The sequence below is a fragment of the Anas platyrhynchos genome, chromosome 2 (genome assembly GCF_047663525.1).
Source record: "Anas platyrhynchos isolate ZD024472 breed Pekin duck chromosome 2, IASCAAS_PekinDuck_T2T, whole genome shotgun sequence".
NCBI lineage: Eukaryota > Metazoa > Chordata > Aves > Anseriformes > Anatidae > Anas > Anas platyrhynchos.
Window position 1 is genome coordinate 1,972,806 of NC_092588.1, and position 67,092 is coordinate 2,039,897.

Here is a 67,092-nt window from a genome sequence, read left to right on the forward strand (position 1 = left end):
GAGCTTGAGTGTTTTTCTTGAGGATACTGCTAAACCAGGATAATAAAATATCTGCCATAGCCAGTTAAACATGTTAACACACATTGGTTTGTCTGTACCAGGTGTTATCCTGAATTAGCAGACTCCTTGCTTTCTCCAAATTTACTTTTCAATGGTTATGTGACAAGAAGCTAGAAAGCACCTCCACAGTTGTTACTGATTCAGACGTCAGCAGCAGTGGGAAGTTTTGTACGATTTCCTTTGTGCACGAGGTCTTTGATTGCAACATGTGACTTCCATGCTAATTTGGTGTTAACCCAGAAAGTGTAATTTGGTAAGTAATCTGCAGTAAAATGAAATTACTGATACTGGTATTTACCCAATGCGACCTGCAGAGCTCTTACACAGCCATTCAATGGCTGGACAAAACAGCAGGCTCTTCTGCACAAAGGAAAATGCAGAAGAGTGGTTTGTGCCATGCTTTTTTATAGACACGTGGCTACTGAACATAGTCATGGCCTGGAAATACAGCCTGTGTATGTCAGTGATGAGTTTCCCGAGACATTAATTCCCTCCATAACCTGCAAAGAGCATGGCTGCTCTTTGAGAACAGCTTGGATCTCACTTTTTTTTTTTTTTTTTTTTTTCCCCAGGAATCTCTAACACTTCTTTCTGCAGGCCAGAGGCTGCCTCAAATCATGAAGAATTCTTACAGTTCATAGAAAACATGGACCATCCCAGCATTATGCTGCAATTGAGAAAATATTTATCTTGCATATTGCTATCATAATCACTGCCTTCCTTTTGCTTTCAGAGCACATAATTCAGGGTCTTTCCAGAATCACCTTAATCTCATTAATTTAATTTTCTTGCTGAGGAGCTGGGAAAAAAAATAATAAATAAATTAAAGATTGACTGAGGTTTTACTTTCTGGAAAAGCTGAGAATATACCTCAAAAGCAAACAATGGGACTTAACTTCAGAAAAGAAATGGAACTCAAGAGCTGAATGGTTGCTGTTTGTAGTGATTACAAATTGCAGGCTATTTATTTCAGGAGCTTTATTCAGTTTAGTCCTGGGAAAATTTTGCAGGCAGAACTTTGAAGGAAATGCTTCCTGGCTGTTCAACAGCTAAGGGAGTTGAAACAGTGCTAAAGGGCACTCCAGGAAATATCAAGGTGGACTAAGGTCTTTGCTTCTTACAGACATATCTAACTAAGGACAAATTAGATTGATATCCTGCTCCCAGAGGTCTTAAAATCTTTGGTTAGCTAGACAATAATTCTGGATACTTCACATTACCAAAATGATCAACAAGATTGGTTTGTTGAATCTCTCTTTCTCCCCCTCCATTTGGCTAAGGCCAAAATATCAATTTTCAAAAAAAAAAAGTATCTGTATTACCAATGACTTCATTGCAGCAACATAGATCAGTAATCCAAAATACTATTTTATGTCACTTAAGTTTAGTGTTGTTCAGTCTTAGCTATAGGTGCAGGCTTCTACATGTGCAATTTTTACTTAGAGATTTAGGCATGCACAAGTATATATTTTATAGAAACACACAAATACATTTTGGGACTCAAATCTTATATTCCGTGCTACAGTAGTAATGTACATCTCTTTGTCCTCGGCTGGATAGTTGATGTCAAGGAGGCATCTTTCTTTCATGGAGTGATGCTGCTCAGGTGGCAATGCTATTTCCAACAGTTGGAGCATGATGCAGTTGTGATATTTTCTGAAAGCTGTTACAACAGGCATAGACTCAGGAGATCTGGGTTTTATTCTTAGTACTGCTATTGCTGTTTGGAGAGACCTTGGACAAGCCACTTCCCCTCAGCTTGCCAAGACATCAAATGCAGAGAGATGATTATGCTGACCTTCATATGGCCTCCTAAAAACTGCTGTCAGGGGAGCCCTGCATCTTCCCATGTGGTAATACATGTATTGAAAATGATAACATCTGGCTCATTTGCCTAAAACAGGCTGAAAAGTGTTTTTATCAGTGGCTGAGTCAGGAGATCAGGCACTTATTTCCAACAACCTGCACTGATCAGGGGAGTAGACGTTCCAGTTGTAATGAGAAAGTCACAGATGCACTGTTTGCATCTTCTCTTTGTGAGATGCTCACTTCATGTCCACATTAACACTCCTCATGTCAGCCAATGCACAATCCTCAGGTGCATCTGTCCGAAACTATGGGGTTGGAACCATGGCACAAGTGTGTGGGGGTTGCAGATCTGAGTTTTCACCAGGCTGGCAAAGGCTTGGCCACACTCGCCACTATAAGGAGCAGGTTGCAAATGAAAGTGGGCACCATTTCTAGTGGTAGGTGTCCCTGCTCATGGCAGGAGGGTTGGAAGCTGGAATTAGATGATCTTGAAGGTCCCTTCCAACCCAATCGATTTTATGAAAGTCTCATAGACTGGGAAAGGGCTTGAGAGGCAACAGAGATTTGGGATATGTGAGGATGAAGGAGAAGACTAGATGCAGTGGGAAACTAATTGGATGGGAAGGAACAAGAAAATAACAATGAAGAAAAGTTCTGGGAGAGAAAATAACTTGCAAAGGAAGAAGGAAGAGATCAAGGAAAGGGAAAAAAAAAAAAAGTCTTGAGATACAACAAAGGTAGAGAGCCATGGGTACAGGCGAAAGCAAAACAAAAACGAGCAAAGCAAACTTGACCAATGAAGAAAAAAAAAAGCTCGTGTCAGTCTAAAATGCTTTCTCTCATCTCCAAATTATTGTTGTTTCATATATTTTTTTTTATTTTATTTTTTTAACTCCTCTACTTAACCTCACTCCTTTTTTCTTCATGGTAGTTTATAAAGGACCAGTATCATTTGAAATTAAAAAAACTCATAAAATTGAAAGGTGTTGAAAGGATCCAAGTGAAATGATTCATTATTTCTGAACCAGAAGTTTTCATTTGCAATATGTTATAATACAGTGAAGTACTGGAACACAAATTAGTTGTCCCTGACTTTTGGCTACCTTCATTTTCTAATATTGCTTTGTGGTATGTGGAGGAAACCATTCATCCATGTGGTCTCAGTTTCACAACTGTGGCCATCCTAGGCACCCTGTTTTAAAACAAGTTTGTACGTCTTGATTATCAAATATAAAATATTAATATCACTACAGCTAGGGATTTATAAAAAGGGCATGGATGGGCATAGTCTTGGTTTACAGGAAGCAATGGGAGATTTTCAAAACTGTTTTGTTTGGACGGTGTCAGCTAATGGAGGGATGTGTGTCACATTGACTGGTGTTAATCACGGGGGCAGAATAAAATCCACGCTTGGTAAAACCCCTGAACAGATATTATAGTGTGATAAATGGGGTGTAACTGGACTAAATGGCTGTACTGACACCAGGTAAGTATACAGGCCGTGGCACAGGATAAAGCAATGTTCTACATTCTTCCACAGCATTTTAACTCTTAAGATGTTCACTGATGTAGATCTAGTCTGGGTCTAATTGCCCTCTCTTGAGGACTACCAAGATATAGTTCAGGAGTTGAAACAAACTGGAAACCTTTCCTGAAAGATATTTTGGATGAATCCTCTCTGTTTTATGGGAAAGAGTGTGGGCTGTGCCATCCTAGTTGGACTTAGGGCCAGAGAAGAGTTCTGGACTTTTTAATTTGCTAATGCTGAATAACCAAGGAGACACAGCTGAAAACAGACATCCTTCAGGGGAAGGCTGAACTTTTTTTTTTTGCCTGAGGGATGTTTCTTCTGTCAGCACCTGTGCTGTACTCCTAGCCCAGTCCATGCATTTTGATGATATCCTGACTCTGCATCTGAATGAAACCAAGGGGAGGGCCCCAGGAAGAGACTCTGGGACTCTGGGAGAGGTTTTTAATGTGAGACTAGCAAAATACTCAGAGAAGAAATGTGGGGATAGCCTTGGTACACGGTCCATACTCTCCGTGTTGCTAATGCAGGAGATGAACAACAAAATACCTGCTTTATAGTAACACCTTATGGCTTCTGTTTGACCTTTACTTTAAATCCTGGCTTGTCCAAGCATGTGATTTTGTTCGAGTCCCTGGGGTTGTTGCAGAAGATGAGTTTCACCATGATAACCTTTGCAGCCTCTTTGGGGTACCATAAGCACAGGCCAGCACATGGTAGGCCGCATCCCTGGTGGGAGGTAAGCAGCAATATTTATGCTGATTTATAATCTCTGAAGAGTTGCTTCAGGATCCTTGTTGCCATCTGGGATGTGTGAAGTTTGCAGTGTTAGCAGGCTGCACAATTTGTTCTTCTCCATCCTAACCAACCTGCAGACTTGATATACCTCCCCAGGCACAATATGGACAAAACATTAATGCACTTCTCTATACAACCACCACCCTTTAATTGCCTTCTAGTTTATTACTGACTACTTCATTACACTCTCAACATGAACAAGAAAGAGAAGGAGTGACTCCTCCAGGAGGAGTTCATGTCAAAATTTGCATGCCGTTGAAGTCTCTTCTTCCACCTCAACATTGGCTCATATATGAAGCGATTCACAGATAGCTCAGTCATCCCCAGACAGACCAGAATGCATGGTCTTTGCATCTATTTTTGTCAATAATGCCCAGAGAAGAGGAGAGGAGATTCATGATGTGTCACCTCTTGGTGTGCAACTATGCCAAACATCTGCTCCTGTCATTGTGGGGGCACTGGAAGTGTTGCTGCCACTATCGCATTTGGATGCCTGACCCAGGCGAGCCTGTGCCATCTGGAAGCGCATCTGTCTGTAACATAAGTTAGATGAAGAGCGAGGCACACTCACACAAAAAATCTATATCGAAATGAAAGAGGAAAGGTCCCATGCCTACTGTTGATGAAATTGCCATAAGGAATCTGTATGAGCTTCAGCAAGATATAAATATTCATAGGCTTGTATAGGAGGCGCCATCAGGAGTTCAGATGGAAGTGTGACTTGGAAGTCTTTAAACATATTGAACGAGCAGGTGGACATGCCCTTATTCAGAGTGAAAGCTGACCTGATTTATTTTAGTTTAATCCTCTTTCAGATTGAACTGAGAAGACTTCAGCTGAGCCCACTTCGTTTGAGAACAAATGATGGAGGTTGCATGAAACAACAAAATCTGTCATAGGGCCCAATCTAACAACTATCTGAGACGGTCCTTAACTGAAATCCAGTCCATGCAGAGACACAGAAGAATTTGTGCTAATTACACCAGAGGTCTGGGCTCCCATGGTAGCAATCAGACTCAAGCAGAAGTGATTGTCCATTGGAGGAAATACATGATGATCACATGGAAAAGGATGGAGTGTCTTCGTTATATGAATTACCTCCAGAGATGGTGAGGAAAGGGTCACACAGTGGGTTTGTGTGGAGTCATTAACCCACTTGGAAAACTCATTTGAATAATTATATATATGTATATATTTTTAATTTCCCTGTGTCGATTTATTTATTTATTTATTTTAATAAAAGGTACCTGATGTAAATGGGATTAATTGTTAGGGAAGTCTTCAGCAGAATTAAACTTCCAAAATGATAAAGCTACCACAGAAACACTGAAATTTTGCAGGTTGCTTCCATAACAGATAATCCAATCCAAGAAAATCCACATGAACTTTTCGTGAATCTACTGTTTCCCGATTTTAAACCCACAAAGTATAAAATCAATGCAGGGGCACTGAAATCTAGGTCATTTATTCTGGTATTTATAAATAATTTACCTGAAGTAATAATGACTTATAGATGGCTTAATACATATTTGGCCAATTGTTCCTGATTCAAGCTGTCTGCTTATAACCATGGAGAATAATTGAATACACTTTTTACTCATGTGTTTATAATATTTCCATTGTTATAACTGGGTCACTAGAGCGCTCAGATGAAATAATGTTTTAAAAATAAGATATATTCAATTTGGTAAAAGGGAAATCTTGTTGGCCAATTCCTTTCTGGTATCTGTTTTGAGTAACTATTGCCCTTGAATTTGTTTAATTTATTTTCAACATGCTTTTCTTGCCTGGCCCCATTTCCTCATACAGCAACAACACCCACTTTCTGTCTGCTGGGTTAGCAAGCAAGATGGCCTGTTTTCTGATCTTCTTCTAATTTTATTGAAAAAGCTCTTCCTCGTTTGATTTATCAGTTACCTTCATGATTTTATAAACATTAATCTCATCCTCCACCTCCCCAGCTTTCTTTGCTCTGGACGGGTGGGTCTCTGGACTCTTTTCAGTCTCTCCTTTAAAGACAGCTGTGCCACACTCTTGATTATCTTAATTAATTTTATCTGGACCTTATCTTACCTCCACTGAGGCCTTCCTGAGAAGCAGAGACCAGAACTGCACATCTTGCTCAATATGTGGGTGCACTGAAGTTTTGTGTAACAACAGAATGACTCCCTTGAGGACATCTTTTTTTCAAAACCATTTCTGATAAAGGTAAAAAAAAATGTTGCTGTAACGCTCTGGGACAGTGGTTTCAGAGAACTTCCAATGAGGACTCCAGGATATAATTCCTGAGTGTTAACTGATAGCTTTGAGTACAGAAGCATGCAGGTATGATATGGACTTTTTTTCCCTGGGTATGTAACATTTACTTGCATAGATCCTCATCCACCACCTTTCTGATGATTCTTGCAGTCCTATGAGGTCCCTCTGGAGATCATCACCATGGCATTTCATCCCCATCTTCTGTACCCTGCAAAGTGACCAGTCAGCCCTTTTTTTCCCTTATAAATAGGTATTAGTCCATGAAATAATATTTTATTGATTCTTGTGGCATCTTATTTTCTTAATTGATGTGAAAGCTTTTTGGAAGTCAAAACATAGTTTTCACCCTGGGTTTCCAGTAAAATATTACCCTGGCAGTCAATATTTACCATACCATTTAGTGGTCTTGTTCTTAATTATAGACTCTAGTTGCTTGCTATGGAGTCACACTTACCAGTCTGTAATCCCCAAGACTATCCATAGAGAATCTGCTGCCTATTATAGCATTGTTTTTAGAAATAAATTAGATTATATATTTCTGTCATTGAGAGCAATAGGCATTTGTAATGAGAGGTTATACTCCTTATGTATTCCAGATATACTCCTTATATACTTCTTATGGCAGTTCTGTCAAGACTCTAGTCCAGGTGACATTTTGGCATTGAAATGACATATTTAATGCATATGTATCAGAAGGTAATTGGTTATCACAAGTAAGAAAGCAAGACTGACTTTGGTAATGATCTGAATTAATAATTACCGAATATTCTGAATTGGCCAACAAGCTTGAATGCTACAGGTCTGTTTGGCCTTAGCCTGAATACCAGCAGATCAAATCTTTGGTAGACGTTCATAAAACTGTCTGTAAAAACACCCAGAGTGAACATTGGATATTCTTTTATTGTTGTTGATATTATTATTATTATTATTATTATTTCAGTAAATAGTAACACTAAACAGACATGATTTTTTTAAATTAAAACAAAGTCTTTCCAGAATTAGGTTGATTTGAGCAGGAGTTTAAGCCAAAAATTGTTAAACATTAATGTGGGAATAATTTTTTAAATGTCAATTCATTTTCCTTTGACATTTTCTAAGTGAAATGTTTCATTTTGGAAATACCAAACTCCTTTATTTTGACATTTTCTAAATTAAACCTTTTCACCCTTAATTTCAAAATAACTTTTTTTTTTTTTTCTTTTTAATTGACCTCCTTATAAAATAAATGGTCCAACTTTTCTTAATTTAAGTAACATGAAGATAATCAGCACTTCACTCTGAGTCAAAGGAATACTTTAGAACTACCTGGTGTGCTGTTTTACCATTTTACCTTTTTCCTTTTTTAATTCTTTTTAATATTTTATTTTATTTTTTATTTTATTCTCCATGGAAGGTAACAGTAGTGATAGAGGAAGCAATATTTTTGCCACACTTTTTTTTTTTTTTTTTGTTTCAGTTCTCAGGTGCATTCATTTGTCCATTTATACCTGCAATATACAGTTAGAAGAGTGTAAGGTAAGTGCCTCTGGAAACCTCAAGGAACATAAGATGACATAACACTGCTGAGATTGCCAAGAGAAGAATGACAGACAAAAGCCTAATTAAAGGGTTCTTATGGCTCCAGATGTCAATACATCACTTAGCACAGAACTGGGGATGACTGGAGGAGCTGTGAGGATATTCACCTACACCCTTCCCTGGACCCCTCTCAGTGCGGATGTACTGCTGACAGCTGAAGTAGTTCTCATTATGAAGCCAGCTCGCCCTCGTAATTTTCTCTTTCTGTCTCATTCATATGATAATGCCACACAAGAGAAACTGTGGGTTTAATTAGCTCTTGAGGTACCCAGGTAGTAATAACCACTCCTGCTGCATCATCTCTCTGACGCTGTTTCCTCTTCCTCTGTTCCTATCACAGCTGACTGCAGAGTGGGCTACCTACTAACTGGGAGTGTCTCTCTCATTATCTTTTAACAATCACATGCCTCCTACTCCCACCTGACTCACTTTCAAAGGCAGCCTGCATCTGTGACAGCACTCTGCTTCCACGGGGCTGGACTCTGATATCAAAACTTCTCCACCATTGTCGTGAGTCAGAGAAAAGGAAAAGCTGGGAGAAGAAGGGACTGAATTTCTTTCCTTCACTTTCATTTAAGGGACAAAATATCAAAGGAATAGCTGAAAGACACAAGTACAGAAATGCATTAGTCATCTAGGGGTGTTTTGTTTAGATGTTTTGCTAGAAAGCACGAGTTTTTGAAGTCGAAGCTACCTCTAGGCATTGCTTCCTGCAATGCCTCCAAAAGGAGATCAACAATTGCAAAAAGACCAGGGCTGGGTTTGTATCACCTAATTTTAGATCTCTGTATTTCTGCATCTCAGCAAGTCACTCTGGGCTCCCAGTATTAATAACTTCTGGGCAATAAGCCTGCAGAGCACTGGACATTGATACAACACACCCAAGGCAGGTGTAGAGTGGTGATTATGCCCAGATTTCACAGGTCACTTTGACTTGCTCACCAGAGGCTGAGAAAGGAGCCTCCAGTGACATTTTCACGTGGAAATACCTTCATCAGAAACACACACACCGAATCAGATGAACTCACCCTTGGTTTCATGAAGAAAACTGTCTCAGGTCTTAGAATAAACACAGATGCTCTGATATCAAGTCAGGGTTGAGAAGGTATGACCCATCTCACACCTCTCTCTTTTATCTTTTTTTTTTTTCAAGTCACATATTCTACTGAAAGCAGAATTTCAGGAATTCTCCATCCTGACAAATTAAGTTGAAATTGTCTGCTGGCTGTATGAATTATTAAGGAAGAGCACATGAACACAGAAGAAAGAAAAAATAGAATACAATAAAGTAAACGCTACATGATCATGCATTGTTTAAGTGTAGTCGCCTTTAGGACTTCAGGCAAGAAAAAGCAAACAGAATAAGACATTTTCTAAAGAATCTGGTTGAAATATTTTAGCTTCTTTAAAAGGGAAAAAGTAAGAATATTTATTTCATAGCCATGATATTAATTTTGACTTAAATTTTTAATCATTCCTTGTCCTTCCCTTAAAAAAAAAAAAAAACAAAAATAAATGTGAAAGCAGCAGCATTGCTAAAATGTAATAAAATCCACTTTCATTCCACTCTCTTTTCTTGAATTTCCATTGCAAAAAACAGGTGGCATGAAGTTAAAAAGTGAGAAAACCTTTCCAAAGTAAGCTAAAACGTACAGCTTTTTAAAAGTAAAATAAGCTGCAAAAATCTTCATTACATTGCTAGTGGAAATGCTTTTTCATAACAAAATGGAAAATGTCACTGAAATGAGTGTGATTTATCTAAATGTTTACATTTTGAAGCAACTCTTTTCAATAATATAAAAAAAATCTATTTCAGTGTTTTCTGCTAGCTAGAGTAGTAATAAGACTAAACCCTCTTGAAATCCAAGAGTGGGAGTGGGACAGTCTGCTTCAGAGAAGATCTTACATGCTGAACATGCTGAAGGAGGAATTGAGAGGCATTCCTCAAATTATACCATCTGCAAAATGTGCTTGCTCGTTATACTTTGCTGACAAAATAAGGCTTATTATGAATCCAGAAGATAACATGATATAAAAAACATGTCCTTTTTTTTTTTTTCTTTTTTTTTTTGCTTGTGGGAAAATGGAAGGGAAGAGAGCAGCCAAAACCAACGGAGCGTTTTGTTAAATATAAAATAGAAATTTATATTAAAGCACCTTTAGGAAAAAGGAAAAAATCAGTTGGTTATGTCACCTCACTATTGTGTGATACCAAGTTCCTGAACCTGGACTTTAGCAAGCACATTTTTGCAGAGGACATTCTAGCCTGAGATGGTCCAGAAAAAAAATATACTTTGTTTTGTTTTGTTCTTACCCTTTCAGTTTCTTGCTGAGATAGCAATGAAGATGGAATGAAGAGAGCTAAGTATTCAGATTACACAAGGAAACACCATTTGATAGTAATTAAAAAAAAAATCCAAATTATGCAGCAAGAGAGACATTTAGTAGAGTGGTTCATTCAGCTGAGCAGATAGTTTGTCATTAAATACATCACTAATAATATGTTTTGGTGATCTACATTTTTGCAACGCATCATCGTGCTGCAAATCTATAGAGGGTCTGAGAAACAAGGCTATTAAATCTCTGTAGTGATAGAGTTGGTTTAAACCACCCAACACACAAGGCATTCCTCACTGAGAAACGAGTGGGTGATTTTAACACGATGCTGAGATGTCATATTTCCTCTCTTAATGAAAGCAGCCCTCGAGATCTCCATCTCTTTATCTGCTCCAGTCAAAAGTGCTGAAAGGAGAAACTCAAATTTTTATTTATTTATCTATTTTCCCATTCCAGGGAAACTCTGCCCTGCTCTGTTCTGTTTCAGCATTGCTCTTCCAGTGCTAAAGCTGGAAGCAACCAACCACTGGTCTTAATATCTGGCATTTGCAGTTGATGACAGCTTACCCATCAGAGATGTTGGGGTAGAGTGTTTATTAGAGGCCCCAGTCTAGCAATCAGCACGCAGCAGCACTATGCATTCATGACTGTCCCGTTCTCCTTTCCCTGCACCTCAGCTATGGATCACATTATAGTTTTTTTTCTACATTCACCTTCACTTCTACTAATGAAGAACACACTATTATCCCTTCGGTTACTAGGCATAGGGAGTAGAGAAATGAATATGTCTCCGTTTGGGGTTGTAAGCCTAAGATATTGCACATCCCATGTCCCTGGTGAAGGATATCACCCGCCTGTAGCTCAGCTTCAAGGTGATGAGCAAGGCACTTGGGTTCAGGATGTTTGCTGGGGTAATGTGCTAGGTCTTGTCCTGAGTTTCAAATATGCTTGATCCATCCAAGCCAACTTATTATTATCAGGCTTGTCACTTGAACTGGTATCACTGGAAGCCAGTGCTGACTGGGACATCCTTCCCCTGCAGAAGCTAAGGAAATGCTCAATTCAGGTGGCTCTTAGCTGAACACAAAAAGAAAATTCTGCTGCTATCCCTGTTCTGCTTTTCTTCTTGGCAGGCAGAGGCACCAAATTTCTGGAGTCTTCAGCTCAGACCTCCACAGAATTAGAAATGAGGGGAAAAGGAAGATTTTTTTTTTCTTTCCTTCTTCTCAGCTCTTAGCTGTGTACAAGCTGCTAGAGGAACCCACTTCAAACTGCAGAACCAGATTTGGGAGTCATGTGGCAATGTGCTAGCTAGATCTGCAATTCATTCAGATAAATCCATCTTGGAATGGAAAACTAGACACAAGTGAGGAAAAAGACTCCAACTTTATACTGTTTTTTAGGAAATTTCAGGATGGTTGCTACTTTTCCCACTGACTGTCAGTAGATAACCCTGGGAAAATCATGTAATAATGATGTATATCTCCTGCTTATCATCATTAACACAAGCCTAACACATTTTTATTTTTATTTTTATTTTTATTTTTATTTTTATTTTTATTTTTATTTTTATTTTTATTTTTATTTTTATTTTTTTATTTTTATTTTTATTTTTATTTTTATTTTTATTTATTTATATTTTTTCATATTATTTATCTGCCTCCTCTTCCACGTGTGAAAATGTTTGGACAAGCAGACAATCTTTGGTAATGTATCTGATCATTGTTTAACACCATTTCACTCTTAATTTTCCTTGATGTTTTTTAGATGTTGTTTAATGTTATGATGTTCAGTGAACAGCAGTTTCGAGTTAACTCAAAGGAATATGATGGCCTCTCTGGGTGATGTCTGGGCAGTTATTGGTATGGTTGCATATAGCTGCACAAGAACTGTTTATTTTTTGAGGAAACTAGGGTAGAAAAACATCTCTTGAAGTGTCACATAGCCTTTAGCCATCACGTTAAGGACTTAGGAGGCATGAATTTCACTGGAGAATAACTGAGACACTTTAATACCCTCTAAAGTTCATTACTGGGATTTTTTTCATATACCAGGTTGTAGAAAGAGCTCTTCTATGTACTGGTATTGATGGTCAAGATTAGATACAAGCTTAAGATGAAAGAAAAAAAGAGTGAGTCAAAAGGAACTTGTTCTGGAAATTAAATATCCTATCATCTCTGTAAATGATATCCATTAAATCTCTGGCCAAGATAGTGGGCAAAACAATAAAACTACCCATCTTAACATTCTGGGGGGCTCAGTGCAATCAGAAAATCCATCAGAGGAGCTGCTTTCTCATCTCCTGCTGTCCTTTTGCACATAAAAGCTCATATTTCTTCTGGCTGATGTTACATCATGCCCAGCATCCCTATGTCTGAAGACCAGCAAATTAAACTTTGTATTTTTTTCCTTTCTCTCTAGGTAATACGTTGCATTTTTACTAATTGCTCTTATTGGTTGGGTAGTAGGATTATTATTATTGTTATTATCATTATTATTTTAAAGTTTGTTGGACATGTCTTTTTAAACAATTATTTGCTGAGCTTTTAGAAAGAGTTATGCATTTAGTTAATTTCTGTCTCGTTTTTCAGGATGCTGTATTTCCTTCTCACATGGCATTACTGTCTGTCTACAACAGACTAGCTTTCTCATGTGATATTTTTCAGGCAAATTTCTTAGGAAGGCTAAGGAATAGATAAGTAGGAAAGAAAAAAAAAAGGAAAAAAAAAAAGAAAATAAAAAGATCAGAGCTTGACATGAATAAACATAATTCAGCACCTATACTAGTCGAGAAAAAGAAACTACCAGTACGCCTGCTATCTCAATTGGTATGCAAAAGAAATGTCACACTGTGGCTAAGGAAACTCAGAAAATGTTGCAAAGAGGTTGATTTCACTTGTGCTCTGGAGGTTGCCAACCCCGCTACTGACAGAAACATGTTGTTAGGTTAAAAGGGCTGATCGGCTGATCCAGGGTGGGAACTCCATCCCCTGCCTGGCAATTATGCCTCTCTTGGAAGGCCACTGCTCAAGTAATCAAGCATTCAGTAAATAAGAAAGCAGCTTCCCCAGGCAAATTTCTGGCAGTCCAGATTGAACGCAGTGCATGGCTCCTTTGTCTTTTTAATTGATTACGTGTTGTTTTTCCCTACAAGGATGATTCTCCGCTGATACAGAGGGTAGACTGGAGAGTCTTCCCTTTCAGGAAGGAATGAGGAGGACAAGAAAAGGGTATACATCTTATTATTTATTTATGTTTAATTGTGTATTAAACAAAACATTTGAGAGATACTTGAGGTATCTAATGCTCTGAGAAGCTTATGTCATGTCCTCTGAATATGGACAAACAAGCTCACAATAAAATGATGCCAAGCCCAAATCAACCCCTGGATGCTCAGAAAATTTGAACAAGCCTTCTCTGTCACTAATACCACATTGATACGCGTGATCTGCCATTGCATAAAGATAAAAAGCTAAGTATGGAGTGGTCTTTGTTCTTCTTTCACATGCACTAATGCATTGGGTGCTGACCTTTGGTAGAAATCCACAAGCACAGTTAGACTTAATCACTTCAAAAGAGGTAGTGGTTCAGATTTAATGAGCTGCGGAGTGCTCTGCTTTAGTGGAGTAAACACTATGGTGTAAGTCTTGTTGTGTACCAGCTGAGGGCTTGGCTGCTTCATTACTCTGAGGCTGATTCTGTCTGCAGAAGAAGGGGAAACCTCGCAAGTCAGGATTTGTTCTTTGAAACTCTCTGCCCATCTCAGGTCTACCAAGTCAGTGTTCATATGTAACGTATTCTGAGGCTCTTTTTTGACCCTCCTACTGACAAGACCATAGGAATACCAGATTTACCATGCTGTTTTGCCTACCACAGCTGTAAGATCAAGCAAGAAATACTACAAGTGTGAAAACAAGCAACACACGGGTAACCCATGGAGGTGGGCTTCTTTTATTCTGTCAAATTATTTGAATTTGTCCAGTGGGTGTTTGGGGCCACCTGTTTGGGGCAGGTGGGAAGAAAGAGAAGGGGTGATGGTGGAGGTAGATTTACAGCAAGATGGTACATCAGGAAACCAGACTAAAGAGGAAGAGATGAAAGAATTTGAAGGAACATGTCTCTCCATGCTGTGAGATATAAAGCTAACTGCTGGCATTCAGGAAAACACTTTCTGTAGGATACATTATTATTTCCAGTGCAGTCCTTTCACCTTTAGTTCAGAAATCTGGACGCAGACAGTAGAGCAAGAAAGATGACATGAATAACTGGATGGAATAAACTCATTAATTCATGGGCTCCTATTTTGTGCCAACATTTTGTTTTACTGCCGGACCAGGTGGGATGCAAATTGATGCCAGAGGTGAAGGTTTCTGGTTACCAGTCCTTGAAACTGACATGGGATGCTGATAATGAGGACCATCAGTAGATAGTGATGAGTATCTCTCAGCTGTCTTCCTCTAAGGAAGAAGAGCAAATTGAGACATGCCATGAACTTTATGCTAGTCTCCAAACACCTATAGCATGGCACAGACTGCTGGGGGAACTAACAGTTTTCTTGCTGATGGTGCATTGCTTCCAATTCCCATAAACTCCAGCTGCATAAGATGATGATATTTTTTCTTTCTGTGCTCTATCTCTCTTCCTCTCATTTCTGACGTGTTTGTGACCAGATTTAAAGAATCTTGGGTTCTGTCAAAGGACAAACTGCCTCTGATGAATGCTCCCAGGGAGGTAACTCCCAAACTATTGTGTTGACATTTAAGAGAAGAAACCACATCTCAGCACCCTCCCTGTGGTGCTTCTGATCCCACTTGAGCATTCCCAGGAATTGATTGATGCAGAAAAATATGCTCTTAGGAAAGATTATCACAAAGGAATGATCAATGTCTGTTGCTGTAGCCCCCAGCCATTTTGAGTAGTGTGAGACAATATGCTTTGCCTGGAGATGCAGAGGCTGAGCAGAAAATTAATTCTGGATATTGTTCTGCACCAAAGGGAATAAATTGTTGTGTAGAAGTTGGAAAAGACTTGTTACCCACTTGGACTCACTTTCAGAGGATTAGATGCCTCACCAGAGCGTTAAAGACAAACTGTCTTCAAAATCTTTCCATTAATACTCTCACCATCTCCCTTGAAAGTTTTCTTCCTGATAGGCATTTAAAATGTTCTCAATACTCCCTGGGTATTGAACTTTGCATGGAGAAAACCAGCCAGTACAGTGATTTTTAAGGAGTCCAGGAGATAAGTTTAGCAGTATCTGTGTAAGGGACTGTGTATTTTTGTGTATATTCCTAGCATCGAATGGAAATTGTGTTGGCTGTTTAGCATTGCAAACATCACCATCAGAGCCATCACCCTTATGTCCCACATTACAAGAAACTTGCAGTTCTAGTCAGTGTACATATCCTTGGGAAGCAAGCATAAAGGAGAGAAAGGGATAGCTTAATGTGAAAGAGCATTTCCAGTGCCTAGGAAAATAGCTTCAGCTTTACACCAGCCAAGTTCTGTTTCTTGCCAGAATCAATTTGTATAACTCAAAGTCAAGTATCTATTCACTTGAGGTTCACCAGGAACTTCAAATCTAATGATAAGGCATTCATTTACAACTACAATGAGTTGAATTGTTCTGCTGGCACAGGTCATGAACAAAATTTGACTTCACACCTTGGTCAACACAGAGATACCCTTCCTGTTTGCTTTTATAGTCTTACCTTGTATTTATTCAACTGCTCTTCTTTTGACCACACTTAGGGCACCAGAGGCATCAGCTATGCACTTCAATCTAGATTAAAAAAAAAAAAAAAAATGTTATCTTATTTATTTATTACAGTCAGTGAAGAAACATCATGATTGTTATTAGAAATCCTACCTGGAATGACTAGAAAACAAGCTGGTCAACATCATGTGTTGACTTACATTCACTTTGTAATTCATGTCTTGTGTAACATTACTTTTTGAGAAGCTTAGATAGGACTCAGAAGACAATGGCAAGTCTGTCAAAATCAATCCAAAGAAGTTTCTACAGAAAACACTGAGCTCATCCAAAACAGCCATATTGTTACAGTCCTGATTTTGTTCCTTTGACCAATTAGACTGCTGAAAGTCTTTCAGTGAGCAAAATAGGAACAAGTTATTTCAGAATTAAGTACAACAACGTGCACTCCAAAGCCTGAACAAAACCTTCTAATTCATATCTTGCCAAGTCTTTCCACAGGGTACTGCCATTGCATGACAAACCACACAAAGGCAAAGAAGAAATAAACTAGATGCAACAAACTGGGTGACTGACACTGAAAAAGCTTACAGTCTTAGTAATATTTCCCCTCAGCTCTTGAAAAACAGAGTAAAATCTAGAGGAAACAGATTATCAGCTAGCAGTTAGTTAGAGATTGTAGAAGAAGGAAGACAAGGTATAGAGATATAGTCAAAGACTGGATTAATGTTAGGAAGACCAATGAGTTATGTACCCATCTCTTCGATAGGGTGCAAGTTTAGATTTCTTGCACTGTGTATCTGGCATTAGATGTACTAATGGAGGCTGGAAAGCCTGCAGTGTAGTTCTTCTGATCAGGAGCTGGCATTCAGCACCTGTGTCTTCAGTGGTGGTCTCAGTACAAAGCTTGTGACATAACAAGTGATAATGATTTAAAAAATACACCATTGTTTCTGCATTGTGAGCTGTCATGATGTAAAACTGCTTCTGAGAAATTCCAGGTTTCATCTCAAAAGGAGGTGCAGGTCTCAAAATAATGGCCTGCCTCAGGGCTCATATTTATCCCTGACACTTGGCTGTTTCATAAATGTCTTTTTTTTTTTTTTTTTTTTTTGTATAAGACAATTACCAGCAATGGATGTTGGCACCAAACACAGTGTTTTACTAAGTAACTCAGAAAATCATCCAGATGTTCTCCTGATGTTCACTAGCATTCAGTGCTTTTGGAAGGAAGGGAGGAAGGGAGGAAGGAAAAATATAAGGGTGAATTATCAGCCTTGTTTAATTCCCTAACTGTGTTACCTAAAGACTTGTCTGAAGATCTAATCTTCTTAGAGTGGACCAGTTGCTTCAAACAAATATTGGAAATTACATGAGATACTGCCATGTAGTGCAGGCTTAGCAGTCATTCCTCAAGGCTACTTTGCCTAGGAAGATCCTATGCACTGTAGGTGTTGAAGGATAGCTTTAATCTGAAGAATTTTTACAGGATCTACATATTTTCCTTAGGCTATCTTAGGTGACAATCCAGTCAGATTTAGCACTCCCATACTGCTATATAAATAACAGAACAGGAGAAGGAGATTCCAGGGTGAGTCTTTTCAAGCAAACATGGGTAACAGTACAATGACAACACATTGCTGTTGCTGATTGCATTAGCATCATGATGCTAAAAAAGCAAAGTGCAATGATGTATTGAAAAGATCTGGGTCAAGATTACACTATTTCAGGAAATTCATTTATCCCACAGGCAACTGTTGTGTATAGCAGAGAAATCCTGAATGTAGAGTAGATAGAGATGCACAAAGACCAAGCTCTCATTTTAGAACCCCAAAGAGGCATTTTTCAGACAGGTCTATCCAAGCAACAAAAAGTCTTGCAAACATTTTTGTAATTTTGTGAAGTGGCACAGGATGAACCTGAGCGATTCCATAGGTACGTGGCTGAAAGGCAATGCCAACAATCTGCCTTTGATCCAACAGGATTTTATTTCCCATGCTGTTTGGGGGTGAAGTTCCTTTGCTCTCAAGGCCTACTTGAATCTTGCTTTGCTGCTATAACCACTTAGAGAAGAACATGGTCAAAAATCTTTCGGATAAGGAGGCTGTTTCTCTTTGGAAAGTCCTCAGAATGAGTATTTTGCTACTAAATGGTTAAACACTTCAATTTGCTTGCTCAACTTGACCGTCTGTATGAATATAATTGCTTAATGTATGTGTGCACCTGTGTGTGTGTGCCTATACAGAAAATCTAGAAGGATCGCAGCACGAAATGTAATATAGAGTAGGACCCAGGGGATGTAAAGAAAACTGCCTGAAATTAAAAACATGCTTGCTGGAATCATTTTCTATAAGACTACTTATGTTGTTAAGTCCTCATCCAATCAATACATTACTTGACTTAATTTTAAATGATGACATCTTTTTTCTTTTTTTTTTATATGTTGTTAAGTCTAATTAAAAGAAATTAGTCACGAGAGTGACAAATTTTAAGCTAACTACAAAATTACTTCACATGGCATTTATTCAGATAAGTCAAACATGGCAAGAGTTTTAACCAAACTGGCAAATTCAGCAAAAGTAATGCCTTGGCATCAAAATTCTTTCTTAAAATTAAGTCATTTGTTATGAGGGGTATTCTTTTCTTCTCTCCAATAACTTCTTTTTCTGTACTTTCTTTTTGTTAGGACTGGAGAATAAAGAAATTGTATAATAGTGAGTAATAAAATCTGTCATTCTTGTGAGTAATGCTTTGTAATTAGAAGAAATAAAAGTAAAGTAAGTACAATGGTGTGTGGTGTGCAGGGCTGGGGGTGTATTGTTGCGTTCAAAGGTTTTTATATTAATAATGATGCTGAACTTTCTACGCTTGAAGGTTCTGCTTGAATTAGCATCAAAAGGTGCAGAGGTTTATCTGTACTTTCAGTTCCACATGCTGCCACTGCTATATAAATCTTTCACAGAGAGAGAGAGCGGGGACGAACCCAATTCTTTCTTTGCTGGATCTACAAGCTATGAGAGCTTTGGGAAGAAAACTCTATCAGCTGCTAAAGCCCTGATTGCCTTTCCAAAGCAGACGCTAGATGGCTGAGTTCCCCTCTCAAAAGCTCATGCACACTAGGTCGTGTTCTGCAACAGGCACCAGAGGGATTTACTGTTTCCCTCACCAGGACTTCCAGTTCCCCAGATTCGACTTTGCTGCTCCTACCGTGCTTCTTTTGCTGCAGAAGCACCTGGAAATGCCAGCCCATTGGACCGGAGAGTTTTGTTAGAAGTATTTCAGGTCCCATGGACTTTGATCAAGTCTCGGTTTCAGTGGGCAGTCTGTCCTCGGAGCCATGAATGCTGTTTTTCTGGCAGCACACCGACCCTTTGCAGGGTTTATCTGGAGCCAGGCATTTTAGCCATCGTACCCTCTCTGGCTCCAGAGCAGATGGCTTTGACAAGGCTGCCCCAGAGCTGGGGATTTTGGAAGATGGATGTTTTCCAGCCTGGGGCAATCAGCTGGAGGATCTGCCCCAGAGCTGGCCATGCTGGGAGCCACCTGCAGCTGCTCAGTGAAATTAGCATTCTCATTAACTAGCATTTAATGGGCTTGTTAATTGCCAGCTAGTAATGAAATGCACAAGAACGTCAGATTTGCTGAGCAACTTCTGGGATCTGGGAAATTCTTGTTCCATGGAAATGTGAATGGTTTTCGTTTTCTTGCTCATTCCAACAAAGAATGTCTTTTCTTTTTCAAAAAGACCAACAAACCCTAAATCCTGATTTCTGCTTAATTCCCCTGTCTATTCCTGTCTTAGACACTCCAGGGAATGTTGAGTCCACCATGTCTGCTGTTAAATTACCCTGAAATATAATTACTGTCACTTTTTGGAAAGTCTATCTTATTTCAAGGCTGAATTTAACTAACTGCAGTCTCCAGTTATTTGATTCAGGAATACCTTCATCTTTCAAGTCTCAAAGCTACCAGCTTTATCTCAGTTATATCTCAGTTATTTACCTGCATAAAACTCTGCACAGAAAATGTCCTTCTTACACACTTTAATGGAGTGATGTGATTTCACCCCCCAACATTCATATCATTAGCCCTGTTTTCAAAAACCTTAACGTTTTCTTTTTTTTTTTTTTCCACTATTTTAGCACTTCTCTAACTTGAAGGAGTGATGTTGTATTTTAGTATCAGAGACATGATTTCAATAAAATACCAAATCAGATTAATAAATACATTTTAAAAATTGTCTCAGTGCTTTTACTGGAGGATTTCACAAAGAAATTCTGTTACATTTATCTCCAGGATTTCTAAGGCCTCCTCAGTTTCCTAATCCCTTCAGTTTTGCTGTTTCTGGAGATAAAAACTGTTCATTTGGCTGTTTTCAGTGCACTTTGACCACTCATTGTAGTGACTGATTACCTTCATAACAGTAACTTGTCCTTTTTATTATTTATCCCATATTATTAATTCATATGCTATATGTCATTTTTTCACTAAACAAACAAATAAAAAATAGTGTTTATATTATCAGTGAAAAAGTACTGGATAATGTTGGCTCAAAGTCTACTTTCAGGGAGATTGCAGCAAAAATCTACCATTGACTGGAAATCTTTCTGTCCCCATTTAAAACAGCATTTTGATGTACTGAGACAGTTTTTAATTGATGTAGGATGTGTCTTTTTGTTTCTTTATATGACAGCAGCTTCAGTCTGGAAGGCACGTGGTTTAGATATAGTGAAATCAAAGTAGGTTATATTATCTTGACTTTCTTTATCAACCAGACTTGAAATCCTATCAAAAACATAACAGGTTTCTTTGACGAGACCTACTTTCCCTGGAATAATGTCATCTGATGCTGTAGTGTTATTTTTAACTTTAAATTTTCATTTTTTTGATGAATTTCTGATTTAAAAATAATTTTGCTTGCTGAGGATCAGTCATTACAGTCCAGCTTTAAAGGTCTGCAAGCCCTCCAGTCCCTTGAAAGATCTCATTTTTTCCAGGATATGTTAAGATTGAGGTGAACCCAAAGTTTCTTCCAAAACTTAGTAGATTTTTTTCTGAGAGTACTGACTTATGTTCTTCAGAGATTCTCAAGTATTTCATTGCAACACCTGTAGCCTCAGCTGTTTTATAGGTCAAGTTAGCTTTATTGGAACATTTACTGTCACGACAGAGCACACTAACATGGGAGTACTGGGAGTGCTGTGGGCTGCACTGGGAATTTTGTTCACTCTGTACATGGCTGATGTATTTGGCTGTATGCCCAGGGATTGTGAATGGTGGGAAAATTGTGCCACGTCCAGGTGTTATAGCCCTTCTCCTTGTACATAGAGGGGTTTATGGCTGCATTTTGTCAGACCAAATGTGTGCCTGGGCAGTATTCTGTCTCAAACAGTGTCCCACACATCATGCCTAGTAAAATTTAAAAGATAAAAATATATTGTTATTTCCATGATATGTTCTCTAGAGATGGATGGCCAAGGAAATGCAGCAGGCAGAATACTTGAATGTACTCTGCAAAATCAGGAGAGAGTGCTTATTTTCTGCTCCCATGTACCCATGATCCAGAAAGGTTAACTGCTCTGCCCAATTCACCCCTGCTGCTATGGCACGTGCAGAGAGATGCAATTTTCTTATCATCACGTTGGAGCTCTGAGTTCCTTAAGCTATTTGCCCTTTCTGCAGCAGTACTTCCATTTGGTAAATAACCCGGGGATGGGAGCAATGAAAGTAGTGAGGCAAAGCAAAGTTATTATGAACCTGTTGAAATGTATAAAGGAACTAAAAGGTTAGATAGAGAAGAAAAACACTTGGGGGAAAAAAAAAAAAGAAAAAAAAAAAGTCCCAGGAACACATTTCTTAGTGGGCGTCAGGTTAAATAAGTTAAAAATAAGCCATCATCTTAAGAGCTACCAGACACTGACACAAACAGAAAGTTAAAACAACAGCACCACCAATATTACAGGCAGCAGCCTTTGATGCTTTGCTGCATCTGCAGTCCTGAAAATCCTGTGCTGTGCTGTGGCAATGTCTTCTCTGCTAGACATTTAATATTTTATTTCATTTAGTATTTCATTTGTTATTTTAGATCTCGGTTCTGTCTGTTCTAACTATACTGGGGTATGCTGGCTTGGAGAGATTTCCACAAGACTGTTGGTGGTGGATTTGAGGTCTGAGAACATCACCTTAACACCTGTCGTCTTCTGGCAACCATCCATGCTGTTTACTCAGGAACAGAGAGCTTGATATGCTCCAATACCTAGCCCTAGAGAGTTTTGTCTATTTAAGTGAACACTTGCTCATCTTCTGGAACAAGATTTGACAACCTCAAGTATAGAGGACCCATGGCACCCTTGGTCCCAAGGTTCTTTCTTTTTTCATTGAATGCAGAAATATTGAACCTTGGAGTGAGAAGAACAGAACTGATGTTCTCATCTCCAGACCTATAATGCCATAGCTCAGGCAGCAAGTTTCACCTAGGTCTCCAGGCTGGTTATATCTGCTAACTAAAAATGGTTTCAGATGGGTAAAGAGTAGTTTATACACTTGCTAGCACAAAAGAATAGGTTATTCTTTTTTAATGTGCTAAGTAACACAACAAGCCATGAGTTCATCCTGCAACAAGAAAAAACATTTGGGAAAAAGCTTTCTAATGTTAAGACTAGTGAAACACTGAAATAGATTGTCCAGGAATTGTAGTCTCCATCACTAAATGTCTTTGAGGTCAGGTTAATCTGATGTCTTCTAGAAATGAGGAAGGTCTTGTGGATAAGCAAGAAGAGGCAAGTACCTCCATAAGTTTGGCTCTCAGTTTTAGGCTATTTTCAGATAAAACCTCTCTGCAAAATGAAGTTATATCTCACTTATTATTTGCTGGAGCTGAACAAAGAGACCAGACCACTATCTAATAACATGTTCAAGGTTAAGTCAAGAGTGCCAAGCACCACTGAGAACAAAATTATTTTGACTTTTCCATCGTTTCTCAGTGCAGTATTGGCACAAATTTGATTTTCTGAACTGCAGCATAGAAGAAAAGTTACCCTTTGGGCTATAAAATCCTCCTGTCCAAGTGGGGGGAAGAGGTAAGACTCCTTCCCCCCAAACAAACTGATCTCGGTCTCATAAAGATCAAACAACCCCATCCAGGCAGCCCTCAGGAATCTACTTTCCATTAATGAAGTGCATACCTATTCTTAGCTATACTCATATACATTTTAATATGCAAACAAATCCCTTCCTATCTCCTCAGATGAGATTCTGACATTACCTAGTTTGCCTGTGAAATGTGGATATGGTTTTCTCCCTTGCGTGGTGCATGAATAGTACATGCTCTACTTAGAAGGGAAGCAGAAATAGAGGTGTGTGCACACGTGCCTGTAAATCTGCTATCAGACGGCAGAAATCCCAGTTCCTTAAGCACCTCCAAGTCCACTCCATAAATCTCTGCTGGGAATTTTATCTTTGCAGAGCACAACTTTCAAAATTATGCACATGTTGAGGAACTTGCTGAAAAAGTGGGGCAACCCAGTGTTATTTTAAAATGTCTTCTCTATACCTTACTGACTTGCTATCATATTTTCTGCAGCTTTCACATCATGCTTGCTGACCAGACAATTTATTAAGGACTGTGTGGGGAATACTGAGATGAACTGCTAACCACTCTGAATATTGATGTTTGAGGGAGTAGTAGGCTTCCAAATATTTTTTTTATTTTTTTTTTCTTAGTGGCAAAATGTATCAGAGTGTGTATAAACGTAGCAGAAACTGCATTCAGATCCTGCATCTTCATTTCTGATAAACATATGTCACAACACAGGTATTAAGCCCCTTAATAAGAAAGCTGTGTGGAAAACTCATTAGTTTATTTTATTTTCCTTCAGATTTGCATCCTTTATAGGAAAGAAAAAAGGCCCACAGCACATTTTGCATTGAGTCTGATCAAACATTTTTCTCTGGTAATTTAAAGGTAATGCTTTCATTCAAAGAGAAAAGGTTCACTTCGGTGCTCGCTTTTTGATTCCTGTTAAAAATATACATATATTTTTGTGATTGAACAAATGTAATTTCCAATTAGAAATACAAAAGATTTACTTTGAAATGAGATGCTTCATCTCCTACAGATTTTTTGTTACCTGCTAAGTTTTTGTTTGTCTGTCTGAGACCCAATAATTTGGTGAAAATAATACAAACCCAGAAAGGATTTTGGATTTACCAAATAAGCATTTTTCATCTGATCTCAGCCTAAGAATTCAAATCTAGAAGATTTTTTTTTTCTTATGTATGTATTATTATCTGAATTTAGTGGGAAGAGTGTCCCTGGGCTAGACTCTTACCCTAACTATTCTTTAGAGCTGTGAACTCCACATCAATCTGTCTGTCATATAGTATTGGGGCTTTAAGAGTTACTATCTTATCAATATATAATAATAAAATAATAATAATAATATTAAACACTATGAATTGTCATTAAAGTATGCTTCAGTTTCATTTCTTATACTGTTAAATTGAGTTGAGGAATAAAAATCTGAAGAGTTGATACTCTGCCTTTGGTAAGCTCCAGTAAGTCTCTGATGCCTATATAGAAGCAACTTGCTATAACATCTTGTTCCAGTCATTTTTCTATTGAGTTTGTTTTTTATTTATCAGTCTGGGGAGGTGTAAATGGACACTTGGCTACTGCTGTGCAAGCAATGAGGTGAGGCGATGAGGAAGAATGATAGGACTGTAACTGGCACACAATGATCCAAGGGCCATGTATGTTCATGCTACAGTCCAGAGGTATGATGTGATGCATGACGATATCTCCAATTCAGGTTTAATCCAGGTAGTTCATCTCACACTAGAAGGTTGGCTACCTTGCTGTGAACTCCAGCATTAGGACCATGAGAAAACTTGTGCTCCAATAAATTGTTCTCCAATTTACTGCAGCTAAAATCTGCAGATAAAGTCAGTTTTTGCAGCTACTTGCCCTTCATACATTGCCTTTCTAGTTAAAAATGCCCTTATCCTTATCCGTGTCAAATGAGCTAATGCCAAAGAAGGGTCATTTGGAGTTTCTTATAAATGCAAATTACCTCCCATTCCATCTTTAATAAAGATCCTGTCATCTGAATTAACAGTTGATTGCATTAAGTAGAATAGACTTAAATCCACTGCCCCTCAGCTGACCCATCCCTACAAATAAAAAGTCCATAACAAATTGAAGAAAAGCCCTTTGGATTGCCTTGTTGAAACTATGGGATCTCATCCTTTCTACATCCCAGAAGGAATCTGTCATCAAAAGAAATAATTATTATTGTTATTTCTGATTAATTTTGTAGTACCTCTTCTGGACAAAGAAGAGTGCTCCAGAAACCAAAATATCCTGTATGATTTTGATGTCTTGAAATGTGTCAAGACTTTTGCCAGTAATTTTATAGTGCCAGACTGATGTCCTATGACAGGGAGGGCAGTCATGAAATGCACCTACAGTCATATTTGTTGTCACTTGTCTGGAAGGAGCTGTGCATGCTGAGCAACTCTAGGTGGAGGTGTCTGCAGATCACTAACACCAAGGGAGAGAGTGTGTTGGGTCTGTCCCAAAAAATACTCTGCAGCGGGGAGAAATCCATTGCCTACATGAAGCCATTCAACAACATTGTGTATGTTACGTGCTGATCCCCTGAAGTACCTTCAATCAGCAGAGAGAAGTGGCTCAGGACACTGCTCTAGCATGAGTGTCCAAGCTGACCATCATCTTCACACTCTAGATGCTAGTCACAGAATCATAGAATCATAAAATAAATCACAGAACATCCCAAGTTGGAAGGAACCCACAAGGATCATCGAGTCCAACTCATGGGTCCACACAGGACCACCCAAAAATCCGGGAGCACCCTGAGCTTACTTTCCATGTGCCTAATGATTCCCACCAACTAGATACTTGGGTAGTCCTTGGGATGGGAGCTGGAGCTTAATATAAACTCATTAGCCCAAATGGGGAAAATAAAAAACAACAACCAAGAAAAAAAACTGGGAGAGAGCAGAAGATGAATGAGGGAGACAGATGGGGAAAACCTATCACCAAAGGCAAAAAGTGTGACTTGAGCTGCAATCAGCCAAGATAATCCTCTTTTTTTTTTTCTTTTCTTTTCCATTTTTATTTATTTATTTATTTATGATGAGTATTATGACATAAATCCTGAAAGCTTCTCAATCAGTAATGAAGTGTAGTGTTGAAGGACTTCATTGCTGTGTGTGCAATAGTTCTCTATCTGGGCTTGACCGACTGTGAAAGATAAGAGAAACAAAGCTACAAAGGTGCAGATGGTCACATCAGACATTTGCATTTCCTTGGTTTAATAGCCAAGCTATCAAACAGATAATAATGATGGGAAATTACAGACATTACCCTCCGGTCAAGAGCTTTAAGCACTTTGGACTTGGCAGGGGTTCATGACATCCAGCTGGAACTGAGCAGGTTTTTACCCACCTCAGTCCTGCCTTGGTTTGTGTCCCGCCAGAACAGCAACATGGTCTGTTCCTCTCTGAAAGAAATGAAAGGGCTCATTTTTATCTCTAGTGAGGACCGTTGCTCATCTGCCTTCTGGACTCTTCGTATCCAGACAGCCATACCCTTAGACAGGAGCAAAACCCTCACTGATAGAAATCCTGTAACCGTGAGACTCGCTGCTGCTGGCTGTGCAGCCATCTGGAACTTCTCAGGTGTGTTATTGTCCATCTGCAAAGCAAAGTGAGAACCAGGATGGCCTGTGTTCCTGGAGAGTAACCTAGAAATGCTTGGGTTGGGTCTCATTTCACTGTAGAGGACTCTACCTGAGCTAGTCACATACAGCCCCCTGTATAATCAGAGGAGAGAGGTTTTTAGGGTGTCATTCTTCTGACCTACATTAGCCACCTGCTGCAGGTGGGGGGCTAAACTGTGCCCTCAATTTTATATGGTCCAGAAGTAGTAGTCAAGAGGGCAGCACCTGACTTAGCTTGGTCAAGAATACCATCATCTTATGGCTATTTGGTGAGTAAAGGGAACTAGAGACTCCATGAGGCAAATAATGTACCCAGAGGCCAGATAATGTACCATGACCTGACTTTACAGGTTGTGCTGTGGATGCCCTTACTAGCATAGGACTCCAGATCTGAACATCTATTTCACCATAGAGTTATAACCAAAATCCACCTGGAGGCTTCCTGTTGCCATCAGTGAAAGCATTTACCTATGGAAAAGATCTTCCCCATGACGATTCAGGCTGTTGGCGTGCTGGAAATCATATGGTCTCCTCAACACTGGTCCTAAAATGCTGTTGCTCCAGAGAAAGATGAAAAAAACTTCTAGGTGAGGACTGGAAGGAATCTTCACTCCAGTTTCTTGCCCAGTTATACATGTTACAGACTCATCTCTCATTTCTTGTCCTAGCCCACTGCGTGTAATTAGGCAGCCCCGGTGCTAACAGTGTCTGCTAGACTTGCTGGAGATGCCGAGGGAAACACTTGTCAGTCACCCACCAGGAAGGTTGCCCTTACTAAGTGAAGCGATGTGCCGTGACCTACATCATATGCACCCACCTACGCTCCGCGTGGGCTGCGTCTTCTCCTGGGGGAAGCCCAGCAGCTGTGTGTGGGTATTATTCCAATTAGTTTTCACGTTGTCAGTGTGAGTGCGATACGGAGACATGCTGGCATGTCCTGCGTGGCAGCATTCTGCCAACAAAAGAGACTCCCCCTGCTACTGGGAAAATATCATTTATTTGCAAATCTGTCCAAAGCCTTACATATATTTGTGCTGTGCCATGAAAAGAGTCATTTTTTATTTTAGAAATATGTATCTGCCTCTAAGCGTGTGTATCTATATCCCTCTCTGCATACAATACTTGGCTGGCATTTTTCAAACTCAGCAACTTCAGCAACAGAAGGGTTGTGTTTTTTTAATCCTTATGTGTCATTAGCTAACAGCCTGTATGTTTCCATCTTAGGGAGAAAAAAAAAAAGCTTGCAGATGAAACCCCAGTCCCTTTCTCACGGGCTGAGTCAGCGGGAGGTGGCTATTTTTGTGTTTCTGGAAGGCAAAGAGTGGGAGAGAGTGGACTCCTGCTGCCTACACCACCCAGAAGGGACGGGACACAGAACCACAGGCTCACATAATGGTTGAGGTTGGAAGAGACCTCTGGAGGTCCTTTGGTCCCAAATCCCTGCTCAGTCAGGGCCACCTACAGCAGGGTGCCTACCACCACATCCAGGTGGGTTTGCAGATCTCCAAGGAGGATTCCCCAGCACCTCTCTGGGCATCCTGTGCTGGGACTCCATCACCAACACAGCACAGAAGTGCTGCCTGGTGTTTAGATGAAACCTCCCGTGCCCCCTTCTGTCCCCATTGCTTCTTTTCTTGGCACTGGGCACCACCAGCAAGAGCCTGGCTCCGTCTTCTCTGCATCCTCCCTTCAGGAATTTATTTATATTGATAAGATCCCCCCATGGCTCCTCCTCATAACAAGGGAACTCCAGGCCCTTCAGCATCTTTGTGGCCCTCTGTTGGGTTCCCTCCAGCAAGTCCAGGTCTCTTGTACTGGGGTCCATCAACACTACATGTGCAATAATGTCATGGGACAAGACAATAGATGCTTTCTCAAATCAGTAAGGAAAGAAAGCAGCTGCTAACTGAATATTTTGTTTTAAGCTACTTTTGTTTTTCCCCTCAAGGCAAAACTGTAAATTGTGCACATCCAGCTCTGAGGCAGATATTTTCAGGGGGGTTTACCAAGAGATTTTATTTCTTGTGCAACTCCATTAACTAAAACCTGTCTGCCCTAGGCAGTAACAAGACACCTTGTTGTTACCCAGGGCCCATGGAATAACTGGGGTTTGGTTACACCCAGAGTATTCGGAGCACCCCTGCAGACAAACCCTGTCACCACACTGCAGAAGAAAGCTAACAGAGGGACCTCTGCTTCGCATCTGGATTCCTTTTTGTCTTTAAAATACCTGACTGAAGGGTGAATGCTGCACGAAGTCCACAACACCCTCCCAAGATGTGGTGGGTCATGACCAGAATTGTGGGAATAACACCTCAATGAGGATGTGGCCTGAAATCCCAAAGTTGTTCGGGGTTTGTGGGTTTCAGGTTTAAACTTCACCTTCAAGGGGAGTCATGTTGCTGTCCATGTGAGTGAGCTCTTCAGCCTTTAGGCTTTCAGTGTCCTAATGGACACAGCAGCTATCCCCTGCTGCTCCCTTTAACTTGCATTAGGATGGCGGGAAAATTAGGGGCTTTCTACATCCTGGAGAGATGTTAAAATAAATAAAAAAGAAAGGCTGACTAAAAACAACCAGGGTGTATATTTGCAGGCAATACTTTGTGATTAGATGGGAGAACTGTTACTAAAGGCTGCAAGAACAGAGTGAAATACAGCAGCAAATGCAGCAACTGCTCAGAGAGGGGCAGATGGAGGAAGACTCCAGACTGTTTGCTTGCTTTCAAAACTTTTCAACAGCAATATCTCTCTTCCCTTCCACTCCCCAGTTCTCTTCTCTTCTCTTCTCTTCTCTTCTCTTCTCTTCTCTTCTCTTCTCTTCTCTTCTCTTCTCTTCTCTTCTCTTCTCTTCTCTTCTCTTCTCTTCTCTTCTCTTCTCTTCTCTTCTCTTCTCTTCTCTTCTCTTCTCTTCTCTTCTCTTCTCTTCTCTTCTCTTCTCTTCTCTTCTCTTCTCTTCTCTTCTCTTCTCTTCTCTTCTCTTCTCTTCTCTTCTCTTCTCTTCTCTTCTCTTCTCTTCTCTTCTCTTCTCTTCTCTTCTCTTCTCTTCTCTTCTCTTCTCTTCTCTTCTTTCTCCTTGTGAGTTACGAAATCACCCTTTGCCACCAGGTTGAGGCCATTTCCACAGGGCATCTCTCACTCAGAAACACAGGTATCAAAGTAAGCATAAAGTAAGATAGGGAACAATTTTAAAGGGCAAAGATTATTCACACATGTAGTTATACCTGTTTTCCTCGATAGTTTTCAAGAATATTTGCCTTCAGCTGAAACCCTAAAAAGTGCCCTTATGATGTGCTTGGTTGAGCACCAGTCCTAGAATAATAGAATATTCTGAGTAGGAAGAGAACCACAGGAATCGTTAAGTCCAGCTCTGGAAATTATTTCAGCATAGGGAAAAACAAAGATACAGCAGTATCTTTATGTGACCCTCCATCCTGCAAACCACAGGTGGCTGAGACTTTCAGCATCCCCAAAAGGAATCAAGATCACAGAGCCCCGGGGAGACTAATGGGATTTTCTCCCCATGGCTTCACCCATCTGAAATAGCAGGGCTGGGATAAAACATCCTTTGAATGTCAGAGGAGCAGAAGCTGGCAGGTGGCTTTGCCTCACTCCTCGGGGTCTCCTGACTCACAGTAGGTGCCTGGGGGCTCGCACTACCCACCTCCTCAGCGGGGGAATGGCAGGTGGGCAAGGCAGAGCCCCAGCCCTGCAGGGAGAGAGATGCTTTCTGCCGTGACTCATCCGAGCACTGCCTTCGGAGGGAGAGGCAGCAGTTTCAGTGAGTGGGAGTCGCTTTGCTATTTTCTGTTTACAGGTTTTTCTCACCGTCTTTTCCCACCTGGGGGATGGCGGATTTGAAAAAAACAGAGTGCAGTCATTCTGTGGCTGGAACAAATCTATTTTATTTATTTTATTTATTTATTTATTTTTCTTTCCTGATGAAGAGGGAAAGTTTGGTGTTCACAGTGGAAATGGAAAATGAAGAAAGGAGAAGAAGGAAAAAACATTTAAGGCAGGGATGGACTATGCATGGGTTACTCTTATTTTAAGACTGTAAAGACTTAAAGGACAGTAGCTTGTCCAAAGGGTTTATTGGCACTAATGGGTAGTAACATATCAACAGGTGGAATCTGGGAAAAAGAGAATTCAGGCTCCTTTGCTTGCAGACCTTATCCAGAAATCAAATCCTGGACACCACAGACCATGTCACAGTGTCCCTGCTTAGCTAAAACACATCAAACCTGTCAATCTTCCCATCAAACTCACTGTCACTCAGGTCCCTTTCATGCTGGCTGCTTTAGCCATGGTGAATCAATTGCATGGCTTGGGGTTGGGTTATTAGTGCCATTATCTTGTTTACTGCCTGTGCATCTCCCTAGCTTTATAGCAATGCCCTTCTAACACCCTAGTAAAAGAGAAGGACGGTTATTCCTATGTTTCACATGGAAAAATGATGATGGAGAGAAGGATTTGCAAAGGGTCTTTGCTTGCCAGGTTTATGTTGTTTCAGGGCTTGATACAGTCCATGTTCTTCAGCCTGGGCCTCTCCTCACTTGTCAGAAACCATTTGAGGGAATCTCCGAGACAAACACAGAGGTTATCCTGCACTGGACTGGGATCCTTCCTGATAAAGCATTGGAGTAAATGGTGATGAGGATATGAGTTGTCAGGAAGCCCTTGTATTAGACCACAGATGTCCCCGAGGTAAGAGTCCAACTGTGAGAGCTGAGCTTGGAAAGCTCCTGAGGTAGCTTTGGCCCTAATCCAGTGGTTTGGTCATCTCTGGCTCCAGGATAATGCTGAGAGCTGGGTTTCAAAGCTTGAAAAACTAAATGGGTGTTTAATAGCTGGGAACCAGCTTCAGCTGGGCAAACAGGTTTCCACCAGGATACCCAGAGCCTGGTGAGCATAACATGAGTCTTGGTCCTGGAAGTTCTGTCTTCTCTGACAGTCTGGGGACCTGAACCTCCATCTCCTCTCTTACTGGTGAGTGCAACAGCCAATTTAATTTGTATATATCTGAAACAGCAAGGTTTTGTGAGAGTTGGCTGACCTTACTGCCTTCCTCCAGGAGAGGTGACATTGGTAGTAGGGTGCTGGTTGGACCAGATGATCTCAAAGGTCTTTTCCAATCCTAACGATTCCGTGATTCTACGTGTTATGAAATGACTTCAGCCACTCTGGCTAAAGCACTTTGTGGCCATGGGGCTTATTCTGAAACACCCAGCTCTCTGCAGAGCATTTCATCAGGGGGCTGAGAAAGACACCAAAAGGAAGGTCCCTAAGCTGAACTCTGCAACATGAATACATGGAGCCTGAAAACTTTGAGGCAGAGAAGGAAATTGAGTTGAAAGCATTCAAGTGCTATGTGACTGTGAGATGGCAGCATCCTACCCCTGTGGGGTATACCATCTTTCAGACACAAAAAAAAAGCAAAACCTGAGGAGTTGGATAACTGGCAAACACAGTCTTGTTTCTTGTCAAAGAATGTCTGTCTTTCGAAGCAAGCTTATTGTGTACTTGCAGGACCTGCTGAATTAGCAACTATGGCCTAACTATGTATGACAGTGGAATTTTGGAGAAGGAACCATGAAAAGATGCAGCAGTCTGTGAAAGGGGTGGGTATGTAGAGAAGTTCCCCTATGGATAAGAGATGGTAGCATTTAGATTCCAGGGTTGGGTCAGAGTTGTGATACCCACAAGGATGAAGATCCTTCCCTCCTCCAGATCACACATTTTAGTCCTACAAGCCATAGTCCCTTTCCAACTTGCAAGTTTTTGATTTTTGCTTGTTTTTTTTTGTTTATATATATTTTTTTTTAATTATCATAGAGGTACCCTGTTTTGCATGGAGATGGAATTCAAGTTGGATCGTGCACCTAGACTTAGGACTGTGTAAATTTCTGAATCTCATTGCTCAAAACCAGTCAGACACTAATAGGAAGATGAAGTCTTGCATAGGATGAAGCAGATGAGTGAACTGATGGAGAGAACTGAAGAGGCTCCAGCTCTTTCTCCCATCCTTACATATTCACTCTGGAGTTTTGCAGGACCCATTTATAAACATAGTTAAACTTTGTGGTGGTTCTGCCTTTTTTTGTGGGCTAAGGGCAGCCAGCTATAGCTGGGGATGTCATATCTTACTAGATCCATCTCCAGTTCACATACAGCATGTAGTTATTGCCAGGGTTTTGAGTGAGGGCTCTATCCACGTGTCCTCTGAAACAACACCTGCACAAGGACTGCTCGTGAAGTTGGAGCTAATTTACTGAGAAGCAGTATAACCAAAATAATATACACCGTGTTCTTTCCAGTTTTGAAGACAATGATTAAAAGTTAAGTTGTTAAACAATAACATTTAGAATCAGGATTTGTTCTTTTTTCGTCGTTGTTTTTCCAAATACTTTACATTTAAGCACAGATATACCCTCCAATCATCTTCAACTGCCTTTCTATTTAAAAACAATTAGAGAGAAAGAAAATTATGTGTGACTAGGTGTGTACTGCAGAATATAACTCTTTTATTTATTTAAGAGGGAGTGATGAGCCATATATGTTATACAATTACATGGAAGATAGCAAGATTACTGTGTTTTGGAACAAAAAAAGTGTCAGCATTTGGAAAGAAGGGGGATTATTGGAGGTAATTTATGTAGTTGAGAGTGATTTAAGTCTAGTTAAACAATTGCACATCACGGTACAATATATGACATAATAGGACAAGAGAATTGAAAAGTTTTCCACTCTGTTTTCTATTCTCTCTTTTCAGCTGGTGCTCTGCCAGAGAAACCTGCAGAGCTCTGTCATTTGCGGAGAGGCTTCTCCTGCCCTCTGTTATCCTGATGTCTCTTCTCATCTGCATCGTACTGTGGTTGGTCACTCATCCCATGGCATTTCTTCTGGGGATTTGAGTGGGCTCCGCCCAGCTGTTAGATGAGCTGGTTCTTACTGACCATCCCAGCTCAGCTGCTTGAAATTTCAGGTCAGCAGTCTTTTGATTTTTGTTCTTGCAATGTCCAAAGTTTTTCTTTGGGGAGGAAGTCAGGGCACAATGCATTTAATAGGTTAAAGATAAGGGGAGTTAGAATCAGAGAATCATAGAATGACTTGGGTTGGAAGGGACCTACTGGATCATCTAACTCTAACCCCCTGCCGTAGGCAGGGATGCCACCCACCAGATCACTTTGGCCATCCAGCCTGGCCTTGAACACCTCCAGGGATGGGGCATGCATAACCTCTCTGGGCAACCTGTTACAGTGCCTCACCACCCTTACAGGGAAGATTTTCCTTCTAATGTCTAGTCTAAATCTATCCTCTTTTAGTTGAAGACCATTCCCCCTTGTCCTGTCATTATCTACATGAGTAGAGTCCTTCTCCATCTTTTTTAGAAGTTTTGAAAGATCTCAAGGAAGTCTTCCCAGAGCCTTCTCTTCTCTAGGCTGAACATCCCCATCTCTCTGAGCCTTTCTTCATAGAAGTGCTGCAGCATCTGATCATCTTTATAGCCTTCCACTGGACTCACTCTAACAGATCCACATTTTTCTTGTGCTGGGGCCCCAGACCTGGATGCACTACTCCAGGTGGGGCCTCACAAGGGTGGAGCAGAGGGGAACAATCACCTCCCTCCCCTGCTGGTCACACCTCTGTTGGTGCAGCCCAGGACACAGTTGGCCTTCTGGCCTGAAAGTGTGCACTGCTGGCTCATGTTGAGCCTTTGGTCCACCAGAACCCCCAGTCCTCCTCTGCAGGGCTGCTCTCAATGAGAAGGGAAGGGAAGCATTAGGGATGGGTATTCAGGAGGATACACAGTTGTTTTGGGATTTCAATGCCTGTTGTCACTTGGGTCACCTACCTGATGTGTTTTAGAGGATGCGGAGGGAATACCTGAAGGTTCACATGTTGCTCAGACTGAGAACTGACAGCTCTGGCACTGGGATCTGAGCACATCCCAGCTGTGAATGCATGAGAGCTCTCAATAGCCTGATAGAGCAGAGAGAGGCTTCTTTTAGTGATGGGGGAACTGAGGCACAGGGAAAATGATAGATTTATCTTTTTTTTTTTTTTTTTTTTTTTTTTTTCCATGCTAGCTTTACTGAGCTGCTGCTCAGCACCTCTAGGGAAAAATACAGCAAATACCAAACTGGCTTCTGAAAACATATTGGCTTAGTTTAATCATCTGGAACATCACAAATTTCCATTTTAGGGGAAAGAGATTCCCTAGCAAAAGTCTGCATCCAGAAAGGGTGTGAGCATTGCTACACATAAGCTTTGACTTTGAAAGAGCCCAAAGGTACCCTCCTCTCTGTGTGCAGAGATGGGAAGGGGATTTAAGCAATGCAGCTCTGAGATGGTAAAGTGAGATGGAGAAATGAGACTCTGCAATTACCCTGCTGCAAGTGACTAATGTGACTGCAGCAGAAGCAGGTGACACCAGCTGGCATCACAGCACCTGAAACAGCACCGGGCAGCAGGGCAACAAGTTTTGGGCACTCATGTAAATGGGATTGAGCATTAAGTTGGACTCAATGATCCTTGTGGACCCCTTCCAACTCAGGATATTCTATGATTCTCTGATAAAGGTTTCCAAATGTTCTCTTCTGGCACAGCCTCTTTCTTTCCTCTAGGAGACGTGCTTGGAGGAACCCAACTTCAGATGCGATGGCTGCTTGTGGTGGCAAGTTTCAGGCAGATGGGGTTTAACAGCCAAATGTTTCAGATACAAGCATACAAGTTTTTCATTTCAGACTCCAGCTAATGACCCCAGAGTCTGATAAATATACCAGCTCCCAGTGTGTGCTTGCTCTGGTTTGCAGAGGCCCATCCATGGCACCACATATCCTCTTCACCCAAGCCAGCTGATGCAGTAGGGTCTGCTTAGAGGTAAGGGTGAGATAGAGGGAGCTCATTTCTTCCTCCCCAGCACCATGTGGCTCCCAGGCTGGAGGAAAGATCCAGAGGAGAGTACTCAGCAAGCAGAGCCCTGGCTCCAGGCTGTGTGACAGCTAAAGCTTGGTGCTCTCTGGATACTCATCCTTCACTCCCTTCCATCCCTCAGGTCACTGTGTCTCAGGTAGGTTTTATGGGTTCGAATACCCATGGAGTCACTACACCGTGAAGCATTAAGGAAAATAGAGTCCAGCAAGTTGAAGTGGGACCTGGACCAAGCTTTCCACAGCTCTTGCACAACCTGTGGCCATTCTCTCACTGCTCACTGAGGCTCAGCCCTTTGTGGACCAGCTCATGGGATGCTCCAAGCATCACGCCTTGAACCACGGGCTTTCCAACCACAGCACTCCTACAGATGAATCCCCTTTTGGTTGCTGCACCACTTGGGCTCAACTCAAGGGGTACGTAAGGGAAAGTCACTGAGAATCACCTCAGCTCTGAGGACAATTACTTTTACCAATCTAGGTCTTACAGGCAGTGTTTGAGGCTTCGAGCAACAGCAGCCACAGCTGCAGAGTCATCACTACCAGCCTAGCTCCCAGCTAGAATTAATGATTCGAGCCTGCTTAACAGCCAGTTTCTCCCCTTTGCCCTAAATGTTAATTCCTTCCTCGGATATGAAATTACACAGAGGTTTCATGAGCTGCCATCTTACCTGTGATGATGGTGTTCAAGCTCTGCGAGGCACTGAAAGTGGGCACTGACCCACCCGATAACGTAACTTAAACCTTCATCCTAAGAACAGTAGTTAATGCATTTATATATAATTTTCTTTGTTTTGTTCTTGTTTGCTTGTTGGATACATATAAAAACTGCCAGCACCTTTCAAACATCGTCATCCCAGGAAGAAATGAGAAAGATACTTTGGAAATAACTTTTCAACCTCAAAGAAAGTGAAATAAAAGAGCAGCTGACTGAGGCAGCTTAAAACACATGATTCATCGATGGCAGAGCAGAGATGAGATCTGAGAAAGACCAAGACCCTGCTCTAACTGCTGTGACACACTCCTGCAAACTGATGGCAGCAGGGGTGCTGTGGCAAGCAGGATTGTCAGGAGGAAATAAGTGTAGGTGCTGGGAAGGCAACGCAGTTGAAGTGAAATAATCCCCTGAGCCCGGGACAGGCTTCATGGCTCATTCTTGCCCACTCTGGTGATTATTTATGATGCAAAGAGGCTGCAGGGGGTTGCCATGTGGTAACTTTTGTCACGCACTGCTTTTGAGACTTTATCATTTGTTTTGCTGAGCCAGAGCTGTAACAGTGCATGGAGGTTGCAATGCAGAGAGCTTATCTCACCTCTTGTTTGCAAAGGGGGTAGCTAAGGAGAAAACCTACAGCAGCCCACAGGGTCCTGATTCCTATCTGATCAGCCCCTCATTCTCTTATTTATTTTATGGTTTATTTATTTATTCACTTTTATGACCATAAAAATCTGGGATTATTTCCTCTCCAGTCAGTCCCTGAGCACCACTGAGGTCAAAAATACTTCAGAAGCTTCAGGAATTGCTGAGAGTGGAACTGAGCAGGAAATGGAATTAATTTTTCAGGGCTGTCTCACGTGTGAGGCTAAGATTCTGGGGAATAGGGAATAGACTGACGGGTGGATGGTCGTAAAGCAGCAGAAAAGGGAGACTTGCATCAGAGCCGCTGATCTCCATCTCTACGTCACCTAGCAACACTCCAATTAAGGACTTAACTTCCGAAAAATTGATTCCTTGGGAATTTTCCCATTAGGTGGCACCACTGGCCTTGAGAAGTTTCTGTTGCTCTGTCTCCTTCATTCTAGATATCTCCAAATCCCTGTGCACAGAGCACAGAAGTTCAGGAATAGTCGAGAACAGAATGAAGGATAGGCTGTGATTTGTGCAGACTCCGAACTGACACGGGCTGTCAGTTCTAATTAAATTTGTAGATAAGCTTTTGAAGGGAACCAGACCATCTTTACAATGGGGATAACCCTGCTTCTGGAAAACCCTGTGGAGTGATTCCATAACCTGGTTTCTTTAGGTAAAAGAGTTTTATATCTTCATTAAAATTGTGCATCTGCAGCAGAGCTTGTCCCTGAGCCACACATTATTTTCCAGTACAGCTTGTGCAGCCTGCAGCTTTCCAGCTGTTGGTGGAGAGCAAAAATAAATGTTCACGTGGTGACACCATCACCCACCCTGTGACCTCATACAACACAGTGTAGCATACAGTATGTGCATGTGTTATTTGCAGGCAAAGTCCATGCTTTGGCAGAACTCAGTGGTGGAAATACCCCTTTGCATTGTCACTTGGAAATATCATTTCTGGCATGGCTGCAGGAAACTGAGTTGTATCTTCCCCAAAATTTGTTCTTGATGCATGCATAAATCTCTGCTAGAAAGGGGAAACTCATTTTGTGGACATATGTTGACACCAACTGAGGTGTCATATAGAGTCCTCTGGAGTTAAGATACAGAAATTTAGTTTGGTTTGGTCTGGTCTGGTCTGGTTTGGTTTGGTTTGGTTTTGAAGGGAAATTCATTTAGGGAACTCACCACCAGTGTTTCCTATTTCTATTAGCTCTATTTAGTGATTGTTGTGTGTGAGATTTGCCTTTTGACCTCTGAGAAGTCAGGTGAAATAAATCCTACCCCAGGAACCTTTTTCAGACTTCCAGGGCTTGCAGAAAAAGTCCTTCCAGGTTCAGCAAAACGAGCCTTCTCTTGTAGTTGTTGTTACCTGTCAGTCTGATGTCCCCATCTGGCCTTCTAGGAATTTTGTAAAGCTGGTCATGAGTAGTGGTAACGCTAAATAGCTCACAGCTCTTCAGGGAAGAACAAAACCGTGCTCAAGGCCTCCTCCAGCAGAATCAGAAGCACCAGTGTTTCAAAATAGACTGAGTCTTTATAAAATAAATAGACCTAGAGCAGCTCCACGCTGCAGACATTAGTGTCCTTTCCGCAGCAAAGCTTTGTACACAAGTAAACAGTTGTGATAGACTCCACGATAGTCATCTAACAGATCAGCTGGCTCTGCAATCTTTTTTCTTTCTGCCTCCAGCATGCAAATGAGGAAAAATATTCTAGAAAGAGAATAGAGCTTAGGGATATGGTTTAGTGGGGACTATTTGTGTTAGGTTAGAGGTTGGACTTGATGATCTTGAGGTCTCTTCCAACCTAGAAATTCTGTGATTCTGTGATTCCATTCCTGCAGGCTGTTCCAAACTCTATTTGTGCAATCCCTATTCACTGTGCTGAAGGAACTGCTTCTGTAAGCACCTTCTGAAGATAAAAACACACAGACCTGCTCTGAACATACAGCCTTGGGTTTATGGAAGTCTTTTTTTTTTTTTTTTTTTTCCCTTTTCCTCTTTCTTCTTTCACCTTTTCATTTTTTTTTGTTACCTTTACTTTCTCCTTTTCTCCTTTTCTCCTTTCCCTTTCCCTTTCCCTTTTTAATTCTTTCTCTTTTCTATTTTCCTTTTCCTTTTTCTTTTTTTTTTTTTTTTCTTTTATCTTTTATTTTTTATTTTTCTCTTTTTCTCTAATTAGCAGAATGTGTTGTGGTCCATAGGGCAGAGGTGGCACTGCAGATAAGTCTAACTCTACAGAAGAGAATTAAATTAACCAGCACAACTGACATCTAAGTCTAACCTTAAACAGAGTGACAAAGAATTAGTATTTGAAGAAGAAAACAACAGGTTCTATTCAAAACAAGAAACACAGAACAAATGGTCTGTATTTGATAGTCCCTTTTATTCTGTTCCCATTCACAGTCATTTGTTGAGCTTTTCTTACTATTAATTTGTCTTTTCTCTTCATCCTCCATCACCCTTGTCATTCAGCTGCCCCATCAGTAGTTTTGCATTTATAGAGACCTAGCTCCATCTCCTCATTTTCCTTGCAATGATTTGTGAGTGACAGATCCCTTCTGTAACATGAAGGTAAATGTACTCCCCTTTCAGCCCTTCAGGAACAGAAGGTTTGTTTCCATGCTCCTCTTCCATACACCCCCCAGAGACATGCTGTTATTGAAGGCTCACACACAGAGCCTCTATATATAGAGAGGTGTCTTACAGTGAGGGCCCTGTGTTGATGCAGATGGTTGGACCATTGTTTTTGAGCCCAGCCTGTCTGCATTCTGTTCCCTGAAATGACTTCTTTGACTCACAAGCTAATGTCAACAAGATTTGTCTGGAAAGGTCTCCAGGATGATTACATTGCATCAGGTTTGGTGAATATTCATGCCAGGGCAGAGCTGAAGTAGCTCAGCTGGGAGAGCGTTAGACTGAAGATCTAAAGGTCCCTGGTTCAATCCCGGGCTTCAGCAGCCTTTTTCAGCAGTTTTGGAGGTTTTGGTTCTGGGCTGACCGGTACAAGAGAGAAATGGAGCTACTGGAGAACTTCCAGCAAAGGGGAGATGATTAAGGAACAGAAGTATCCCTCATATAAGGAGGGGCTGAGAGACTTGGGGTTGGTTGCCCAGAGGCTGTGATATCCATCCTTGGAGATCTTGAAAAGCCATCTGGAAAAGCCCTGGGCAATCAGTCCTAGGCAGCCCTTCTGTAGCAGGGTGTTTGGACCAGGAGACTTCCAGAGACCTTCCAACCTCAACTACGTTACGATTCTGTGGGTAGAGAAAGAAAGAAGTTTAGGTAAACAGCAGGGATTGTCATCTTCAAATATTGCCATTAGCAATGGCCACCTGGCCAATCGGCACAGCCATACGGGCTGACTAACCAGGCAACAACAGCTGTGATTATTATTGGGATATTAGAGAAATGGACGTAAATATAAATGAAAGCAGGTTTACACATTCCTATCCTTAAAGAAACATTTATTGGGTTCTAATTTTTTTATTTTTATTTTTTTAAATTTATTTTCGACAAGCTAATAGCTCTGTGGACAGGGAGTGTTTCAAAATTATCTCGCCACCAGCTCTGAAATCCTGGTGTCTGTCATCTGTTGCGAGAGCTGCAACGCTACGTCACGCGTAGAGCCCCCAAATAAACTTCCGTTCTCGTTTAAGACACCATCTGTGTCCCATTTCTGCAGCACTTGGCACAGCTCGCTTCCCTTCTATGGTGTGTTTGTTCCCCTCGCGGAGCTACAGCCTTTGCTGGTGGTGGGAAAGTCAGCAGAAGCGGATACCACCTCCGTGCCAACGGAGAGCACTTTGCCGCGATGTCTTTGGGTAGCGGGGTGTTCTCTGTGCTCAGCCTTGGTTGGTGGCCCTGGAGCAGGCTCAAGGGAAGCTTGTGGAAGAGGTAGAGCCTCTATTAAGTCATGTTTGGCTGCAAGGAGAAGAGACTTCATTAGGCTGTTGGCTGTTAATGAGGACACATGCAGTGAGGTGAAGAGCCAAGTGGGAGCATCATAGACAGGTGCAAACACGGTGGAACATCCAACTGCTCTCGGTTCTTTACCTGGTAACTGATGGAGTTCATAGCCTTGTCTTCTTATTGTGTAATTAAATTAAGCTTTCTTTCATAACTCTGACAGCTATAATCCACTCCAAAACAAAAACAACCTGATCTTAAGATTTCCAGCAAACTAATTGAACGATCTGTGCAAATCACATCGCCATGCCTCAGTTTCTCTCGCTGTAGCTCTGAATCCTGCCTTCCATTACCTTCCCCAGGTGTAGTGAGAGTTAACTTGCAGGTGAAAATACTTCATGTTTTCAACTTGTTTTTGTGTATTATCCCAGCACGCGTCCCCATGGATGATGTTGTATTACTCACACACCTCAAGTCCTTTTTTTTTTTTTTTTCCTCTAATTCCTTTTATTTGCAAGAGCTGTGAACAGTCATGCTATCCAGGAAAACACAGTCTTCATAATGCTGGCATCAGCGTCATTGAGCTGTGCTCAGGAGATGGTTTCTTAGGAATTCCTATGACTTTCAGGTGAATTTGCTTCAAACTTTAACAGAAACAAGGAGGAGGGATGGATAGGGAAGAAAACAAGGACAGCTCATCTCAGAACAGAGAACAAGATGAGGTAAATAAAGCGGAAACAGAGTAGGAATGAGGATCACAGAGTGGAGGTGACGTAAGGCAGTAGAGAAGCCAGGGGTCATCTTTGATAAAGACCATTTTAAATGACTGAGAAGAACTTTGGGATACATCTGGAAAAATAAGACATCATATAAATGGAGCACAGAAAAACTTGGATCATTATGAAGGCAAAGTCTAGGAGAGATTTGTTACTCTTTGTGTGTATCTGAAGGAAATAAACACCAAGGATGGAGAATATAGGGTCAGGCTAGCAGGTAGCATGAGAAGAATGGAGCTAAAGTGGTTAATGATATGGCTTGGCTGTAAAATCTGAGATTTCTGCCTTCTCAGATGTAACAAAGTAAATGAAGAAAGCATAATGAATCAACACTTTCTCTTCATCCTCCTTCTCCTGAGCAATTCTATTTTATTTTTTAACCAAAGCTGAGATATTATATAAGCTTCTCAAACCAGAGAAACATCTTGGTTTTAGCCTACTTTTGGATGTGTTTTATTTTCTTTTTGCTTTGGAAGACGTGTCCCAAAATTTTCCTTGAGCTCAATTTGCTTGCCTTCATCGCACCCAGCAGTACCAGCTTCCATACACTAATTAATGTCATGTGAAGAATGTGAGGGAGATTTTCTTGGTTAACGTGATGAGATAAGTAGTGCTAAGCCTGTTATATCACCAACCTTTCCCTCCCTGCCAGAGCTGAAGGATCTGGGGAACAACAGGAGGCACAGAGGATGTGGACCAACATGCAGTCTTATTAGCCATAATATTTGGCCTTAATTAGAAGATAACTGGTATCAGCCTGTGACCATGGCAGAGACATTGGATGGAAATGTCGGTTGCATCAAGGGATCTCCATTCCCACAGAACAGGTATAACTCTGGCTGAAACTGGATGTCAGGAGGGAGTCAGGTCTGGTGAACACATAGAATAGGGAAGAAAACATTCTGACCTTGCCCTCTTCTCCAGCTAGTTATTTCTTGGAAGGGCAAAATATGAATCAGCAATTGCTCCCACCGTGGTTGTGTCATTCACTAAGGAACAAGCTCTTTTTGCAGTTCTGTTTGCCATTCATTCCAACTCTCTTTCTGATAACAGAACATCGACAGAGGTAACTTTGACCCTGCATCATGGCTCAAGAGACAACTTCAGCTGGGTCACCAGAAGAGCAGGATGGCCGGACTGGGTAAGGCCATAGTCCATCAAACCCTGTCTTGTCATCAGAGAGTAGTTTGCAAAAATCTCTGATACAGACAGCTGTGGAGCTTCAGTTATCTGAGCTCAACAAACCAGAGGTGTTGGGACTTCTTCAGCTGCCAGTTACCTTAATATTGCCATATGTAAAAGTTCTGATAGATCTGTCAGATCTGTCCAAAGTTTTTTTGTTTGTTTGTTTTTTGTTTTGTTTTGTTTTTCTCTACAGCAATTTAAATGCTTTTTAATTTTAATTTTTATTTTTTACTATTTCCTTTTCTACCATTGGCTGATGAGATCTGTTACCATTCACGGATATCTCCACTGCCCTTGCTCACTTTGGTAGGAAAAAAGACCATCACACAATGCAGGGATAACACAGTGCCAGAGGTCCCTCCAGACCAGTCTCCAACAAGCTGAATTGATTCAAAGTCCTTTTCTGCCTCTCCTGTATTCATACAGTGACCCACATTCACCTGAGTCCCAGTTGTGTGCAGGCTCACTGGACACTTTGCAGTGCATTCATCTCATCTGCTCTCAGACCATCCTGCAGTGCGTTTCATGAAAAGCCAGCATTTTCCTGAAAAGACATGGCAGAGAAGGAGAGAGACCTTTAATCTACTTTTTTTTTTTTTTTTTTTTCAGCTTTCTTTATATACTACTTTGAACTCTCCTCCAATCTCTTCCCAACTCTTTTTCTCCTGTCCCTCACACCAATAAAACACGCTAACCCAAGGTGGCTGACATGGCAGGGGGTGAACACGGGAGGGAAATCGTGGTCCCTGGGAGGAAGAGCAGAAACCCTCCGGCAGGGAATAGGAACAACTAGTAACACATTTCCAGAGCACCGACATGCTCGCTGTCTGTGCCACCCACCTGCTCGGCTCGGCTGGCCTGCCAGCTCCAGGCTGCATACACCCACCTGCAAGAGGGAGCCAGCCCAAGGGAAAGTTCACCTGGAGGGGAAAGCAAGCAGTCCCCAGAGGAGGTGGGAAGAGGACAGGGGATCCTGCGAAATACCATGGTTGTGTTTCAAGAAGGAGGTTTTCTGAACTCAACCTGATTTGGGAGTATAAAGGAAGGGATGTGGGGATGGCAAAGAGTGTTTTAGCATCCTCATCCAGATGATGCAAATATCCATAAAGTTTACCTCTGCCATTAATTTATAGTGTATTCCTGAGGAAATTGTCCTGTCCCATTTGCAAACACTGCTTGACTTGGTTACAGTGTGTGAGACCATTTTGTAACTATTGAGACAACCACCAGCCCTGGAGTGGGATAAATCCCCCAGCACTGCTGGAGAATTAACGCTGCAGATGGCTACGGGAATACTTGCAGGTGTTGAGATATTTGTGGTGTTTTGCCTCTTTCTTTTGACAGCTTTTGTCTCACTTGTTTGCGTTGTTTATATCCAGTCTTTCCCAGTGTGTTCAACCCACCTGGGGAAGTCATGGGTGATTCCCACCCATGGGGAAAAATTCAAAGTTTACCCAGATGCACAAGCTGAGATGCAAGAGATGTCTGGCTATGAACTGCAGTCTGAGAAAAATCTAAAGCAATTTGTTCTCCTTGAGCACATGGTGGGGTTGAGGTTATGTGCAGGTAGTTACCGTTTACTTCAGAAGCACTAGGTAGCTGAGAAGTGCCAATATATTTAGTGAGGAAAGCAGATACCAAACCCTGAGCTAACAGGTGTTTCCCTGGGGAAGCACTGAACAATGGAGCTGATTTCTCTCTCCTGACTTTCCCTGAGAAGCTGGTGAAAAAAAAAAAAAAAAAGGAGCTGTTAACTTAGAAACTTCAATTAAATGTTTAAAGCTACAGGTGATGATCTGGGACCTAAATTCCTGAAAATCTTTGGGCTAAAAAAAAAAAAAAAAAAGCATCCCCAGTGGCTTTGCAAGCCTTCCAGTCCTGGAGTTATTTGCATATGTATATATATATATTTAATGCCTCTAACACTAGGGAACTTGTATGGCAAACTAACAGCCACAGTAAAGCCTGAACTCTGCTTTTGCAAGCTTTCAGGTTGTCACTGTAGCTGCAAAGCTAGCTTCCCTCGAGCAGCAGACAATCCAGTACATCTGTGGCCACCCATCAGGATCTTTAATGGGGTGGCTTCAAAATCAGCAGGCAACTGTACTGCCTCTCACTCGGTCCAAGTTAAGAAAAGCTGCCGCCGTTTTCTATGCTAATTTTATGGTTTTCAAAAGCCCATTTCATGTCTCCTCCTCCTCCATATACTTCTCTCTCTTGCTCGCTCTTGCTCCTCCTGCGGAGGTGCCGAAGCCTCCTCCGTCAATTTGTGAGAACTTCTGCTTGAAAACTAGAGCAGAGAATCACCCACGTAACCAGGCTGGCAGGAAAATATCGGAGGCAGAGACACTGACTCAAAATGACTCGAGGAGTTTCCCCGTGTCAGGGTGAAAGGAACAGGAACCTGAGCCTGACATTGACTTCACCAAAATCCCTAGGGCATAAACCTGTCCATCGTCTTCTGACCGCAGCTGGTGAATTTGCTCATTAGGGAGACATTCCTGCATTTGTTTCTACCATGTGTTCTTTTCTTATTTTATCAGTTTTCTGCTTGCCTGGAACTTGTGGTGTTCCTTTTTTATTTTTTTTTTCCCATGAGAAAACTTGGCAAGGCAAGCTTTCTTCTAGACATTTCCAATTGCTTATAATGAGGGATTATAGGACATAGCTGAGTTTCTGCAGACAGAAGCGAAAAAAGCATTTTCCAATGTTTGTGTCATAATACGTGTAGCTGAAGAAGGTGATCTAAGTGCAGTTTAAAGCCCTAAAATCTAGTAATTGAAATCATTTCTGAAATGGATTCTCTTTCTTTTTACATTAACTGCTTTAGAGCTTTGCCAAGGATGTTTTCTGTACTGCAGATGCTTGTTGGGAACCAAGCTGCAATCCACCCACCTTTCTGCATGGACTACCCAACTTTCCCCAGTCTGGCACCTTCTATGTGCTCCCAAAGGCTGGCAGAAGACCATTTGCCCTTGCCACGGCCTCTGAATCCCACCCCGGGCAGGGAAAAGAAAACCTACATATCTCAGAAGCGACAGCAGGAGCTCCACAGCCCTTTTTCTCTGGGCGTTTTTGAACACAATTTGCATATTTAAATAGCCTACTTCCACTTACAATAAGCGGTGCTTGATGTTCTTTCCTTTTCCTCCACTAGCACCCTGCAGTCACAAATAAAATTAGACTTCGCCATTCAAACTGAAAATAAAGGATAGCCCATTGCCCCAAAAGTTAACAGCCCAAACACTTAACAGACCAAATAACAATCTAAACTACAATTAATTAATCAGCCATAGACACTAAAGCTAAGACCCTTTGAAAGTTTTAACTGCCTATGTACTTTAGTACTTCTGAAGAATTGAGCTGGGTCCAAAAAGTATTCAGTTATTCTCCATTTTTAGCACTGGGTATTCAAACTGGGCCACTACTGCGTGTGAAAGAGGATTTTTTTTTTTTTACTTTTGTTTTATTTTGTTTAGTTTTACTTTTGTTTTGTTTTGTCTTAATTTTAGCTGATGCACGACTATATGACTTTTGGGGATGTTCCTTAGACAGAGAGAAACAATCGTAACCCAAAATTTTCGAGGACCCTTGCTCGATGACCTGAATGGATAAACTACCCAGATCCTCATATCTGCCACCAAAAAACAATGCTGGGTAAGTCATGCCCTATATCAAATTCAGTAGGTGAACTAGGGCCCTGTGCTTTTCAAAACCCAAGGACTTCCTGCTAAAAAAAAAAGGCAGGGCTGGATTTCAGAGGAGCTCAATATTCAGAGTTTGGAAAACTGGCTGCTCAGTTGAGCTCATAGGAGCAGCTGGACCCCTATGGACCATCCCCTACAGGTGGTGAAATGTTGGGTCCCAGGACCTGGATCACTTCCCAAGGCTCCTTGGGGCAGACTTCAGCTTTAGGCATTTAATGCAATAAAATTTTGGGTTACCTTAAGATGCCCTTTAAAGTCAATGGGGAGAGTTAGTGCTTCTCAGTCAACTTCCTGAGATGTTAGAGCCAAAATTGGTGGACTAAGATGAGCTGGGAAGGGGTAAGGCTGAGGATGCACACACTTAATTTTCCATCAGATGGTCTGGATGGCAGCTCCTGTGCACCCATTACATCTAGGGCAGCAGGAAGCATTTTTTAATGTGAACTTGGGTGGTCTTCATCATAATCCGGACTCTACAACAAGCAGAGCGTGTGATTCCTTCAGGGCCTCACAAAGCTGCCTGCTCATGGCACAGTGCTGCTACACCTCTGAGATCTCTGCACTGCAGCACAAACTGAGCCTTAACGTCTTTATGCCTGGAGTAGTAATCATAGCATTATTGCTCCCATGGCATGCAAATAATAATCCTTTCTTTTCCTCATCTTGTAGCTGCCATGTAATTTAGGAAATTAATCTTCAGGGCTGGGAATGTCTTTTATTGTCTCATGTGTTCTTTCTGCCCCTGTCTCTGTCATGGCTAACTCTCCCTGTCAGACTGAGCATTTTCCAAGCTGACTGCACAATTTTGACCCAATTTTTGATGGGTGAAACTGAGGCATCAATAAAATAATTGCCTTCTCAGGTTAGCCGTTGGCAAAGAAGGAGACAAAGCAGATGAGCAGTCCAAATATTACAGTAGGTCCTGGGAGAATGTAAGAAGGAAGCAATTGCAGAAACACTTCATGGAAATGCAAATTATCACAAAGACAGCAAAATAGGAAAAGTGATGATGGGAAGATGCATGCCACTCCACATGACCTTCTCCTCAGGCAGCTTCATTGACACTGCAGCAATGTTTCACAGAGACTGCAAAACGGAGGGCTGGGGTCTTCTGTCTGACCCCATAAAACACAACTGCAGATGTAGTAACCCCTGGGGTGATTTGCATTCAGTATTTTCAGTGGGAAATTTCCCAGACCTACTAACAGACCCAGAGCCAATCATGCTCCTATAGTGGCCTTACAGAGCTTTTCCTTTCTTTTACCTTTTTTTTTTTTTTTCCTTTTTCTTCTTCTTTTTTTTTTTTTCTCTTTCCTAGACAAAAGAGTCTTAAGCTCCTGCTGAGGATTCCTGTTGAGCTGATCTTTCACTGCAGAGCCCCAGCATCTCAGCGGCACCGAGATGTAACACCGGTGCTGTGCAGTCGGAGTGGGTGCGTGCCAATTAATCCATGCCAGCACTTGTGGCAGGAAAGATGGAGAGAGTTGTATCATGAGGACAGGGGAGATGGGCAGCAGCAGCATGTCAAGACTGAAGGAATTGAGAAAAAGACAGGGAAACAGTTAGAAAAAGCAGAAAATCAGAGCTGAAGGGAGCTGGCAGAGCTGTGAGCATTTGTGGGGAGGGAGGAGCTTGGAAAGGGAGCAGCGATGCACGGGGGCTCAGGAGGAGATGGTTTTGGGGTCCGATGAGAGCTGATGGATCAGTGTGTGTGGGCTGGGCGAAGGCGCTGGCGGGTCAGCCGCCCCCGCGCTGCCTGCCGCCCACTGCCCTTAATCATCCTGCACCTTCCCCTTATTCATCCCGCATCTCGCCTCCCAGTGAGCAAGCACCATCCAGCACGGGGCTGCTTTAACCCTTCTTTGAGCCAAAGGCAGAGAAACTCGGGAACTTTCAGCACTGAGGCTTGAGCCCAAGCTGTTTCAAGGAGGAAAGGAGATGGCATGGGAAAGGGGAAGGTGGGAGAAGCAGCAGACAGAGAAGCTGATCTGATCATTTCTGATAGCACTGCACTGTGGTCCCCAGGGATTTCTTTACGTCCTGCAGTGTGTAAGATCAAGAGCTGATAGTCAGCATTAGTGGCTGCCTTTCCTTGGCTTTCCCACAGATGTGGACGAGGATTCGAAGCAGTTTGTTTGCAGGTTCCTCCTTGCACTGCGCTGCAGCCATGTTAAGGGTGAGCAAGCCCAGCTGCCACCAGCACCTTTACAACTGCAACAGTGATGGCTTCGACTATGAATCCTCCAATTTTATATAGAAATAGATACTAAGGAGAAGTAAGAAGAGGGCAAATGCATGTGATAGCTCCCCCAGCATCTCTCCCACCTCTTGGCCATTTTCAGCTGATGGGATTTGCTTAGCTGGCTGTGGTTTATCTGCTCAGCAATCCATAATAAATCTCTATTCTGAATGTTTGTCTGCAGTGTGGCTGGCACTAGATTGCCTGATGGTGGGAAACACCAGGTCCTCTTTGGGAGGATTTATGCTAAAGCCTACAAACACAACTGGCCTCTCCAGCTCAATGGCACTAAGACCACCGGGTAGGGCACATTTCTCTGTCATATTGCTAAAACCTCTTCTCCCCACTATAAATACACTATACCCAAAATTCCTCTTGGAAATTTGTTTCCCTGCCCCATGTTCTCCCCAAACCACATCTGGTTGTTGCTTGGGAGGGCACAAGGTGGCACAGTCAAGCAGTGTGGATGTGTGCTTGAGTCCAATCACTGGCCCTATTTAGATTTTTAGCACATATTAAACCAGGAGTCTAGCACCAAGTCAAAATATTGTTTAGCCAGACTGCTTGAACACTAAGCCTGTGCCAGCTCATTGCTCTCTGACTCATGATCAGTGTGTCTGGTATCTGATTTGCTTCTGCCCTTAGGGCCCAAGGCTTCACTTCTCTAGTGCAGTAAATGAGGTCAGAGAAGTTCAGTATAGAGCCACAGTGTGCAAATTATTCTTAAACCTGAGGACAGTGGCTGAGATGTGCACACACACCTGCCTGAGTCCTGACACAGGCATAGAAAATAGAAGTAAAGGGTCAAAGGGAATGTATTTTCTACGTGCTGTATCCTTGAGCCAGAGAATCCTGCCCGAGTGAGTCAGGTCTGCAGAGGGATGTGCTGGGTGAGCAGCTGGTAGATTTGCTGAGCCACGCGGGAGGGAAATGCATGCTCTGGCCCTACCGGCTAGTGGGTGGTGGCTGTTGGCAAAGAGATTTGCCCAGAGGGCCCCATGATGTCTTTTCCAGGCTTAAGCAGGTCGTGATGTCATTCACTTATGCACAAGTCATTATTCACTATTCATTATTCAGGAGGAAGCCATCTCCTGGGAGCACTGCAGGGTCTGAAAGGGTTATGCCCACCATCAGAATGAAAGGAAGAAACAAGAGGCCTTTGCCCTATTTTGGAAGAGAGATCGGATGAATTGATCTTTGAGAATTCTGTAATCAAATGTTCATTGCTTCTCGCTTCATTTTTTTTTTCAGAGAACTTGCAATTGAGATCTTGTCTTTGCAGTTTGCCTGAAGGTCTCCACAGATCAGGAATTAGTCAGAAAGGAACGGAGAGCAAAACTGAAACGCAGTCACTTAGTTATAGAACTCTTTGAGGGTGCTTGCACGTCAATACTATCATCTCAAAGAGGCTAGTGTAGGAACAGAAGAGGTTCAGGAAAAGGTATAAAGCTTCTTCAGAGACCTGGAACTGTTTCCTTATGAGAAAATAAAAAATTAAAAAAAAAGGCATACTGGAACTTTTCCTCCTGGAAAAAGACAAATTGTGCTTCAAAGTCAGTTCTGATTCAGACTAAAGTTAACTCTTTCTGATAATATAGGTTTTTCTTTTCCATATCACATCTCCAATTTATTGAATGCCCCCATAAACCACTGGGTCAACTTTGCTATTTCTTTAGGGGGTAGTCCATGACATAGGGGAATCCAAAGAATAGGCAACCCAAAGATGAGGGAACAACAAATAAATAAATAAATAAATAAATAAATAAATAAATAAATAAATAAATAAATATTTTTTTTTCTGTTGAAGACTTTGAATTGTAAAACTCTGTTCCTGATTCACTGAATTATTTAGGTTGGAAGGGACCACTGGAGGCTATCTGGTCCAACCTTTCTGCTTAGGTAGGGCTATCTACAGCAGTTTACCCAGGACCATGTCAATACAGCTCTTGAAGATCTCCAAGGAGGAGAGTCCACAGGTATCTGCCCCCACCCCTATCTTGATACCTTTTCTCCTCCTCTCCAGGCTGAATAGTCCCAAGACTTTCAGCCTGTCCTTGCAGTAGTATTCCAGTCTCTTCTTTGTTGTCCTTCATTAGACTCTCCCCAGTACCTCCACACCATGTCCATATTGTACTGGTGAGCCCAGAACCCCAAAACTGTTGGAAAAAGGCTGCTGAAGCCCGGGATTGAACCAGGGACCTTTAGATCTTCAGTCTAACGCTCTCCCAGCTGAGCTACTTCAGCTCTGCCCTGGCTTGAATATTCGCCAAACCTGATGTAATGTAATTATCTTGCAGATTTATACCATTAAGACTGCCTTTGTGGACATTTGAGCCTTGCCCTGTTACTAGAAATGTCTGAGAAGAACATAACTCCATCTTCTTTGCACCCTCTCTTCAGACATTTATATACATTGATGAGGTGCCCCCAAGCAATATCTTCCAGGCCAACTTCTCCAGGCATTTCATGGGATGTTGTGCATGGATAAAAGGGCTTCAGAGGCAATTAGAGAACAGTGGAAACTTAGTTCCACCAGAAAATGTTATACATAAGCTGCCTCAATACCACCCTTCTTTCTTCCCCAGTCTGAGAAGCTATTAACTACAAATTACTAGGATCTGAGAGAATGCTGCACAGAAACTAGTCAGCAACTTTCTTCTTGTCATTGAAGTTGTTTCACCTGGTTTGCTACTTTCCCAACCTCCTTTTTCCATATGCTACTTATAATCCATGCCACCACAAATTAAGCAAGCAGGGTCGTTGTGACCACCAGAGTAGGAAACCCCCTAAAGCCTTTGGGACTTGGGTGGGGTTTTAACTACCTATTGACCTTCAGGCAATGGAAAATTGCCCTTCATCTCAAATACAATCAAATACACAGTGACTACATTCAGGTTGCCTGAATATAGACATTCAATGTTATTTGTAATACCTTACAAATAACACTGCAGTTGTATGACAGTTGCATCCCAGTTGTATGACAGTTCCTACTCCAGAGGACTGTAGACTTTCTTCATACACCATGAAAGAGATGAATCTTTCAACCTTCTATCATATTATTCAACCCTGGCTTGAAAGCTCTTGGGACTCTTATAAAGTACCAGGTACCTAGGACCATAAAATATGTCCTTCCTTGTCAGATGTAATTCATTTCTCTGAAAGAGGCACGGAAATAAGCTCCATTAGAATGAGCACACCAGGATGGCCACTAGCTGCAGTCCATTCCCTTTGAGCCATATTTAAGAAGTTTGAAGGAACACCTCTACCTGGTCTTACAGCATCTGTTTAGGGATCTATTACCAATGCTTAAACCTGTGTTGAAACACAGTTTTGGCCCAAACTCAAAAATGATCAGAGATCTTTGAATGAGAATGGCTTTGGTGGATAAAGGCACAAAACAAGAATAGTTCTTACTGCCACATTTCTACTGTTAACATTCCTCCAAGCAGGTTTTCTCAGAGGCTGGACTCAGATGTCGTTCCCTGGAGGAGCCTGAATCATCCACACCCTGTTGGCTGTGGGTGAATGGCTGGCAAGGAGCCACCTTCGGGTTTCTCTCTAAGAAAGGGAGACCTGCCAGGTCAGCATCTGTGGAAGCCTGGCTCACCTGCGGCTTAGCTCTGCCCTTTCAGCTGTCTCATTTATACTTCACCAGCTTTCTCCTTGCAAAGGCAAATGACTGCAGAAGCCAAAACAGTTCTGTTTCTCACCAGCTTTCCTCAGACAGGAAGAAATGATCCCAACATGGGAACTGTGGGATTTGACAACCCACTCTGCCTTACTGGAAATAATCAGGCATCAGCTGGGTACAAAATTCCTACAAAAAGATAAGCTGTTCTACCACTTTGCAAATGCTAGCAGTGCTGGGAGAAATGAGGAAGTGAAGGACCTGATAAAGAACAAGCCCTGAAGGAAGTGCTACATTGCAGTTAAATTAGAAATTTTAGAAGCTGACTTGCTGGGAAGTTGGCTCATACAGATGGTGAAACATCACAACTGAAAGTCTAGGAGCAAAGTTATCAGAAAATAGAGCGGAACTGCAAGTTTAACACGTCTGACTGGGAGGACTTGGAAGCTCAGATTTTCTCTCATTGAGGAGAAAGAAATTCAGCCTGACCCTCTGACTTGTTTCAGAACTAAGGTCTGGAGCTCTGTAGGAAGTCCTGCAAGGGAAATGAATGAAGTGGAAGGAAGAGTGCAATTGGCCTCACTGCTTTGTGGGCAGGTCAAAATCTCTGCTTTTAGCTGACACTGATTTTTTGAGCCAGGACTGTGGACACCTCCCTCTACCACAAACAAGTCTAGCTCACTGCCACAGTGTACAAATGCAGAGATTTGGGAAAACTGCTTTGACATCCTATCCACTGTCATGAAAGAGAGACAGACAGACACTGGGGACTCCTGATTGAAAAATAACCTGTCCCTTTTTCTATCCATGTCTCCAGCCTGTCTGCCTACACGAGAAAGTTCCTGATAGGTAGCCTCATACTTCTCCTTTGGTTTCCTCTGATGTTCTCAGTTCAGTTGAGTCTCACTTGCACTGGGTCTGTAGAGTGTGAGCTCCCCTGGGCTTTAGACAGAGGTTCCCTCTGTGTTCTCTTACCTGTTCTCGTTTCCACTGCAAAAATTCCTGTTTCATTCACATCTTACTGTCTGCTGTTTTGGTGTTCCCATATAACAAAGGATGTAAAAAAGACTAGCAATATGAAAGGGGCAATAAAGTCACTTCTATAATGTGAATGGCTTTATAAGCTGTGATAATTCAGTCTGGGAAAAAAAAAAAAAAAAAAAGAAAGAAAAAAAAAAAGAAAAAGAAATGGAAAAAGAAATGGAAAAAGGAAGGATCTTGCAGGATTTAGAAATAAGTCAGAAGGGGTTGACTGCTTCTTGTCTCTCCTGATACAGGAACTAAGGTTTATCAGTTCAAATGATCAAATGACAAACTAAGAACAAAGGAAAAGGAAGAATTTCTTCACACAATATCTGGATATCTATGCAACTCTTTGCTGCAGGACCTTGTAGACCACCAAAGCATATGGTCATTCAAAGAGTGACTGGGTAAGTAAGTTTATTGAGGGAAAAATGTCCACGTGAATTTGAAACTACCCGTTTTAGTTTACATGGTTCCTGAACCACAAATCTCTGGAGACTGGGAGAGTATCTGGTGGTATAACACTATGTGCTTTTTCTATTATTATACTCCACTGTAGGCATTAACTCATGGAAAATGTCAGAAACTGGGTTTTGAGCTAGCTGTTCTTCTGTACATCTTCTCTGGCACCTCCCTGTCTTCATGCCTGGGCTCCCTAAGACATCAAGACAGCATCAACCTGTTAAACCCTGTTGGCATGATGGGCAAAGATATGCTGGAGGTGTCAATTTTAGCTATCAGCCAACTGTGTGATCTACCACTCCCACACAGGTATTTGACACTTCTGCTAGGTCAAACAGATGTCAGGATATCCCTCTCTTTCCACTTTCCTTCCTTCTATTCTTCCAGTCTTTCTATCACTCAAGGCTGATCTGCCTGCGCTTTTTAAAACATCCATCTGGCATCCACCAGATGCAGCTTTCAAAAGTTATCACATTACACCCAGGCAGAAAGATGTCATTGAATGCTTATCCCTTGATCTGCTGAGCCTGACCATGATGGGAGGTTGGAAGCTGGCCTTTGTGGGTCAGCATGGATTCATCGCTCCTTGCTGAGTGCACTCTTTTTTAATGGGGGTCAATGCATCAAGCAGATGGAGGTATAGAGAGCTGACCTTTCCTACCCAGCTCCACACGTCAGATTTGCCATAAATCTTAGTTTTCACTGCAGATTTCCTGGCACCAAACTATGCCACTGATCAGATTTTGCCCTATTTCTCCATCCTTAACCCATCTATTTGCACCAGGGGAGCAACAGACAACGGCAGGGTTGAGATGCTATTGCTTTTCACGTATTGACTTGGCTCTGATGTGTCAAATAAAGCACATGTTCCTCCTTTAGGTTTCTTGGATTTTTTTCTGTCTCATTACACCGAGTAGGTTTCTGGTTTACTTGAAAAGAATTTTCAGTGATTATCTCTATTTTGCTGTCGCTTTTTTCTCTCCTTTTTATTTTTCCAGACTTTTCTGAAAATGGTCTCATTAAGAACATGGAACTCCTGTTTCTGAAAAAGGCTCCTTGAGGTTTGCAAAGGTCTCCCAGCAGGAAGGTTGCTTGTCTCCATTTTTCCCTGCAGTTCAACAGACCCCCAAGTGAGCCCATTAACAAAAATGGACTGCTCAAAAAAATTCTACAAAATATGCAACGGCAGCAGCTCCAGAATGTAAGGCTCCAGTAGGCAACAAACTAGGTTTGCAAACCTCTTTTCTTATGGCAGTTTAACATGTTATGGAAAGGATGTGCTAATGACACAAGGGCGACTGTGGGTGACAGCTACCTACTGCAATAGCTGTGAGGAGACATACTAAAGGGGTTAAAATATGGTGCCTGAGATAAGTCAGTTGTTATTCTGGAGAGATAAATACATCTTTGAAAAACAGAATTAATGAAGCCTGGCTGCAAAAGTATGCCTGTCACATAGCCTTTTTCTTCTCCCCTCCTCAGTCTGATATCTAAAAAATGCTGAGATCATTAACCTACCCTTTGGGGGGAGGACAACACTAGGCCTTCTTTAAAATTTTCATTTAAGTGTTATCTCTTAAGAATCCAGGCTATGAATAATGGCACTGATGTCATTATGTGCAATATCTCCAAACTTGAAACATGAGTTTTGGGTGGAAGGATGCAGGCTGTGGTCCTGTTGCTGCCTAAGAGAAATGAACAGGCTGTGGGAGAAAATTTTCAATCTGCCCTGTTGTGAAGTACCCACCTATCCAGTGGTAGGAAAACACTGTGAGAAGGATCTCCAGACCTGGCATTTAAGTTCTTCCTGATTTGGGATTTCTCTTTGCTGAGAAAATTGAGTTTTAATGTTGGCCCTAGTGACCCTGTTACAGAAAAAGACTTAAGAGTTCTTGGATGCGTTTCACTCAGACTGGTGGGGCAATTTTGGAAATACCGAAGTCTGTGTTCACCTGTGTTCAATTCTTGTTTCTGATCAGGGAGAAGAAGGTATTTGGGGCAGAAGTTTCTGAGCTTTATTGGAATACTCCAGGTACTGTGCAGAAAAGAAAGCAATAACCATCTGTGGTGGTTTTACCGTACTGGGCAGCTAAACCCCACAACCGCTCTCTCACTCCCCCTCCTTTAGATGAGGAGGGGGAGAAGTAAAGCAAAGAACAACTCACGGGTTGAGATAAGGATAGTTTAATTAAAGGGAAATAATTATAATAATTAAATAAAGACTACCATGAACTAACAATTTAACTAAGGGGAAATAAAAAGGGAAAGGGGAAAGGGAGGGGAAAAAAGGAAAATAAAAAGAAGGGAGGAAAACAAACAAACAAAATAAATGAAGGCTATATGGAAGTGCAGAGGAAAGAAATTACTCTCTACTTCCCACAAATGAGCGATGATTGACCACGTCCTTGAAGCAAGGCCTCAACGCACGCAGCCGGTGTTCGAGAGGAGGACCGACGTCTTCCAAACGAGAGCCCACCCTAGGTCTATGCAGGACATATCCCCTGGTTATGTCCTGCATAGACCTAGGCTGATGAGACAGGGGAACACCTGGTCTGAGAGTATTTTCTTGGAGCTGAGTACTGAGGCACACAAGCCTCAGTGAGTTCAGTCTAAATGTGCTTTGTGTCAATTACTGGATATTGCAATCCTGCAGTTGTGCTCAGTGTATGAGTCCTGTTGCTTTTTGCAGGCTTAATAACATTTGCAGATCCCTCTCTGCCTCCACAAACTCACAGCACTCTGTGCTTTCCCCAGATCTTTCTTTCAAGATGGATCGCCCACTGCCATTTCAACCCATCAAAACTTCATTTTCAGAAGGATAAACCTGATGCATTTGGGAATCACTTTTTTAATAAACATCAGTAGACCAGAGGAATAAAATGGATGCTAAGAAAGCAGAAAAACAACAGCAAGAAATCCCTTGCAAAAATAACAGGTGCATTAAATTGTGTGGGGGTATGTAGGTATATATGTAAGACAATAATACATGAACCAGGTGGCACTCTACCTCATTAGCAATCCACTTTTTCTTGCCAAACAGACTTTGGTGAAATTCCCTGAGAGGTTTCCCAGAAACTCATAAAATTAGTAGTAAACAACACTTCTTGGGGGTTGGGAAATATTCTCTGAGTCTGCCTAGCATCCCAACCCCCTTCTGAAGTTTCCTCTGTTTTGCAAAGCATCCAGAAGACATTAGAAAGAAATTAAGGAACAAAGGAGGGGGAATAAGAAAGGTACATTCAGAATCCACAGTAATCCACTTCACATTGAAAGTATAAGAATGATTGCTTGGACAGTGATAGTATCTTGATGTATAAAATGGGTTTGTTACTTAACTCTGGTGATTCACGCTGTCAGGCACAGGGATGAGGCAGCTGCCAAATTTGATGCCAGGAAGGAATTTTCTCTCCCAGAACAGATTGGCAGGGAATTTACAAAGCTGATGGGTCAATAACAAGGGTCAAATATGGTTATGATGATTATGTGGACAGGCTGGGGTGACATCCCGGAGCATAGCAGCACTATCATGACTCAATGGTACCAGGCATGCCCCAAAAATCAGTGCACAAACCTTTAGTCTTTTCTCCCTCAGCTTCATTAAACCTGTCCACAAAGGGATGACTTTGGTGGACCAGGTGATTAGATGAAGAGCAGGGTAGTGACTCTATTCATATTTTTCACATCATCCGTTTCATCTATGTTCCTAAAAAGGGCTTAATTGAAGCTCTGTGAGGCTTAGCTGTTGGCTGTTTGGTTTTGTTGTGTTATTTTTCCTGTTTTTAAAGAGTGTTTAAAGAACATGTTCCAGCTGCCTGGAAGGAAAAAGCCAGAAAGAAAAAGAGAACAAAGGAAAGCAGTGGAGATATTTAATTGAGATAATTTTAGCTGTTCTAAATGGCACAGGCCGTGTGCACAAACATTTGCAGAGAGAAGGAGATGAGGAAGGAAGAGGGAAGAAGTTTTGTGCTGCACAATAAGTCCCCAAATTAAGGGGAGGAATGTGCCCTGTCAGATATTGACAGGATCCTACCTAGTAGTTCTTGGGTAACTGATTTCAGAGCCTCATCCAGGCCTGGCAGGATAAGACAGGGAAACCATTTCTTTATGGGTCTGAGTCCCACAGACAGGCACTGTCAAGATTTCAGAAAGGGGATTGCCATCCTGGATGATATGAATTTAGATCCTTCCTTGGTCTCAGCTCTTGTGTGCTAGGTGAACACCTGAGGAGGTCCTTCCTGGTGGGGAGAAGGCTTGGTTGCTCCTTGTGGGATCCTTATGTTTTGTGTGTGATTAAACAGAAACAAGCAGAGAGATAGCGTTAACTTTCCTGTGCGATATGGGAAATATAGCCTGAGGTTTATATACTGAAATCTGAGACTGCCAAGCCTGTAACTCAGTCTGGTCCAATGGATATTTGGTGAGTTGTCTGAAGCAGAAAACCTCTTGCAACAGATACAAGTTAGAGCATAGCTTGCTATGTGGAGGTCAGAGCTCCACAGATATGAAGAAGTCACAGTTCATATCCTAGTCAAAAGAGATATTTTGGACCTGGTTTTCCACAGGTCCTCAGAAGGCTGCCTTACCCGTAGACAATGTTGCACTTGTTGTTGATAAAGTGAGTGATAAACATGCCCTCTATGTCTAGACTAAGACTATGGGTGGGGGTTGGTGCTTCCTGAACTGCTGGCAGAAACACAGAGATACATCAGTTTAACAACTGTTAAATATCTATTTAAAATCTGCTTCTATTTAACATCTTTGTCAGTGACATGGACAAAGATCGAGTGCACCCTCAGCAAGTTTGCTGATGACACCAAGCTGTGTGTTATGGTCAACACATAGGAGGGAAGGGCATCCACAGGGGCTTGGGCAGGTCTGAGAGGTGGGCTTCTGTGAACCTCATGGGGTTCAACAAGGCCAAGTGCAAGGCCCTGCAGCTGGGCTGGGGAATCCCAAGCTCACATACAGGCTGGGCAGAGAGTGGATTGAGAGTAGCCCTAAGGAGAAGGACCTGGGATGTTGGTTGATGAGAAGCTGGGCGTGAGTCAGCAATGTACGCCTGAAGGCCATAAAGACAGCCATATCCTGGGCTGCATCAAAAACACATGGCCAGCAGGTTGAAGGAGGTGATTGTCCCTTCTGCTCTGCTCTTGTGAGACCTCACATGAATCCCTCAGCAAAAGAAGGGCATGGACCTGTAAGAGTGGGCCCAGGGGAGGCCACAAGGATGATCAGAGGGCTGGAGCACCTCTCCTGTGAAGACAGGCTGGAGAAGAGAAGGCTCCAGGGAGGCCTTCCAGTGGCCTTCCAGTACCTAAATGGGGCCTACAGGAAATCTGGGGAGGGACTCCCTTTATAAAAGAGTGTGGTGATAGGAGAAGGAGCAAAGGCTTTATACTTAAAGAGGGTGAAGCACTGCCACAGGCTGCCCAGAGGAGCTGTGGATGCCCCATCCCTGGAAGTGTTTAAGGCCAGGCTGGATGGGGCTTTGGGCAACCTGATTTATTGGGAAGTGTCCCTGTCCATGGCAGAGAGGTTGGAATTAGATGATCTTGAAGGTCCCTTCCAAGACAAACAATTCTGTGATTCTTTACCCTGATCTGATTCCTTCGCCCTCACATGGTTTAATGTAGCAGACAAGCAGTGCCTTTCACATCCATCACATACAAACATGGAGGGGGCTGGAGAAGGATTTTGGAGAGCAAGCAGTGGATGGAGAGGAAAGGGCCACATCTCTTCATTATGGGGGACAAAACACTCCAAATCTTGAGATTTTCCCCTCTGTCACAAGCTCCCTAACCACTAGCATCCCTCCAGAAAGCCTTGCTGTCTCTGGGCAAAGCAGTGCTACAGGGACCCTCTCTCCCTCCCTGATGTACAGCTTGGGGAGAAGAAAAGAAAGCTGTAACCCACACCGTGACAGGCACCACGCCTGGGGAGCCATGCCCACACCATCCTTATTTCAGCATTGTCACCCTGTCCCACTTTCTCCCCCTGAAAGCTCACCTAGCAAGCTGTCTCCCTTCCCCACTTGCAGGAAGGTGGAGGGGGAAAGGCAGGAGCGTGCAGCAGTTCCCGTCTCCTTCTCATGCAGCACTGCTCATCCCTTCTGCCTGCTCCCACTCGCCCCTTCTCCCCCACACACCCACCCACCTCCATGTCTCATCCAGGGGCGGCTCGGGGTCCCTCGGGCAGCCGCGGGGATGAATACTAACCTCTGCCAGGCTGCTCTTTAAGGAACCTTGTAACATGGAGCTGTTGCATTTCCCTCCCCTTCCTCCCCGCAGCCAGCCTCGCCTGCTGAATAACCTGACAGAAAAAAAAAAAAAAAAAAGGGGGTGCGAGGTGGGGAATCCAGGCCACCGCGTCCACCCCCGCAGCGTGGGCTGATTTTGTGTGGAAAAGGGCAGCGCTGAGGCTGCTGGCGGTGTCAAGCGGGGAGAAACGGTGGCAATCAGCAGAGGAGCAGCGGCTCGGTCAGCCAGCCGCCCCTGCATCTCCCCCCAGATTCTTTTCTCTCTCTGTTGCAATGTTCCTATGAGGCCCCGTGGAGGGCTAAATCCTATTGTGCTGGGAGGGAGCTGCCACCGCCTCCCCAGCATCTGCTGGATTGCACACAGGGGCCCTGGATGAGGGCAGCACTGCTGCTCCCAGCCCCATAGCCCTGTATCACGACCATCGCTCCCCAGGTCACATCTGAGCAATATTCACCCTCCTGCACTCAGGGACCTTCCCCTAAACTAATGCTTAAAGAACCCTGGCTGCAATGCAGCCCATGATTTTCTTTTTTTTTTTTTTCTTTTTTCTTTTTTTTTTTTTTTAATATATGATTATTTTATATTTATTTGTTTGTTTATTTATTAATATGTTTTGTTTGTTTGTTTGTTTTTCCTTTTTTCTTTTTTTTTCTTTTTTGGTCATTCAGATGTCAGGCAAACCCATGGGGAACAAATCTTTAGTATATCACTTGGCGGTCTTCTTTCTGGATGGATCCAGCCCTCCTGAGAGTTAACCTCCACAAGGAGAAAGGAGGTTTAATACATTCATGTAGGGAGACACTAAAAGGGAAAAGATTGGTGATCACCTCTGTCATGCGTTTGCTTTTTATTCCTCTGTCCTTAAAGTGAGTTTCCTTCCCTGTCCATGTCCTCCTCTGTCTTAGAGCAGAGAGAACCACATGTGGACCCCGCTGCCCCTGCCCAAAATTAACCTTCCAGGTCTCAAGCTCCAAATATGACCCACACATACACCTTGAGGCAATTCCCCTGTGAATGCCCCCAGGCACACACCTTTCTCAGCGCAGAGATGTGAAGTCTCTGCAATGTTTTGCTCCCATGCACCCATGATTTCCATCCTGAGACCACCAAACAGTTGTGGAGGTGGTGGTGCACTGGGGAGCTCTGGCACCATCCCAATGTTTTTGGGGAAAATGGAAAGCTCCTAGAGAGCCTTAAGCAACAGCTCACTCCCCAGCCACTGGTAGTCCTGATCTAATATGTTTTTAGTGATGTTTGGGGCCTCGTACATTCAGAAAGAAGTAATGAGTACACTCTGCTCCTTGCTTCTCACGTTCCTCATCTCCCCTGAGCCTCCCTGCTGTCCCTAATGATCCATCTCTCATTTACAGGGACTTAGAGAATGGAAATGGAAAAGCTGCTTGAATTAGGCTGGGATGAGGATGAGCTGGACTTCATTCCCCTCAGAAGTGACCTAACGTCACCCTTTCTTTTGCTAGTGACGCAGACTCTTCGACACCATGCGAGGCAGCTGCCCTGCTGTTATCCTGAGCCAAGGGGACACAACTTATACACTGACTCAAACTGCGGCTCCCTGTGGCTAGGAGAGATTAGCAGCTGAAAGCAAGGATGCTTAAGGGAAAGCCTTTGTCAACAACAGTGCCTGGAGGAGAAGAAAGTAAGGGAAGTAGCCTAAAAGAAGAAAAGCAAAAGGAAAAATGAAAAAAAAAAAAATCAAGTAACTGCTTCAAGATACAATTGCTGAAAATAGGTAAGTGGTGGTCTAGTTTATGGTCTTATGGTAGCATGGCTGTGAGAGCAGCTAGCTGACAGATATCAGCATGCAAAGCTCTGGGGACAGGGGTTTAGCCAGGAACAGCAACCTGGCATCCTGCTGTGACCATGGAAAGGTCTGAGACCCTTTGGTGTCCTTTGGTAGATCCCGCTGCAGAGCCAGATGCATGAGAGCATCCTGTACCCCACCATCAAAGGAGGATGTGGCAAGGAAATCACTCTCCAAGCATTAGAAGAAACAAGCAAGTAAACCATGTACCCCAAGATGAGTTGAAATAATGCATTTAACTTTTCCTCTAGTTTCAGGAATGTCCTAGCAAGGACATGACCTGGGTTGATAGCCCTACACCAAACTAGGCAGAGAATAACTTTGAACCTGCCCAGGGTGTTGTCTGAAGACACCTATGTGGCCAAATCCTACATGGTCTGGGGTGGGCAGCTTTGAAAATTCTTTGAGATTTCAGTCTGAGTGAGGGCAAATAAAGCATTTAGGGGGGTTTCTGTGTACCTACATGTCTATTTGGTAAGAGAACATCAAACTCATCCTTCAGAAAAGAGTATTTTTGGATGAATAGGAGGTCAATTCTCTAATTTTGCAGATGAAAGGATTTGGACTCAAACACAGAAACAAATCCTGTTTAGTTGGTTCCCAGTATTAATCTGGAGCTCTCTAACACAGGTTAGGGACATCAGCCAGAGGGAAGTCAATAAGGGATTTGAGAATGAGGGTAGTATGCAGGTGTCCAAACGGCTTTTGTTGCCATTGCACATCTTGGAGAATTCCTAAAATAACTTGTCCAAAGAGGCTCTGCGCCGTCGAATCTGGTCCTACTTTCTCTGAGCACTCCTGAGCTGACTTTTGGGTTCCTTCTCAAGGGACAGATCTGTTGCCACTCATGGAAGGGATGGGAATATGCAATGTGATGGGAAAAAGGGGTTGAGGTGGCTTCTTGATGGGACTGGTTGGTAACAACCGCATCAAGGAATTATTTCTGTTGCGGACCCCTAGAAGGATCCAGTGGCTGCGTGCTGGGATCACTGGGGGAGAAAGGTCAGCAACACGTGAAGTCAATCTTACCTCAGGAATCCCCCATTGCTTTTCCCTCCCCACATCCCATAGCTGAGAGTCTGCAGCTCAGAAATCTTCCAGGGAGTCAGCCAAGCTCCTCTGGTGGAAAACCAGGCTCCTATCACCCCAAATGCCCTTCCCACTTGCACTAGTCAAGGAGGAAAATCTGTATAGGGGCTGGGAAGGTGAAAGAGGAGCTTAACGCAGTTTTTCCCCATGGGAACAGAACTGTGTCTCCAAGGGAGCTGGAGTAGGATCAGGCACGATGTGGAGCAGTCTCAGCCACCTTCTTCCTCATCGACGTCCCTCATGTCTGCACAGCTTCCCCTGGTGGTTTGAAGGCACAACCATCTGTCACCAACAAGGGCAATGTCCCATTTTCCCGTGTGTTTGCGATCTCTCAGTGCTTCTCTACCATCACTAGACCTCGTCTGACCCCACGCCTAGATAAAAATGGTAAAGCAGATCCAAGCCTGCAGGGGAGGGTGGGACCAGCTCCCAGAACCACAGGTACTCCTTGGATCAGCGTGGATGTGTCGTCCTGGCAGACAGTGAGGAGCTCATATCCCCCCTTGAGACACCGTGCTGGGAGGAGAACCAGGGCTGTGAGCTTTGCAGCCACCCCACCACTTTTCTTTATTTAGCAGACCTGTGATCCGCAGGGTTTACTGCTGAGGAGGAGTGAAAAAAGCACTAAATTCAGAAACTTTTACTAGATCGCTCAGAGAGGGCACCCTGAAGGGAGACAGGGTGGGAAAGAATCAAGAGCGAGGGCAAATGTGGTCCAGATTCAGCTCTCAGCCACGTGGCATAAAGGCAGCTGGGGTTTTCATCATAAACCAGGTCTGAATCAGGCCTTTAGGTATGGAGATTTCTTGTTTTGCTAGCTTCAAACGTACACTACCCGCTCATCAGTGATATGCATGGGAGGAAATTGAAGTTAATTTGGAAATGTCTATTTGTGCTGACCCTGTGAGGGTTCTAACAGCCAACACCAAAGTTCAGGATTGTACAGTGAAAATACTGGTGCCTTCCTTGACTTTCTTGATTTAATTTCAGGCAGACTTCTGGAGGTAAATGCAGCACACAGAGGCGCTCATTAACATTTCCTCTACCCGGTTAGGAAACAAAAATAACAAAGATCCCATTAAATAAAAGGGTGAAAAAAAAGAAGGCAGAAGATATTTTTAGTCTAAAAACAAAGCATTCATCCCCACGAAGGAGGGCTTTTCAGAGGAAAAGAAAGCGGAGAGAACTTGCGCAGTCCTCCCCACCAGAAGGAGTGGCACTAATAATAATTATTATGATTTTTGTTAATATTGATAGCAGAGTGCCCTCAGCTCCCTGCTTGTTTCCCGACCTTCCCAGCATGTGACGTGTGGGTCCCAGCCGTGGAGGACAATGGGTGGCTGCGCTGGGCGGGCAGGAACAATGAAGCCACTGACGCGAACCGTGTTTTGAAAGCGAAGCTCTGCGTTGTGAGAGCCAGCTTCAGTGCAATAAAGTGTTCCAGGGAAGAGGTGGTTGAATAGGGACATGTGGTGTAAATAAAACGTGCTATTATTATTGTTTTATATATATATATATATATAAGACATATATATATATATATATATATATATATAAAACACTTTGGTTTCTCTTTGTTTTCTTTCCTTCTTGAGGATTTTGCTAGCGGAGAAACAAGTGGCTGGCCAGCTTTTTGTGGTAACCTATAGGAGGATCGATAGGGATTGAAAGGGCATGGAGGCGGAGGGGAGGGATTGTATTTCCTTTCTTTCTTTTTTTTTCTTTTTTTTTTCTTTCTTTTTCTTTTTTTTCTTTTTGTTTCTTTTTTTGTTTGTTTCTTTTTTTTTTTTTTTTTTTCTTTCTAGAAAGGGGAAGCATTTCTGGAAGTGAAAAAGAAAATTCTAGCACAGCAGCTATAGGTTAACACTGAAAATCCCTTGTTCAACAGTGGAAGAAACGAGTCCCTGCAAGGGTATGGGGTTAATTGCACACTTGTCTTCAGACTTCTAACCTTAGACTCTTCACACAGTCCTTAGTTAAGGATGGGGCCTTCCAGACAGTGATTCAGAGAAGGAAAGCAGTGCACAGAATGGTGTATAACCAGGGAGGGACCCTGGCATTGCAGCAGGTTAACACAGCACCCAGCAGAGTTTTTCTGAGGATGACACCACAGGACTGCACAACTCTGATGCCCCATACACCTCCCTAATCCCTGAGATCCTCCAGTTACACTGACCCACCTGGCTCACAGCTCAGGCTCATCCCCCCAAAATGGCATGTCCTGCCATGAGATAGAATCAGGAAGGCAAAACACCCAAGCAGATGGGGCAGCAAAGGGATGTGAATTCCACCAATTTTGGGTGCAGTGTATCCTCAGCAAAGCTTTGGTGTGATGGCACCATGGAAGGGTGCAGTGCTGGCTATGTCTCTGTGACCCCTTTTTCTGGTCCCCCTCCCTGCAGTGGGGTTTTCTGGGGCTGCTCACTGCCATGTGCTCTTCTGCCTGCCTGTAATTAGTCTGTCAGCTTTTCTCTTTCTCTTTCCTCATGTTTTGGGCCTGATCCTAATCTCCTGTGCCTTAACGCTCTTCAGGAAGCTCTGTAGAGACAACCCACATTGGCAGCATCCCTGCTGAGCTGAGATGTGGCTTTTGCTGCTTTCTCTCCATTCCTTCTTTCTGCTCAGCTGTTTTGGAGGAAATTATCCCAGCTCAGTACTCCCCCTTTCCCTTCCTCATTTGCCACCTCTCTTTTCTTTCTTTTTGCTCCCTCTTGTCTCCAAATTCTCATGACCACCTGAAGCACCCCAGACCACATCCTCCTTCAGCCACCCCGCTGCTGATTCCTCTGAAATTAGCTGCCTGAAATTAGCCAGACAGCGAATTTCAACAGGGGTCTGTCTGTCTCCTTGTGAAGGTATAGGATAAAGATGCTGTGGCAGTGAAATCCTCCTTCCCAGCCTGCCCCAGTCCTTAGCTAGTATTCCTCCATGCCCATCTGTCTGTCTGTACCATGAAATTGTCTGTCTGCACCATGAAATCGCCTGTCTGCCTCAGATTGCCTTTCCTTGTCAGCTCTCAGTGCTCTCCCTCCTCCCTTCTCTTCCGGCTCCCCTCTCTCCTCCTCCTCTACCCACGCACTCTACTTTAATTAGAAGTACAATGAAAATTCTTATCACTATGTCTTAATCAGCAAGACATTCCCCAGCAGGTCCAGAAGGAAAACCCCCGTTCCTCCTCCCCTCTCCGGTCTCCCCCACCACCACCCCCACATAGATTAGGGGGGGAGCTCGGTGGAAAGGGTGCAGAAGGAGGCGAACCTAGAGACCTGGAAAAGCTGGAGGAAAGGGCCAACAGAAATCTTCTGATGTTCAACAAGGATATGATATTTAGAAGTTCTATACCTGGGAATAAAGTGTCCCTGGCAGTGACTCACTGGCTGGGGCTCAAAAAGAGCTCCGTATTAATTCCTGTCCCTTGGGCTTTCAAGATCTGCCTGGATAAGATCCTGAGCAACCTCATCTGACCCTGTAACTGACCCTTCTAGGAGTGGGAATTTGGGCTAGAGACCTCCCATGGTCCCTTCCAGCCTTAATTATCCTGTGACTGGACCTAAGTGTCGAGTGATGCCATTCAGACCTTAATGAATCCCCCCACCATGAAAACTAAGGGAGAAGAAAAAAAAATCTATATCAGGGGCTGGAAAGAGACAGATGTGGTGGAGTTTTCACAGCCAATTCATCCCAGACTCTGGCATCTGATGGGACAAACTGAGGTTGAAACCATGTCTCCCTACAAAGCTAAATCCAGCCTATAACCTGTCCCCATCCACCATCAGTCTCTTAAGGGTCATTTCTGGGGCTCCTGGGTGAAAAAAATTCTGAAAAATAATGTTACTTGAATCCAGAGAATCACAGACATCACAGTCCCTCCCAGTTCCTGTGATCTCC

At 42.5% G+C, this 67,092-nt stretch overlaps 2 long non-coding RNA genes and 2 other non-coding genes across 4 annotated transcripts; 2 read left to right on the forward strand and 2 right to left on the reverse strand.

Annotated features, from left to right (window-relative positions):
• Positions 1-5,996: 5,996 nt before the first annotated feature.
• Positions 5,997-9,469, forward strand: LOC110352063 (uncharacterized). The gene is made up of 3 exons (XR_002400416.4): positions 5,997-6,403; positions 7,911-7,969; positions 8,079-9,469. It is a non-coding gene; the product is annotated as an uncharacterized lncRNA (long non-coding RNA).
• Positions 9,470-39,496: 30,027 nt separating this feature from the next.
• On the reverse strand, positions 39,497-60,339 carry LOC110352061 (uncharacterized). The gene is made up of 3 exons (XR_002400414.4): positions 60,252-60,339; positions 43,418-43,521; positions 39,497-40,364 (listed from the first exon to the last, which is right to left on the reverse strand). It is a non-coding gene; the product is annotated as an uncharacterized lncRNA (long non-coding RNA).
• TRNAF-GAA (transfer RNA phenylalanine (anticodon GAA)) lies at positions 39,995-40,067 on the forward strand. Its single transcript has one exon. It is a non-coding gene; the product is annotated as a tRNA-Phe (tRNA).
• Positions 51,095-51,167, reverse strand: TRNAF-GAA (transfer RNA phenylalanine (anticodon GAA)). The gene has a single exon. It is a non-coding gene; the product is annotated as a tRNA-Phe (tRNA).
• Positions 60,340-67,092: the final 6,753 nt, after the last annotated feature.